The sequence below is a fragment of the Lygodium microphyllum genome, chromosome 1 (assembly GCF_053477565.2).
Source record: "Lygodium microphyllum isolate KBCC chromosome 1, Lygodium_microphyllum_v1.1.10, whole genome shotgun sequence".
NCBI lineage: Eukaryota > Viridiplantae > Streptophyta > Polypodiopsida > Schizaeales > Lygodiaceae > Lygodium > Lygodium microphyllum.
In genome coordinates, this window is record NC_141135.1 from 78233599 (window position 1) to 78305687 (window position 72089).

Consider the following 72089-nt stretch of genomic DNA (forward strand, 5'->3'; position numbering starts at 1 on the left):
CAGCTGACTAAGGCACTGGAGGATTTGTCTACAGAAAGGGCTACACTCGTGATATTAATACTCAAATGACAACTGCCACATCCTTAATGGATTCCTAAAAGGCAACTATCCACGAGTTAGAATCTAAGGTTGCTAAGTTGGAAGAGGAGAATGCCTCCTTGCAGCTTGAGAAAATTTCTACCCTTGACGAAATGGTCATTTTGGCTAGTAAACTTGGCACTAGTGAAGGTCAGTTGCAGTACTTTCAGGCAACTGTAGAGTCCCAACAGAAAGTTATTGAAGAACTTAACCAATAAGTGGCTGTTCTTTCTGTTCCTCCTCCAACTCCTATTGTCTCTTCAGTTATATCTTCCAAAGGAGAGCTTGATCAGTTGCACCATAAAGCTAAATTATGTGATGGGTTCTCCGCTAAAGTGGAACGCCTTCAGCAGAGGATGAACTGTGTGCAGGAAGATTTTACCCACTATACTGAATTGGTGTCACCTCCTCCATCCTTTTGGATCAAATATAATTAGCAGAGATTTGCCTTGTACATCTCCTTAAGCAATGTGGATTTGGAACCTCCAGAGGATGGGTGATCAAATCTTTGGTCTGCAAGTCTCTTGAGAGTAGTTTTTGATAGATTTGTGGATGAGTTGGTTTCCCATGAGGTTCAGTTATTATCTTTCATGTATCTTGTCGGACATCTGCAAATTCCTGATGAAGAGGACTTGAATGTTTATGTGGGGAATATGATCTTACAGGCAGTCATGTATGTGCACTCAGTTGAGCTTGTGTTAGCAGAAAGTTTGAAGTATTATCATGAGCAAACGTCTTGGTGTAAGGGACATGCTTGGCATCCACCTTTGGAGGCTGACGCTTTGGAACCTCGTCGTCTTTCAGAGTGTTTTCCATAAATCTGATATCCAGCCATTACAATCTCAGTTGTTGAGCTTTATTACCGATCATTCGTTATTTACTGATTCCTTTTTTCAGGACCTTAATTTCCATTGTTCTATCTATCCTTTGGATCCTAGTGAGCTCCTTTCTTATTCTCTTATGGCATATCGTTTCCCTTTTTATATTTCCCTTCTTTCCTCAAGTCCTGATACCATTCCGCTTTTATCTTTTACTCCTTTTAGATTTCCTCATATCCCTGTTTTTACTATATGTCCTTTTATTCCTGATCCTACATCATCACCTACCCCTTCTGACCCTCCACCTTCTGTTCCTCCTATTCCTTCTGTTTTCTCAGTGGATTCCCTTCGTACCTTTTTGTTGAATTATCCATCTTTTCCATCTTCCTTATCCCTTCATTTGCCTTCCTTTTATGATTTATCTTATCCTCCTTTACAATGTTCTCCTCTCATTCCATTGCCCCCTTCATCTGATTATATCAATCTTCCTCCCCAGTCAGTGATGGATACTCCAGGATATGACAGTGACATACTCCGTCGAAGACAATGGACGCTACATGATTGTGTGACATGACCGATATTTAACTGGCCTCTCATTCTAGGGTCTTGGGATACATCTGCAGCATGTTCGAACTCTTACCTTCATTTTGCCAAAGTGCATGCTACTTCTGAGGATACCACTGTTCGCCTTGCAGCTCATTTTTGTTGGTATCTTGCTTTCATGCATCAACAATCAAAGCTGAATACTCGAAAGAGTATCCCTCAGTTGCTCATCAATCCAAATGTAGATGTGACTGTTGCTCAGATGGATGTTCTGTACTACTTTGCACATGCCTTCCCTACCAGGTTCCTCATCTTATTGGAAAGGATGTGTTGCTTACAGTTCCTCCAGAATGTGTCCCCGCATTTTGTTGATGAGAGTAAAGCTTTGGAGCGTTTAAAGCTTAGTATGCAGTTTAAGAAGAAATAACTTCATCCTACTTAGCAATGGAGCTTTTTTCTCATTGTATCATTCCTCCTTTATTAATGGAAAATTTCTTTTTGCTCTCCAAATTTTGGGGATCCATGCCATTCAGACTATATCTGTATATGGGTATTTTTTTTGTATTGGGTGATGTTTTTTTTTCAACTGTGTGGAGCTGATGAAGATGAAGCTGTGAAGATTGATGCAGTTGGTTATCACATGGTTGCAATTGCAGATTTGGATGCATAACTCTTATATCCTTTAATAGTTTGAGTTATTTTGGTTTATAATATTGGAATGGTTTTTTTTTTTGTGTTATTGGTTTTCCTTTCATATGTGTTTCAGATCCAGGTTATGAAGCTGATATGTTGGGGTTATGATCAAAGTGAGTGATTTATGCTGAATTGAAGATTTTTTTTAGCAGATTGTAGAGCTTTTATTCTTCCATTTTCTTAGGTCGCGAGGATGCTTCCTTATTAAGTGTGGGGATATGTTGAGTGTGGAAATGATTGGTTTTTGGGCTGATTTTTTTGATGTTTTTGTTGCTGAATGGTTGTTTTTAGTGGTTGATTGTTTGAGTTTGAAGATGTTTTGAAGTTTTTGGAGTGGTTTGAGTATGTTTGAAAGGGTTTATGTTGGTTTTTGATGAAATATGTTGTTCTGAAGAGTTCTGTAATTCTCTCTGTTTGGTTCTGTAAGGCCTAATTTTGTTTTGATTTTGTTCTGTTTTGATTTTGTTTTGGTAGTTAAGATGGTTGAATGGATGTTTTGAGAGATGATTGAAAATGTGTGAAAAGGTTTATGAGAGATTGAATTGGTTTTGTTTTGGTTTTTATGGGTTTTGTTGATATTCTGTAAAGTTTTGTAGCTTCTGTGCTTCTGTAGCTCTGTAGTCTTGTTGCTTTGTTGTTCTGAGGTTCTGTTTTGTTTGTTTCTGTTGAGTGTTATGATGGATGTATGGATGTTTTGGGAAGTGTTCTTGTTTTAGGAAAAGGATAAGTGGAAGCTCTATTCAAGTTAAAAGAATGAAGAAGTAGCTGATGAAGATTTACAAAAGATTTACAGAAGGTTACAGAGGACAGTGACAGAAGACAGATCTCACAGGACACTGTAGTGGCTCTGGTGTCTTTTCATATCTGACATACCTCTTGGGAGGTGTATCCACAACCTAATGAGGATTATTGAGAGTGATTATTGAGTGATTTTAGTGAGGATATGATGTAGTATTGAGAGCATATTATTGTGAGAGAGATCATATGCAAGAGATAGTTGATTCTATGTGAAACATTGTATCTTTCTATGAGGGAGAAGACTATGAAGACAATGAAGATGAATACTATGTGATTTCTTTCCATCAAAAGTTGTGTTCTCTTCGTCTATTAATGAAGAATATGAAGAACATGATCAAGTTTGTTAAAGATAAAGCCGTGGGAGATATCTACTATGATGCTGCGTGAAGAATTGTTGTTTTCTTTATTTTGATGATCAAAAGAATGAAATAAAAGCTTGTTGATGTTACAAGATAGATTTTCTTGCAAGAGAATTCCCTTTTCCTTGGTGTTCCTCTTGGGGCTCCAGCAGCACATCTTGAATAGTGCCATTTCAAATGCCCCCCCCCCCCAAATCATGTTTTTCCCTTTTTTTTTAAAGGCCTAAGGCCCCCCCTAGAGGCCCTTCCCAAGTTTCCTAAAGTTCGGCCATTTTGGCCTTTGTCTTGTCCGACTTTGGAATCTCACCCGTCTGTCATCCAAATGGAGTTCTGAAAAATTTTACTTGATCAGCTCAAGGTTTCCCACTGCTGGTCACTTGCACTAGTCTGACCAGGTGCCTAGAAAAATTATGAAAAATCCGCAACTGCTCTTCAAAACCACTTTCAAATCCTATCTTCCGCGGCTTGTAAAAATTGCCAATTTCATCTCTGTTACTTTCAAGGAGGTTCAATTCCCACCATGGAGAAAAATATTTTGGCACAATTTTTTGTCACTTTTTGGGATCTATAATCCATCTCTTATATACCATGTGTCCTTTATGTGTTACGTAACATTATGATAACACTCTAACCTAGGGACTCTAATGTCTAGATATATCACCTATCATGGGCACTATGCTAGCATTTTAAGCTAGGGACCAAATGTGTAGCTATAGTATCCGTTTATACTTTATGGTACCATTATTACCTTATGGGTTCCAGTGTCTATCTATATCACCAAGTTTCTCACTCAAACACCATGCCATACTACAATTTCTCCTCTTTATATCATGTAACAATTCGTAAGACACCTAATTATATTTGACACAATGCACACAAGTTTGAACCTATTATGCCTTTGTTTTCCCATTGTCTTATATCTTAATCTTCTATTATGTCCTTACAATTGATAAAAATCACAAGGAACAAATTCTATGGATGGATGATAACAACATGCTCACAATTTTGGGTATTAGATCCCCTTAGGAAAAATCTCAAAGGGGGGTTGTTGATGCTATGAAAGAGGTTGCCACTTGCCATTCAAAGCTTCCAACATTGGTGGTCATGCTAGTGCCCCTGGTGGTGGTCACACTAGTGCCTTGAGTTGTGTAATCATTGCATAGCTACCTAGGGCTAGAGAAATGCTACCTCAAATAAGGCTAAATTTCCCACCCTAGCCGTTTGATAAATTTATTTTATGTGTTGCTTCGATTATTAATATGATATTGTTTGAGTAAGCTCACAGCTAATGAAGGGCTCATTACAATCCGCATGCAAGTATAGCTAGGATATAGCTAATCAATATTTAGCAATCAATCGTTGAAGATTGCCCCCTCATAATATAGTTATTCTCATAGCCCTATTGCAATCGCCCTATAGTCATTAATCTCACAGCAACCACCACCTGCACTAGTGTATGCATGGCTACATGAGTGCTCTAGAGCTTTTAACTCATAATTAGCATAGCGGTAGGAAGCTAGTGCTCGCGTAGATTCAATCTCAAATAATAACCATTCATGTTGGTATGGAATTAACTACACTGGATCAATTCTATTTGAATATTGAGGCTCAATTCAGCTATAGCTAGCATAGTTACTTAGAGAGTGCTGGCTCTTGTAGGGTATTAAGTGGTAATATACAATCCAAGGTCGTAGGATAGTGAAGCAACGAGTTCGTAGGATAACAAAGCAATGAGGTCACAAGCTATCATTTTGTACAAAGTAGCACAGTAGTCTGTGCACATGCAGATCACAAGGGAGTGCATAGTGGTGGCGTGCGTGATCTCAACGAAGTCATATCGTACATGATATGTACTTGTTCACTATGCAAGTGGTTGGTTAAGGAGCCATGTGCATTATTTGGGACTTTAGTGAAAACACGTGAAAAGGTGACAAGAAAATACACGAGTGAGCGAGCTAGAGAGAGAGAGAGAGAAAGAGAGAGAGAGAGAGAGGCTAGAAGTGAGTCATATTGCTTCAACACTTTTGTGGGCAACGCCCAGCTCTCAGTTTGTGCACACACGCACCTGCCTCCTTCTCATTCCTTGCCCCCTCATGCTCCGTATATTATGTTCTATTTTAAGACTTTAGTATAAACGCAGCATCAAGATTAATTTTTATGATACTAACCAATAATAATGGCTATGATCCTTGAACATCAAAGTAAAGCCAATAGCATCAATAATTTAATTATCCATACACACCAAAGTAACACAGTCAATAATGCACAATATTTAGTGTGGCCATGAAGCACCAGGGTTGTCCGTGTGCACATAGGTCATCACAGGGAAGCTCTCAATGGTGGTGTGCAATTTCTCCAAGCTAAGATCTTGACTACTACTGGTCTAGGGTTTTTCTCCACCTCACAGTCTCACGGACCCAAGCCTTCATACTCAAAGAAAAAGGGGGGGGGGGGGGGGCGATAGTCCCCCTATCATTCCTGTGCACAGTGGAGACTTCGTAGCTTCTAATGAACCCTAGTGTGTAGAAAAAAAGGGGGTGGAAGCCCCTCCATCATCTGAGCACTCAGATGATGTCCAAAAAAAGGGGGTGGAAGCCCCTCCATCATCTGAGCACTCAGATGATGTCCAAAAAAAGGGGGTGGAAGCCCCTCCATCATCTGAGCACTCAGATGATGGACATCATTTGAGTGCTCAGATGATGGAGGGGCTTCCACCCCCTTTTTTTCTACACACTAAGGTTCATTAGAAGCTATGAAAGCTCCACTGACACATTGGAGTAGGGGGAAAAGCCCCATCATACCAATTAAATTAGTCTTTCATGGCTCCACCACCCCAAATCATATGAATGATGCTCACAAACAACTCAAAGAGATGGAAGGAGAGAATTTTTTTCTAATGAAAGGTTCTCTTTTTGTGTTACTAGAGTATCATCTTATAGGGCCAAAGTAACACCTTGCATGATTACTCAAGATTTCTAGCTATTTCTATGATGTAATTTCTGGCCATCCCAAATAGATGGAGTAGAAAGGGTTTGTTTGGGATAAATGATAAAGTATGCGGTGTGTTTCATAAAATATAGTCTCCTAATCATCTCTTAGATAATGTGAGTAGAGTGTTGTTAGCTATATTAGTATACAACCATCACTACCAAGTATCCTTACTTTGGACACTATCTCCTTACTATCTATCTTGGCTCCAACATCACAATGTCCATCTGATCCTTTTCACATAGTCTTATATTATCACTTCACACTCCTCTCCTCTATATGTTTCCATGATTCCACATGAGAAACCAACCAAAGCTTCCAGCATCAAGTTCCACATTAATCTAAAACTAGTATAAAGCTAAATTCATGTTGTTAATAATAGCTAGGTACACTCATCTCCTAACACTACAAGATACATGCCTCATACCAACATTCAAAGCTACAAAAATGCTCATTAAAAAAATTACCCCCGTCGTCACTAAACACGTTGTTATTAGCAATGCCATAGAACCGTTGCTATTTGCATCACAAATGCGATGCAAATAGCAAGTTTGTGATGCTACTAGCACCGGTTAGAGAGAAATTTTTTTTTTGGTGGTAGGACATTAAGCTACCCTACCACATGTAGCATTATGTGCTATATTTGGGCTGTAAAAAAGAGTTACAGTAAGGTGTACACTGGTTGTCAAAATGAAGGCAAAGTGTACTTGAATCCACAACTAGACTGATAGATCCAAGGGCGAGCTATAGATCCTTGCCATCCAAAATCTTGTCCCGCCGCAAAGGAGCTTCGAATGGACTCTGCAAAAAAAGAAACAACTGCACACATTAGTCCACCATACAAGAATGCATTTTAATTAAAATTAGTAACTACAGACAAGAAAGATGAGTGATTTACTGGGCCGCCACGTCCATACAATCGGTTGATCAATGCAGTGAGACTGTGTCTCTCTGCATGTTGAGTCTCTAGGCCGATAGGGATCACAGTTTGTAATGGAGTGTTGCAAAGAAAACAAAATACAACAGTTGGAAACACGATTGTCAGTACAAGGGATATTGCAAAAAAAAAAAGCAAGCAGAACAAAAGAAAAACTTACAAAGTCCTCCAAATAATTATTGTGGTCGCTACTCCCAGGATGATGGACCAATCCTGCCTCTAGTCGTGCCCTTACCACCTCTTGCTGCTATCTCCAATGTCCTGGATAATCTGTAGCCTTCTCCTTGAGTTGACACTAGTCATATGGGTCTAGCCACTCAAGCTTTGAGGCCCCACTCTTAAGTGCCTTGCATGCATCCGATCGTCTGTGTGACATGTACGCACGCATGTACTCCATCATCTAGCTAGTGGAAAATATATCTGCTGCGGCGGATACCAGAAACTCTTCATGCAAGGATGCTACTATGTAGTCCTTGCTCCTCTCTGGTATGTTCTTCCAATGATCCAAGATGTTGTGACAAAAAACTTGTTGGCACAACTCCCTCATACATCATTCATGATGACGGCTCTTGTCCTATCATCTACAAGGTATCCATACCCCTCTAGGATATGCCTAAGATGTGTCCTCTCCCACCTGCAACCACGCTCTTGGGCATATCTAGGAGACCCCTGCACATCTGGTGTACCTACGGGGGTAGTATCTCTAGGAGTAGCACCCATAGGGGTGCCACCTGCAGATGACTGAGCAGAGTGACTGGAAAAGGCATCCCCATAGGTGTGACAAATCCCACAAGTGATGCAAATCCAACAAAACGACGAGGTGGAGACACTGCGTTGGTACCTCCACAACAACCACATGAGCCACCCTCTCTCGAACATGCACGAGAGTGAGGAGTAGCACATGTATCTCGAGCCAACTGTGGGCTCACCGCATCCACATCTTTGCAACATCCCCCAGAACCACTCCCTCTGTCTTGGCCCAAGTCTAGAGCGTTGACCTCATCTACTCAAAACTGATACATCAGAGCGTGCCAAAGTAGATCAAACAAAACGGCTTGATGGTGTCCAAGATAGCTCCTGTCTGCCATATCTTTGAATCAATCCATCTGATCTGGAGACATATGTGTGAAGATCTCTTGTAGCTCCTCATTGCTCATCCCTTGACTCATTGTGCTATCCAAATAACCACAAAGGTCACCTGCACAGACAAAAATTAATGTTAGCATAATCAATATAAAGATTCAAGCAAAGAAAGGCATATAGCTCTTAAAAAATTGATCTTATTTAAAATTCATATTCTAGAGTACCGTTATAAGCAATTCATCAACACATTGAGTAGGTGGATGCTCCAAGTATGACTAGCCTATGGTCCCATGTCAATCTCCTAACACAACTCCACATACACTGGAAGGTCGATAGAAAGGTCACCACAAATAGATGAGTCCACCTCATTCTCAAAGAATTCTTGGTCTCCTATCTTTCCATCATTATTACTCAACTGTGCTTCCTCTACATGCTCTAAGCTTTGGGTGGCCTCTACCCCTTGTAATATCGAGCCCTCTATCTACATACTGTCCTCATCTACTCTGGGAACATTGCTTTCATCATATACTCTCGCACTTCAAGAAGCTTAAGGTACAATATACCACCATCGAGGTTGTCAAAGGTTTGGATAGAAAATTACCTATTCAAAATCACATACAAGAGAGATTTAACATTTGTGACATATACCATGTCGTAATGTAACGTGTCCACCTGTTCACTTGCAGGACACATCTTAGTAGCCCATCAGGAAGAGAGTCTAGAAAGCACCGCTTGGCACTCCCACGGAATGTCACGGGGTTTACGATCTAGGTCCTCTCGAGTCTGCCACAAAGCGGAAGCATTCCGGCCGTTCCCACTTAGGACCGATCTGAATCAGGGTTTTCCTAGTGGTCAAATTCCTAGAACGGTAGCTAGCGTCGAACCCCAGGTGAACTGCTTTATGCAGAAATGTCAGGGTGGAAGCAGATTCATGCTGCACTTGGTTCAAGGAGAATGGGAAACGAGAGGGATGCAAAGCTCGACCTCTTTTCCCATAAGGCATAGTCCCATTCCGTTCCCCTAAAAGAGCATAAATCAGGACTTTAGTATCCTAGATTCTAAGTCATTGTTCCTTGCTGTCGATTTCGTTTGAGAAAAGTTCCTGGCCAACCGGGACCACCCATGTGTAGGACGGACCCATGGCCACATCCACCGCACTTTTCTCAGGGTTGCTTTAGTTGTCTAATTACCTACCACATTTAGTTTGATATGCAAAAACAGCTTCCTTAATTACCCAATTAGACCGGTTCCTTCACGTAATCTTAGCACTGGACATAGAAAAATAGTGTCAGACAAGTTTCTTTTAAACAATTGACCTTGTTTATCTTTGGAATACATCATATAATCCAGCCCAAAGGCTATCCATAATCTGCCCGAAGGCAATCCATAATCCGCCCGAAGGCAATCCAGCAATCCTCATGGATTACTAATCCAAGTTTCCGCCCGTAGACTAGTATGCGGGCCTTGAGATCCAATCCCGCCTCTTGTGCAGGACTCGGAAGGCAAGGGATTTACGGCCAGAGCCCCCCCTACTAGCACCCAAGCGTCCTCTTGCTCCAAGTAGTGCCCAACGGAGAGACCTCTCGCGGTGGGTTCGGTCCACGTTCCCGGCGCGGCTAACAACCCCCTTGGTTAGGGTCAGTCAGACAATCGAGGGTAACTGATGCTGCCTCTCCCTCCAGGCCTTCAACCTGAAGCATTAATTATTTTTCCATCTTTACTTCTTTGAGCAAAGCAATACAAACATTGCTCCTAAACTGTACAAACACAATCAATTCTAGTGGTCGTTTTCTTTGGCCAACTGGTAAGGAGTGAATCCTTCTCTTCGAATGCATCCAGCATTCGATCCAGGATTGATTGCGACTTGGCAAGATCCCCAGGTTTTGTTTGTTTACCCTTTTAGTCCTTGGGTTAGGGTTTATACCCTGTCGGAAGTTTAAGATAATAGACTTATCGATAATGGTATGCAATGTGCTTTGCCATGGGCCATGTACATTGGTGACTCTTTAAGATGGCTTAAAATTGGTCATGTCCTTCATAATGTCCAAGTAGGGGATCTAATTGTGATATGCATAATTCATTGTTTTTGTATTAACTTTATAGGCATTACAAATTAGAAATCATGCCAACTAGTCAACGGAAGGACTAAAAGAAAATGATACCGTAGCTAATGGTCATTACGGTACTTCATCAAAATGAACCCAAAAGTATTGTTATAGAAGAAGAATCCCTTAAATTGAGTATAGGATATTTTCTCTCAGGTCTTATGACTATGAGTAGAATTGATTGAAATAAATTTTATTACTATAGTTGATAAATTTCATAGATGGCATTAATTTTAATACGCGATCCTAGGACAAAAAAACCACATTTCTAAGATGCTTTTTGTTGAGACTGGTTTATTATTAGACTAAGAGATCCTCAATGATGCTCATAAATGGATTACTTATACTCAAAGCCCTCAAGTGCAGTTTTTTACAATAACGAATAATTATCTACCGGGACAAACAAATCCTTGAGCATGATAGAAGGCCGAGATATAACATCAAAAAATCTCTCAACTACTATGTACAATGCAAGATTTATGGTCAACTTGCAACTTGACGTACATCTCCATAAAGCTATCCATTTAAGCCTCGTTTGCTGTAATGTAGATAAGATGGAAAACGAAGAAGGTCTTATTGTTCAAGACCGCGAGATGTATCTTAATCAGTGTGTCCCATGTCCTTGCTCTCAATGCAAGTTGGCAATTAGACGAAAACGCCGATTGTCTATAGAACGCGTACGACGATTTGGCGAGTTTCAATCTGAGATCATTGATCAGGCGATTGCAGATTTTCAGTAAACGGTAATTTGAAGTTAATATTAATCGTGCATTGTACTCGCAAGCTAATTGAAAACCATACACAATAAGATTGGGTCTTGTTGGCAAATTTTCTATCCAGGGGGGTGATGTCTCGACCCAAGGGGGAGTGCACCCTTTGCGGCCAATTAGAAGAGTTTGTGGGCGTGCGATGGATGGATTGCAGGAGCCAATCCACCACTCATAAGGCCCATCTATACTCTCAATGCCAGAGGAGACAGACAACCTTCCCGACCTACCTACAATTTTGGAGCCTGAGATGGAGGCAATGATCGATGCATTGATTCCCATGGATGTTGAGACATCTGACCAGCTTAGAGAGGAAGCATCCATACCATTATATGATGGGTGCCGAGTATCTTGGTTGAAGACATTGCTTGCACTCTTAAGTGTGCAAGCAAAATACGGTTGGAGCGATATGAGTGTGACTGAGTTATTCAGGTACCTTGCACATAGGCTTCATTGATTATTTTTTTTCAGTATTATTGCAAACATTTGTGCTTTTTCAAGGTGTTTTATGATTTTTTTCAGGTTATTGAAATATCATATATTACCACCTGCAAATACCATGCCTGAGTCTCGTGATGATGCACGACATGTTTTACGGAAGCTTGGCATGGACTACAATAACATCCATGCATGTATCAATGACTGCATACTGTTTCGAGATGAATACGAGACTATGGAGACATGTCCAAAGTGTGGTGCTCACAGGTATCGACAGGACTTGCAAGGGCAAACCATCCCTCAAAAAGTTCTCAGACACTTTCCGCTCATCCCCCGCATAAACCACATGTTTCGCACGTCTGGCATGGCAAGCTTGACAACGTGGCATGTGCAGAATAGGTCCACGGATGGAGTTCAACGAATATCAGCGAATTCGTGCGCATGGAGCCACATTGACTCTACCTTCCCAGGCTTTGCGCGAGAGCCAAGGAATCTTCGGCTTGGTCTCGCCATGGATGGTGTGAACCCATTCGATCTGCGCTCGACTTCTTACAGTGTGTGGCCTATAGTGCTCGTCAACTACAACATCCCTCCATGGCTTTCTACGAAGAAAGGACATCTCATCCTTAGCTTGCTCGTCCCAGGCCGCTACAAAGTAAAAAATATGGACATGTATCTTCATTCATTAGTCGATGAGCTTAAGATTTTGTGGGAGGAGGGGGTCACTGTGCAAGATATGAGCAGGCGCGATGGTCGGCGGTCAGCCAACATTCGAGCCATTCTCATGTGGACGATGCATGACTTTCCAGGATTGGGAGAGTGCTCAGGTGAGCAGACCTCCGTTCTCGCTGGTAAAATCTATATTTTATTTCATTCAATCAAGTATTCACTAGGTCATGGCTCGCCTTACAGGTATGGTTACCTCAGGTTATCATGCATGTCCATTGTGTGGGCCACAGTTAGACTCCCGAAGGTCACGAACCATGAAGAAGATGGTATATCAAGGACATGCCGCTTTCTTGCCGGAGGATCATGAACTCAGGGAAGGTTTTCTTGGACGACCTCCAACACGTATGAACGCTACAAGCTGGTACGAGCTGAAAATGGTAAACCCGAAATCACATCCAAATGGAATGCGACAGTTCTCAGTTTTCTACGAGTTGCCATATTGGACCCACTTATAGGTCAAACCACTTGTTGGATCCCATGCATATTTTCAAGAATGTGGGCAGCTTGCTATGGGACCACATCACAGGAAAAAGAGACACTATAGGGTCACGAATGGATTTGAAGGAGGTAGGTAAGATGGAGGCGCTTTGGCCGCAGTCGAGTGCTAAAGGGGGAGTGCAGCTTCCTCGCGCTCCTTGGGTTTTGTCCACCAAAGAAGAGCGCATTGTGAAGCAAGTAATCAAGTCTATCCGCACTCCGACGGGTATGATCCGTTCTCTCAGGTCCGCATTTTCTAAAGATGACCAATTGTCGGGGCTAAAATCCCATGATTGGCATAAGATATGTCAGGTTTGTGAACAGAATGGATTGTAATTAGCGTGGGAATTTTGTAATTTGAAAAGTGGCCATTATTCATAATGCTTTCTCATTTGTGGCAGTTTGTCCTACCGATCGCGATTGCAGGATGCCTTACTCTAGAAATTCGCGGGGCCATTTACAAGTTGTCGACTTTGGTGCAATGGATCTCACAGAAAGAGATTAAGACGTCCTCTATTGAATCCGCAAGGCGGGGAGCAGTGGAGACGGTCTGTCTCTTTGAGAAATACCTGCCTACTAGCATGCTCACGATACAAGTTCACCTTCTTGTGCATCTTGTGGACGAAGTGGAGATTGTTGGACCTGTCCATACGCGATGGATGTTCTTCCTGGAGCGCTTCATGAAAACCCTGAAAGGCTTTGTGCGACAACGAGCTCGTCCAGAAGGTAGCATGGCGGAAGGTTGTTTGGTGTCAGAGGTGTTAGTGCATATCTCACAATGTCTACCGACGGTGGAACCAGACAATGAAATGCTATGGACGCTGAAGGACGATGATAGACTGACTAGAGATGTGGTGGTTGGAAATGGGGTAGAAAAAAGAATGGATGCCTCAATGGAAGAGAAGGTGAATCGCGTTTGTATGTTGCACCATGCCTCCATGGAGACGTGGCTCGCCAAGTACCAGATTGCAAGGCAAGATCGAGAGGAAGCGCGAGCTGAATTCTGACGCAGGACGCACCATCGACCGATTCGATATCTCGAAGGCATGGAGGAGATGCCGCGGTTTATGTCAACATGATGGTTGCATGGAGCCTTGACCGCAGCATCCAGCGAAGCGACAGAGGTCTCAATGGAGGAGTGGGAGTTCTCGAGGGGATGTAGTCCAAAGGTGATGAGGGGTTTAGAATGTGTCGTATCTAAATTTTGTATGCGACATCTAATTTGAGTGTTTCAATGTACAGTACAAAATATATAGTGCAGCGTGGTCGTGCGGACGGCATTTTCACGTGGAGCGTATTGACAAAATGCGCTCCACAATGGACTGTGGTGTCATGGCAAGGTTTGAGCAAGAGAGCCGGCGAGGAGCAATGGATCTGAATACGGTTGTGGATGAGATGGAGTATTTTGGGAACTTGCAAAGTATTATTACGGTGGATTACCGTAGCTTCTCCATGATACTATTCGATGTGCAGTGGTCCAAAGTCGTACTTGGAGGAGCTGGAGCAACAGTTCGACGAGGTCCATCTGGATTTCTCGAAATAGATTCCGAAAAAAAATGGACGGATTTGCGCAACACCTTTGTGTTGCCGGCCCATTGTGAAAAGGTGCATAGAGTCATTTGCTTGCTAATTGTAACACGACATGGTTTATGTCACAATGGTTTGAACTCGCTTTGTACGTGTTTGTGAACAGGTAATCTTCTATCCAAACCCCCGACAACCCCGATGGTGGTATGTTATACCTTCAACTCCTCGAAGTGCGAGAGTATATGATCAAAGCGATGTTCCGGGCATAGATGAAGAAAATATGCAAATAGAGGGGTCGATATTACAAGGGGTGGAGGCCACCGCAAGCTTGGAGTCTGCATCGGCTAACAATGATGGAAATACAGTAGTCCAAGAATTTTTTGAGAACGAGGCAGACTCGTTCTTTTGTGGTGACATGTCTATCGACCTTCCAGTGTATACAGAGTTGTGTCAGGAGAATAACATGGGACCATAGAATACTTCATTCTTGAAGAATTGTATTACTCAATTCGTTGTTTAGATCTTCCATAAAGGTACATAAGGTATGCATTTTAAGAGGGATTTTTCAAAAATGATTTATATTACTGTGCTTTGTATAGTTTAAATTGATTATTCTAACACCAATTTTTATCTGTGCAGGTGACATTCTCAGGATGAGTCGAGGGATGAGCGATGAGGAGTTTCAGGACATGATGGCACGCATGTCTCCAGACCAGCTCGGGAGATTCAGAGAGATGGCAGACCAGGAGCTGTCTCGTTCTTCGTCAGGGCGCTCTGCTAGATCTGCTTCAGCGCGATCAGATGCTTCAGCTTCGAGCAGACGATCTTGACGCTCACGACTTGGGCCAGAGGGAGGTCCTTTGCCATCAAATACCAATCAAAACCCTTAGCCATCTTCACAGCCAAATCCTAATATTCTTAGACTTCCTGCCATTGCAAAAAATGTATCTAAAGCCAAACCTATAGTGTGTTACAAATGCCATCAACCTAGACATCTAGCAGCCAATTGCCAATCGAAGAAGCCACCTGTCCATTTCAACTATCTTGGAGCAATGGAAGATGAAGAATATGAGGAAATGCCTGACTTTACGGAAGATGAGGACGACATTGCTACTCCTTCGGATACTTTACCAAGTATGCCAACTCCACATTCTTTGTTGACAATGAAATGTTTAGTGTATGGAAAAGAAAAGATTATTTTGCATGATGATAGCAGTACACATGATTTTATTTCTGCAAAGTTAGTGAAAGAATTGAAATTACAAACTGTTCCTACGCATTATCGCATTAAAGCAGCATTCTTAGGCACAAGGTATAATGGAAAACAAGAGGTGCATGATTTAGAAATTCAAATTGGTGAATACACTGAAAGAAGGAATTTTCTAGTTGTACCATTACAGTCCAGTGATATTATCCTAGGTATGCCTTGGTGTCATCAGCATAATCCTAACATAGATTATTCCACGCATTCAATTAAAATTCATTTTCAAGGAAAACACATTACATTGTATGGTATGCATGCATCCAATAATTTTCCACTGCTTACTCATACTCAAGCTAAACGTGCATTATGCAAAAGTAGTAAATCTTATCTAATTTGGGTGAATGAACTTCAAGCTAAAGAAAAACATATGCACCCTAGGCATAAAGAATTCATTGCACAATTTAAAGATTGTTTTGCTGAAGATTTACCACCTGGACTACCTCCTTCACGTCCTGAAGACCACAAAATAGATTTAATTCCTGGTACACAACCACCATGTAAAGCACCATATAGGCATAACCAGATTGAATAGAAAGAAATTCAAAATCAAGTTGAGGAATTATTAAACAGAGGATTAATTAGACCTAGTAGTTCTCCATTTGGCGCACCTGTTTTGTTGGTAAAGAAGAAGAATAATACCTATCGCATGTGCATTGATTATCATGCCCTAAATAAGATTACTGTAAAGAATAGATACCCAATTCCTAGGTTAGATGATCTTATGGATAAACTACAAGGTTCTGCCATATTTAGTAAAATAGATCTTAAATCTGGTTATCATCAAGTGAGATTAGATAAATCTGATATATTTAAAACTGCATTTAGAACACAATTTGGTCATTATGAATTTCTAGTGATGCCTTTTGGACTGACTAATGCACCTGCTACATTTAGTAAAATGATGAATCACATATTTTTGAAATATTAGCATTGTGTTATAGTATTCTTTGATGATATCTTGGTATTTAGTAAAAATGAGAAAGAACATTATGAACATCTATCTTTGGTTTTCAAGTTGTTGAAAGATAATTAATTGTATGCTAGTCCAGAAAAGAGTGAGTTCTTTCAAACAAAAATTGAATGTTTAGGTCATATTGTGTCATCAGAAGGTATTAAGGTTGACCCTAAGAAGATAAAAGCAATATTGAACTGGCCTATATCCAAAAATGTGCATGAGTTATGTTCTTTTCTAGGTCTTGCTAGTTTTTACAGGAAGTTTGTGCGAAATTTTTCATTACTTGCTTTGCCTTTGACTAAACTTTTAAAGAAAGGTATTGTTTATCATTGGTCTGATAATCAATAGAAATCTTTTGATTTATTAAAACATGCATTAACCCATGCTCCTGTATTACAACTACCTGATTTCAATAGAACATTCTTTTTAGTAGTTACTGATGCTAGCGGATCTGGAATAGGAGCCATACTTATGCAAGATAATCATCCCATAGCCTATTTTAGCTGTAAACTGAAACCATCCGAACTTAAATATTCCACTTATGATAAAGAATTATTAGCTGTAGTATAAGTTTTAAGACAATGGAAACATTACTTAATGGGTTCTGAGTTTATGATTAAGACTGACCAACAAAGTATTAGACATCTCCTTAGTCAACCCCAAATATCTGACCGACATATCAAATAGGCAGCTTTTATTCAGAGTTTTCATCCCCTTATTCAATATCAACCAGGAAAAGAAAATGTAGTAGCTGATGCTTTAAGTAGAAGACCGACCATTCATAATATCTCTGTCATATCATTTGATTCTCTAACTCCTATGAAAGATACTTATAATCAGGACATTACTTTTCAAGATGATTGGAATAAATTAGTTGGAAATAATTGGATTCATATTGATTCACTGTCTTACAATAATGGATTCATGTTTTATGAAAAGAAATTATGTGTTATAGTCCCATTTAGATCTTTTGTTTTGAATGAAATTCATTGTCCTCCATATCAAGGTCATAGAGGTATTATATCTACTTTGTGTACATTGACTGAAGATTTTTATTGGCCACATATGGACATTGATGTATCTAACTTTGTTTCTGAATGTTTGGTTTGTCAAAGAGTTAAGAGACATCATGGTAAACAGTATGGTTTACTAATGCCTTTATCTATTCCATCAAGACCATGGGAACAGATTTCTATGGATTTTATTACTGGTTTACCTAATACTAAAGCTAACCATGATATGATTTGGGCTGTTGTAGACAGGTTTAGTAAACAAGTATATTTCATTCCATGGAAGAAAACTTTAACAGCATCTCAGGCAGCACAATTGTTTTAAAAACCTGTTTTCACTAATCATGGATTACCAAAAGTTATTATTTCTGACCGTGATTCTAGATTTTGTAATAACTTTTGGATTACTTTGTTTGCTAACCTAGGAACAAAGATTGATTTCTCATCTGCATTTCATCCTGAAACTAATGGTCAAACAGAAGCTACTAACAGTACTATTTTAGATCTTTTATGTGCTTACACTATTTCAAAACCACATACATGGGATACACATCTACATTTACTTCAGTTTGCATATAACAATACACCACACACAGTTACAAAGAAAGCACCGTTTGAAGTGATTTATGGTTATAGATTGTCTACATCTGTTGCATCTTTATCAAATAGAATTCAGAGTGCTGATGATATTGCTAACATGCATGCTACTATTTTTGATGAGGTTAAAGACATGATTGCCAAAGCCCAGCAATCATATACAAAACAAGCCAATAAGAAAAGGCAGGCCATGAATTTCAAAGTTGATGACTATGTTTGGTTAAGAACAGAAAAACCTAGATTACAAAGTGTGGAAAAACACCCAGTTGTGAAATTAGCACCTAGATTCTATGAACCATTCAAGATCATTCACAAAATCAATGACAATGCATTTAAGTTAGAACTGCAACCACATTGGAAAATTCACAACACCTTTCACATTAGTTTATTACGATCCTTTAGAGGCCAATTACCTGTACACCCTGTTTATGAAAACCCACCTTTGCTAGATGAAGAGACTGAAATCCTTGAGCCTGAAGCTATCATAATTCCGTGCCACGGTGGATTCCGTGAGGTTTTACGGTGGATTCCGTAAACTTTGTTGATCAGAGCTCATACACAAAGTGGATTTTTTGTACGAGAAGTTGATGGGGATGCCTATCCTTTTCGGGCGTTTCATTAATTTAGTGTGTACATGGGTGATTCCATAGCGGGTGATTCCGCAAAATACATATTAAATTAATAAACGTTTATGAGTTTAGAGTGCGCACTCGTGATAAATTAAGGTTAGGATTGATTTCTAACCAGTTGATTTATTTATGTAGCTAAAGACTGCTAGGTATTCACTTTTTTTGGTTTAATTGTATTATTTTACTAATGATTGTGAATGCTTCAGTTGATGTGTAGAGATAGCAGCAGTGGCGGAGGAAAGCATTGGAGGATAGTGTGTATTCGAGTTATCACTTATATTTTGATGGGCGCATACCTTAGGCATGGCGCCTATATTTTGTCGCGCCTATTTATTAAGGCGTTGGATATTTATTTATTATTTTGTATGCGCATGGGCGCACGATTATGATATTTGTATTTGGACATTGTATTGGGTATGCCTGACTCTCTGGGCGCCCGCCCATTAGCTTTATTTCTATTTTGGCACTAAAGCAAACTCAAAAGCCAAAAGCATGCTATTTTGTAATTTGGGCTATTATTTGAGCTTGAAGATGATTAATACATAAAATACATGCTTTGTGGAGCACTCACACAAGGCATGGGGGGAGATTGCACCCAATTGGTCTCTTGTTCATGTCATGCATGCTTTCTACCTTGAGTTTTGTGCAAAAAGTAGAGTTCTTTTGTTCTTGGGGAGCTTCCGGCTCTCACTACGTGAGCTTATAGCATCCGATCTGTGCACTAGTTATTGGGTAACAATGACTGAATTTTGTATGCAAATTCCTCATATAACTCCCAATGAAGTACTTCTGTGTTCATAAGAATCCCATGATTTATATTATGAACAATAAACTCTTTGACAACGTAACCTTCTTTGAAAATTTAATATAAATTATATATATCCTTCTAAAACGATTAAATCTCTTTTTGAAAAGATATGAGCAAATTTTATGATAACATTCATAGAGATGACTAGAGAAAATCTTACGATACCACTAGAAGCCTATTACTCGAAGTTTGTAACACTTCTAAAGTATGCATAATCTATGGATATTGCGCAGTGAGTATCCAAGTTTTTCCACGGATTGGATGATTCCCTAAATACACTGCTTGAGGCAATGCGTCCTGACCTCTAAGACTCATTGATAAGAGCAAGACCAATTGTACAAGAACTCTAGTCCAAACCAAGAAAAAATAAGGTTTGGAATAATAAGTTCCAAAAAACAAATATAACTAGGGGCTATGCAAAAAGAGCCCAATGTCAATTCCAATCTACTAATAGTAAGAAGGCTAAGACATTGGTAGTGGATAACTTTACGGATAGTAAAGTTTAATATGGATACTTTTAGATGCTATTATTGTAATGAATCTGGCCACATCCAAAGGCGATGCCCAAAACTCGGACATAGAATGAATGCCAAAGCAAGTTCTGTAACAAGTAGAGCTAGACAACCATGGCTAGAGGAAGAGTTGCTAGCATAACCCTCAAGGAAGTAGAAGATGATGAAGATCCCACCTTGGAAACCGACATGGAGAGAGCAAGAATTCATGCCTCTCTCAACAAGAAGGGACTAAATCAACAGTTCTCAATGATTCAAACACCATCAACCTATAACTGTAAACCCTTTAAAATTTTGATTGATTGTGGAAGCACACATTTATTCATATCACCAAGTTGTGCTAGAAAACTAGGCATAGACACAATGGATGCACGTAGGGGTTGATAGTTGAGTTAGCTGATGGAAAAGAAGTTTCCTCAACACAATGGATAAGTAAGATGGAGTTTAATCTGGGTGGCAATCAGTCCAACATGCAATTTAGAGTGATGAACTTGGAAACCTATGAGTGCATGTTAATAGGAATGGACTTGTTAATTCCCAATTATGCTCATATTCATTGTGAAGGTGGCTCTTTAAGTCCCTGTCAAATACCAGGGCTTAACCCTGGATAGGCGGTGGAAACTATTGAGCTGGAGTACGGTAGGGGCAGAGGGAATTTCCAGTGGAGCGGTGAAGTGCGGTAGAGATTGGAAGGAACACCTTGAATTTGGAATTTACTAATTTTCAAGTCACATTCTTGAATCTTGTAGGACAACAAGTGACCACACACCGAGAAGCAGAAAAACCAAAGATTCAATTAGCGAAAGCTTCTCAAATCGCTAAAGGTTTAAGAAAAGGCTCACATGTATACCTAATCAAATTAAATAAAACTGAACATGATAAAGAAGCCAAAGATGAACCATCATGGCTTAGGGAATATGCTGACGTATTTTCTAAAGAATTAACTAAACTTCCACCACATAGAGAAGTCGACCACGAAATCAAGCTAGTACCTGGAGTTGCACCATCTGCAAAGGGACCATATCGAATGTCCATTCCAAAATCCATAGAACTAAAGGAACAACTCAAACAACTCTTAGATCAGGGATACATTAGACCCAATAACTCACCCTGGGGAGCTTCGGTGTTATTTCAAAAAAGGAAGGATAGGACTCTTTGTCTCTGCATTGATTATCGAGGGCTAAACTAGGTAACAATCAAGAATAAGTATCTGATTCCAAGGATCGAAAAACTACTTAATCGACTACAAGGAGCAAAGATTTTCTCCAAGATTGATCTCGGATTAGGGTATTACTAGATCAGAATCAAGTAAGAAGATATTCCAAAAATTGTTTTTAGCACAAGGTATGGTCATTATGAGTTTATTGTAATGTCATTTGTATTAACACATGCCCTCCTACCTTCAACAGATTTATGCAAGATATATTCAAACCTTATCTTGATGATTTTTTCATTGTATTCTTTGATGACATATTAACATATTCCAAGGATGAATGAAGTCACAAGTCACAACTGCGAACAGTTCTTGAGACAATGCAGACTCACAAGTTGTATGCTAAGAAGAAGAAGTGTGCGTTCTTCAAGAAGAAAATCGAGTATTTAGGGTTTATAGTATCAGTAGAGGGGATTTCAATAGATCCAAGGATATACAAGGCTAGCCGACCTTCAACCACTATAAGTGAAGTTTGTAGCTTTTTGGGTTTACCAAGATGGTATCGGGTCTTTATCAAGAATTATGCCTTGATTGCTGCATCCCTCACCGACCTTCTCAAGAAGCAGGTTGCCATTAAATGGGTCCAAGTTGAACATTATAGCTTAGACAGGCTCAAGCTAAGTTTAGTCACAGCCCCGATCCTCAAACTACCTGATCTTAGCAAAGAATTCGAAGTGGTGACTGATGCAAGCTCTCTTGCTTTGGGATACATACTCATGCACGAAGGACATCCAGTAGCATATTCCTCTAGAATACTGAAGACTCACAAGAGAAATTATGCTACTCATGAAATTGGAATTACTTGCAATTATCCACGATCTTAAGTTATGGAGACATTATCTACTCAGGAAGAAATTTTCAATTGTAACAAACCATAAAAGTCCTAAATGGATCTTTGCTCAACCAGATCTAAATATGAGGCAAGGTCAGTGGATCTAAAAGTCCTAAATGGATCTTTGCTTAACCAGATCTAAATATGAGGCAAGGTTGGTGGATCGAAGTCTTGCAAGAGTATGCTTTTGAGATTAAATATAGACCAAGCAAAGAGAATGTAATTGCAGATGCTTTAAGCTGTAAATCCTTTCTCAATGCATTTATCTCAGAAGAACCTCTAAGAGCTCAAACACTAGCTACAATGATATCAATGCCTAGCAATCCCATCATCGAGCTAGCCAAGGAGAAGGGGAAAAATGATTCCAAATATCAGCAAATGTTTAAGGAAATTCAGAATAAAGAGGAAAACCCCAAGCTTAAGACAAAGTATCTTAACTTCTCTGTTGACAAAGGGCTTGTCTATTTCAAGAGGACAAGATTATGTATTCCTTCAAGTCAAGAACTTAAGAAGAAGATACTATGGGAAGCTCATGATTCCCCATTTTCAAGACATCCTAGCTATGCCAAAACTCTCAATGCATTTAGGAAAAGCTATCATTGGGAAAAGCTCAAAGGTGACATACCTAAATATGTAATTGAATGCTTCAATTTCCAATGAATAAAAGCCAAATGAGTTAAGCTGCTAGGAAAGCTACAATCATTTGATATTCCTCATTTGAAATGGAAATTCATTACTATGGATTTTGTAGCTGGATTACCCTTAGTTCAAGGAGGATACAACTTGATTATGGTAATTGTAGAATGTTGACTAAGGTTACCCACCTTATTCCGATCAAAACCAGCTACAAAGCCTCATATATTGCCAGGTTATTTGTCAAAGAAATCTTTAGACTTCATGGACTGCCAAAGAGAATTATCAGTGATCGTGATTCTCTATTCACTTTGCATTTTTGGAAGGGATTATTTGAAGCTCTCGATACACAGCTTGTTTTAGTACAGCTTATCACCCTCAAACTGATGGGTAGATAGAGTGTGTAAATCAAATCATTGAAGATATACTTATGGCATATTTTTGCAAAGAACCTAGATGGTGGATAAAATATCTACCTTCGGTGGAATTTGCTTACAATGTGTCCTATCATTAGAGCATTCAGATGACCCCATTTCAAGCTCTATATGGGCAAGAATACCTAAACCAGCTAAACTTCTAAGAATATGCTTGAAGATATGGACGAACAAGTCAAAACCATCAAGGAAGATATACAAGATGCCAAGGATCACAAAAAGCCTATGCTGACTTAGGGAGAAAAGAGTGAATCTTCCAAGAAGGGGACAAGGTTTTTATCTATGTATGCCCAAAGAGGAGTTTTTTATCCTTGGAAATTTTCAAGAAGCTAAGCCCAAGCTATTATGGACCTTACAAAGTCATAAAGGCTCTTGGACCTAATGCTTATAAGCTGCAATTTCCTAAAACCCTAAAAGTTCATGATGTATTCCATGTTAGTCTCTTGAAGCCCTATGTACCTAATCTTGATCATATTCTTTGTGATCAACAAGTTGTAATGCTAAGCCAAGGTTTGCTTGGACTTCAACTTGATAGAATCTTGGATGTAAAAGAAAGAATCCTTAGGAATAGTACCCTTAGAGAATATCTCATCCATTAATGAAAGGATTATCCTCCTTAAGAGGATGCCACTTGGATTGATGAGGTAACCCTTATGAAAGAATACCCCCAATTTCTCTTAAGATGAGGATATCTCAATTTCTCTAAGAAGGGAAAAATGTATTGTCCCTATTACTTAGTTTATTTTAATGCATGTATACATTCCAAAGAAATGCGATTTATGTGCATATTTTTTTTAAAAAGCTCTAAATATGAAACAGACTCTCATTATGAAGATAATAATTATTATGAGGTATTATATTCCAGTTTATGGAAGCAAGACTTGGGAGATCCTCCCAAGACTAGCTTATTCAAACTATGTTTGTAGTATAGAACAACAAAATGAACTAGCCTAGTGGATAGTCCCTTGGTAGTTAAGTGCACTTGGGTGATGACACTGCTGAGATGGGTGACCTATCAGAAAGTTTTTCCTACAAGCTAGTGCGAGCTTCTCGTGCGCAGCCAACGATGCCAAGGAAGCCTTCGTAGCCCGTTGCCAAGTATGCCAAGGCCAAGATGCCAAGGTCTATGCCTTGGTGGCTGCCTTAGAAGAGTGATGGCTGCGACGACACGCTACACTGTTCTCGCTCATATATTCGTAAATTTTTATCTTCGCACTACAAAAGTGGAGCTCCCTCTCTAACATCATTAGTGATATCATCAAAAATGCTAAAAGAAAGTGTTCTCTCTTTGTCATCGATGATGTCATCCAAAAATACTAAAGAAGCAAGCATCCTCTCTTCTACCCCCTGCAAAACTATAAATTGAGGGCTTAGGGATGACTAGGAGGAGGGACAAGAGCAATCTTGATGAGGATGAGATGCTGATCAAGAAGAAGGAGACTCTATTCCGCGAGACGAAGAGACATCATTCCATTCAACCCAAGGAAGGGGGTATCTTGAAGATCTTTCATCCTCTTCTACTCTAATCCGAGAAGAAAAGACACTGAAGAACTTTATCCTATTCTATCAATCCTGTTAGAAGTCATACCTCTACTCTCATCCTTATTCCGTCCACTAGAAAGAGAGAAGTATTGCTCTCCACGAGGCAAGAAGAACCATCCGCGAGGCCTACATAATTGAATCCCACAATATCCATCATCATCATTGAGAATCTTACACCCTTGCCAATCGGTATTACTGTTGTGTTCTTCTTCTTCTACAAATCACATTTCCGTCATGGCCTCGAAGAAAAAGATTTCAAAAGTAAAAATCGCAAATGACCCTAATAACATGGAAGCAACAGTTGGAGTTGCGAGCACAGGAGTCACTAACGGAGTCACGGGCATGGATAATAATGGGACCTAAAATGGGCCGGCATTGGCTTTAGCACTAGCCCGACCTCATGCATACAATAGACACCTCCACCACCACTCGGCCTCGCGGGCCAGGAGCGTCTATAATAACTAAATGCACACTAGATACATCTAGTATTGCGTTTGTAGCTTAATAACAGTCCAATGGCACCTTCCCCAAAACCCCTCAAAGGGGTATCCCACACATATTGGCAATAAGTGCCATGTATCGCAAACATAGGAAGCACCCCATCGGCTGATTGCCATGGCCCCACTGCAGCTCTCCTACATCTTGGGGATTGGCCCCTCGATGCGCTGCTTTTTACATAAAAACACATTCGCACAAGACCCCCTCTTTTCAGCGAGATCCAGGAGATACCATGTTTCCACCAATAACTTCCCCCAAGAAACAAATGACTAACCTACGGCAAGGAAAATCTCACCTTCTCAAGCGTGGGTCAACTATAATTCAAACAATTGCTATGCATTTGTTTGAATTGATACCATATGTATGATCAATGCAATAGTGGATGTCTCATTGTGCACAAACAATTATATTTCGAAATCAGCCTATGTGCCGGTATGAAAACAGTCCTTTCATGAATTCCAACTAATACTTATATGCTTCGTTGCAAGAATCTAGCACCAAGGTGAACCTTGTGCTACTAGATCCCTAATTTACAAATAGGCCGTTTCCTAAATTCCATGCATAGAAAACAATCAAAATTTGTCTTATTTCAGCCCTCAAATTGTTGCACAAAATCCTCCTCTCCCTCACCGTTAAGTTTTGCTTTGTTGCATAGGTGTATAGAGGTTGTTTTGTCATGGTTTAATATATAAAAATTAATAAATCACACACTATGACAAAAAAAATAGGGCAAACTAAGGCAAAACCTCATGCTTTGCCGCTACCATATATCCACAACCCGCTTATTATATTTTTTTCGTATTTTTCTAAGTCATATTCCTATTTTTCCTCTTATTTTTCTCCATTTTTCTCTATTTTTTCAATAAAAATTTGATATATTTTCAGAACTGTGGCTCTTGATTTTATTAGTATTTTATTCCATGTGTATTGATTTATCCCACTCGAAAACGCCAAAACCCCTATTTTCCTCATAAAAACCGTATTTTACGGGTTTCTAAAAATTATTTCCAGCGTTTTGACTTTATTTTTTCTAATTTTTTTATCATGCAAGCATAGAACAAACAATAAACAACATGTCTACCAATTTTCACTCCATAAGAATAACATCGACTCAATCAAATTTAAAAAACAAGCAATTTTCCTTTGTAAAATAGAGTTACCGATTTTTTTTAAAAATCTAATCCGAGACTCCATATCAGCCCTCATTCAAGGCTCAGCCCACCTCCGAACAGCTAACTCTAGCCCTCCATCGATCCGAGAGTGATCTGATACCATGCCGGACAAGCAATCACCACCCGGTCTTCATTCTTCATCATGGGCATGAACTGCCTCTTAAGGGGAGAGAGAGAGGGAGGAGAGAGAAAGACTCGTTTTTTTAATCTCTCAACATAGTACATCATTTCTCAATCTAATTTTGGCAATGAAGAGCGAAGGTTGGATGTAGTGGAGGCCTAGGAGGATTTCTCTCTCTCTGTCATATCAGAAATTGCCAATCATTGGAGATTTTGGAGGCACCAAAAAACTGATTCCCCCCCCTCCCCCATGGTGTTTCATTTTTTGGTTATTAAGCTTTTTGTTAAGAGTTTTTAAGCTTTTAACCAAATTATATAGTTCATGGCTTCTTGATTTCACACTCCTCCAAGTGGTTTTTTCAGTTTTGAGGGGCCAAACGACGTCAGAATTGAGATCCATTCGGACAGATGGATTCGTGACGTCAAAATCTACAGATTTGGGCCCTGTCTTGGTCTTCTAGGCTTTTAGATCTAGTAGCTGCTTCACAATCCCAAACCTTGCAAGGATTAAATGAAGGGTCAAACAGGCTCGGATCGACGAGACTTGCATTGGATTCCTGGCATCGAAATGCATTTAGGAAAACTCCAGCTTGGCCATCCACCACCGTTGAATTTTTCATGAAAAATTGCTCTTTGGCGTCTCTCGAGCACTACCATTTGATGTCCGACGTTCGATTTGAGATTTGGAAATTTCTAACAGTCCATCTTCCCAGAGTCTCATCTGACATGTCGAGAAATTATGAACATTCCCCAACCGTCGCTCAATGGGTCTTTAAAGCACTTTTGGGCCTTGCCACTTAAAATCGTACTGATTGCAATTGTTGCCTTCGATGAAGTTTATTTTTTTCCTGAAATTTGGAATTTTTGGCTATTTTTAAGCACTTCTCGATGTGATGAAACCTAAAATAGGCTGGCACTGGCTATGGCACTAGCCGGACCTCATGCATATGACAGACAACCCCACCACACAGCCTCGCGGGCCAGGAGCGTCTAAAACTCACTTTGCACTAAATGCTTATGACGATTTTGCGTTTGTATCCAATATGTAGTTCAACGTTCACCTTCCCTTCTCCTCAGAGAGAGATCCCATAACATATAGGCATAATGCCTCGTAATATACACATAGGGAAGCACCTCTCGCCTGATTGCCACGGCTCCACTGCAACTCTCCTACACCTTGGGGATTAGCCCCAAGATGCGTCGCTAACACGTATAACATTCACACAAACTCCACTCTTTCATAATTCAGCATTCCAGGAGATTTTGATTTGCCTCATAAAACTTTCCCCAACGAAAGCGCCCGTCTAACCCTACAGCATAGGTTTCTTGTCCTCTCAACGTTGGTCAAAGTTTATTAATGAATTGCAATGCATTCCAAGAGATACCACGTGGCATGCTTGATGCAAGGTGTATGACGATTGTGCACAACCATTTTATGATTAAAAAACCAGCCATATGAGGTGCGAAAAACAGCCCTTTCATGAATTTTAACTAAGCATTACATGCTCTACTGCTTTAGAGACTAGCACTGGAACTTCCGTGCTACTAGTCGCCTATATTTACTTACGGAACGATCCCTAAATGCTATGCACAAAGAGGAAAATCAAAATTTGCATCCTTTCAACAATTAGATCGTTGCACAAACTTCATTTTCCCCTCACCGTTTAGGTGTTGCTGCATTGCATAGGTGTAAATGGTTGTTTTGTATCATTTTTGTATGTAAAAAATAATGAACATGTATTATAACACAAAGAACAAGGCCAAAATGAGGCTTAACCTCATGCTTTAACCTTGCCAAACATTCACACACATAAATCTTATTTTTTCATATTTTTTGCTATTTTTCCCTATTTATTATTCATGAAAAAATGTATTTTCTGATTTATTTGTGTTGGCTTATTATTTTTACTGAAACTTAAAATTTTCTTTGATTTTATTCCATTTCCACCCCTTTTTTCCAACTCAAAAACGGAAAAAACCACTAATTTCCATTAAAAATGATATTTTACGGGTTTTAAAGAATTAATAACGGCTCTAAATCATTACGGGTTCTGCATTTCTATAGTTACAACCCTCAAACATGATACAAACAAGGTTCAAACAAAAATTCATCGCATATGAATAACATTTGGACCATGAAACAAAAAAAACAAGCAAATTTCTTCATAAAATTGGAGCATACCGCATGTCTTGCGTTTTGCGGGTTTTTTAATAATTATTCTGGGTAGCCCACGGACCGATCAGCAACCATTCTTCAGTGTTGAACCTCTTTCCTTAGCCTCCTCTTCATCTTGAAGCAATCCGATCACAACCGGACAAGCATTCTTCAGCCCCTCTTCTTCTTGATTTCTTGCACATGAATTGCCTCTATGCAAGAGAGAGAGGGAGGAGAGAGAAAGAATGGTTTTTTATCTCCACAACTAGGCAGCAAATTGACGCGCGGTCTGGAGCGATGGAGAGCGAAGATCAAGGGTAGAACAGCCATGAGATCAGTTGGGGGGTTGCTTGTATGTGCCATAGCCCCCTCCTCCACAAATAGAATAATGGCGCCTTCTCTACACCAGGCGGTGAAAAAAACGCAACCCCCCCCCCCCCCCACATTTTTGATTTTGGGATCCCCAAAGGGAGCCCCAAAGGGTCACACCCTTTGGGCTCTCCTAAAGTCTATTCTCACACTTGCCATTTTGGCCTTTGGCCTTCCAAGCACTCCCTTTTCCACGTCCGGTGTCCGATTCTTGGTCTGAAAAATCCTGGGCATCCGTCTTGAAGTCTTTCACTGCCGAGGATCTCCCAAGGTCTTGTGTATCATGCCAAAAAATTATGAAATTTTTCCAACCACCGTCCAATGGCTCTTTTAAGTACTTTTCGGGCATTGCTACTTAAAATCGTATGGATTGCCACCGTTGCCTTCAGCGAAGTCTATTTTTTCCCTAATATTCGTATTTTTTGGCTATTTTTAAGCACTTCTTGGCATAAAAAATCATCTGTTATTGGCGACCACCACGGGATAGGGCGACTCAGCCCATCGAATCCCACAAAAAGAGCTGCACATAAACAACAAAAAGGAGCATCAAGCTGATACAAAAAATAGATAACACAACACATCAGCTCATACCCTACCCCCTATCAAAACCAAGGCATGAAATCCACGAGGAGTAGGCCCAGCATAATTTGATACAAGGCCCGAAGCTAGTCACCACTAACCAGCTGGCTACTGCAACATAGCCAAGCTAAAAAGAACTATTAGAGAGGTTGCCCTAAGTGGTGATCTGAAATACCTATCTAACTAAGGACAACTCAACTAGGTGCTCCTACTAGGCAAGGACTCCTATAGCCTGATCAAGAAATAGTTTCTTTTAGCACATTGCTCTTTTAACATCTTATTTTCCATACTTGGGTGGGTAAAAAGGAGGGAGCTAAGCGGAGTGACCCAAGGAGAACAGGGCATCGGCCTTAGATTCATGTATCGGTACCCAAAAACCTACCAAGCCCTCGCAAGGCGACACTTAATCCTTTTCTAATGCTCACTTTTATTTTCGCTCCAACATTCTTTTATTTCCTTTTTTTCTCTGCTAGATGCCACCCCAAGGAAGACAAGGCATTGGCCCCAGGTCTTACTCGTCCCCAAGAACCTACCAAGCCTTCACAAGGTGATAAACAACAGCTCAAGGATTTTTCTTTCTTTCCTTTTCTATTTTTATAGGGGTAAAACCCCTTTTTACACACCTCTGTATATTCATATATTGTCTTTCAGATCGTTAGGGCTTTGTCTCTTTCCATCATTATTTTAGTAGGCTTCTCTAATAGCCTCACAACTAGCAAGAACTCGTAGAATGGCCACCTAGCAGGTCAGTAGAACACGGTCACTAGAACTCCCATCTAAAACAGGTCTTTCAATGCGTGACAATGCCTTGCAGGAGGCAATGACTACTCAGACCTCCCCTAGACATACAGAACCTAAACTTGGGACTTCATGCCTTGATTGCTAGTCCCCAACAAGAAAGAAAACCCCCTCCCGTACATATACCATTAATTGCTTCAGGGAAAAGACTCGGAAAGGGAACAAAACCACCTGGAATGGCCACAAGAAGCTCCTTTGCAGCAAAGGCTTCCTCCAACGGCTTCGTCAACCTGTATGGTGCAATCACTAAAACAACAAAACATTAAACATACCTGCACCAAATAGAGATAGGGCCCTCTTGGCCTAAAAAAATAGCACATTTCATCGCAAACTAACTGGCCCTCTTGGCCTAAAGAGATAGATTATTAAAACCTGAAAACAACTAGCCCTTTTGGCCTAATGAGACAAACAAACCGGCTCATAGGGATCCCTCCTTGGAAGAAGGCAGATATACGCAAATACGCTCCATTATAGGGCTCTTAGCCCTAAACTAAATGCTTCAAATTATGGCCCATACCTCTTGCATATGTAGCAAGAGGCATACGCATAACATGTCTTCTGATCAACCTATGGGTCCAAGATAATAGTGGTAGATGGGTCTTGGCTACGCTTTGCATTACCCATATCAACCATCACCTGCCATATAACGCATGGTCGGATAACATTCCCCACAAGCGACTAGGTCCTGTCTCAGTATCAATAGCGACATCCGGACTAGGACCACAGTTGAAAAAGAGGTCCTCTTCATAAGCAAAATTAGCTAAGGAATCCATAAACTGATTTCAATAACATGGAATCAGCTGAAGAGATACGCTCTCAAATTCATCAAGTAGGGTTATAGCAGTTTAATGATACATATTCCGGACTGCATATGTCCCATTGAGTTGATTTAAGATCAGCTGGGAATCCCCTTTTATTAACAACTGCCTAATGCCACCTTTCTTAGCAATATTCAATCCCATAATCAAGGCCTTATACTCGGCCATGTTGTTAGTAAATCCTACCCCGAGATAAGCAGCTAATTTCATTGTAACCCTTCGTCGGGGATCTTGGATAACTACTCCAACACTTCGTTTTCTATTAGGGCCCTTGGGATGCTCCATCAAAGTATAATGTATACATCCATAATGGGTTTACACAGCCAGCCATCAAGAACTCCCCTATTCGTAATTATGATAGTCAAAGTTCAACATATTTAGAGGATGAACTGACAGCTCCATCACACCTTCTTTATTAAACTCAACACGGATGCTTGTCAAGATTTATAAACAGTGATGGCAGAAAACTTTAATTTCCCACACAAAGGTACCATCTTCTTGCTCAATCACTTTATATCCCTTGCTCCACCAGATAAGCCTCCCCTGATGATATCTTTGCTCGAGATATGGGTGCTCCAAATAAGGGATTAACCGCCCCATCAACCAATTTAAGCTCTCATGCAGGTCTCCAATCAACCCCAGCATAAACCTGCAATGCATTTAGCGCGTTAGCATATTTAGAAATAATAAGGTTTAATCTGATTAAGATTAACCTTATTCTTAAATTCCACCCCTTGTAGATTAGCTAATAGAACTGTGGACTTATTTTTACCTATTCGAACTATCTTGTAACGGCCATCCCATCGAGGTTCCAACTTTCCTGGAAATAGCTCCCTTCACGCATTGTAATATAGAACTAACTGCCCCTTTTTAAAAGTATATTTCTTCACTTTTAGATCATGCAACTGTTTCATCTGACGTTTAGCTACTTCCTAGTGCAACAAACTCTGCAATTTGAGCTCGTCCAAGTGGGCTATAGTCATAAACTGCTCAAATAGGGCATCTTCATCACCCAAAGAATGATTGATTGCGAATCTTATGGTCGACAACTCAATTTCTAAGGGCAAGACACACTCCTCCCCGTAAATTAATTTGAATGGGGTGTGGCCAGTGGCTCCTTTAAACGTCATATTATACACCCAAACCGCCACATATAATTTTGTATCCTAGTCCCGCTTCTTTTCGGAGACTATCTTGGATAGGATACCCACAAGCTGCTTATTGGTACTTTTGACTTATCCATTTGCTTGCAGATTATAGGGGGTCATCTTGTTATGCATAATTTTCCATGCTTCAATCACAATTTTAATCACTTTATTTAAAAAGTGAGTTTCACGGTCCAATACTATTTCCTTTGGAGGACCAAAACGGTAGATGATTTGCTCAAGTAGAAAATTGGCAGTCTCTTTTGCATTGTCCTGCCTCGTCGCCCGTGCTTCTAACCATTTTGTAAAGTAATCAGTTGCTACTATAATATATCTCTTCTGAGTAGTAGACGACGGGGTAATCGGTCCCACAAAATCGATGCCCCATTTCTCAAACGGAAGGGTAGCCATGATAGCCGTAAGTGGACGCTTCCTATTCTCTCGACTATCATGTCTTTGACATGTATCACATCTCTTGACATAGTCAAAGGAATCTTGAAAGATGGATGGCCACCAATATCCAGCTCTTAAAGCTTTCTCTGCCGTTAACCGCCCAGCAAAGTGCCCTCCACAAGCAGAGTCATGGCACTCTTCCAAAATAAAGGGAACCTCGTCAGGCATCACACATCAGTGATAGATATCATCAACACCCTGCCGATATAATGTGCCTACGATCAAGGAAAATTTCAATGCATGTTGTTTAATCTTGCTCTTTTCCAATTTCGATGAAGTAGCTCCAATCTCTCCCGTAGAAAGATAGGGTGTTATGGCAGCATACTAGGAGGGAATAGACGTTGTATCAATCTTGAACAAAGTTTCCATGTCACTTCATTCAACCATGACCTCTTTTGGCTCTCCGAAATCCACAAGACACTCTACAATGCCCTGAAGCTTCCGTGGCTTGCTCTTAATCTCATAATCAAATTCCTGCAAAGTGATTAACCACTTTGCTAAATGGTCAGGCGGTTGTAACTTATTCAACAACAATCTAAACTTTTTGGTCGCAAATACCATCGCAAGGCACAACTTCTCCATATAGGTGTAGCTAATTTTCGATATGCCCAACTTTCGACTGGCAAAAGCTATCGGATGATACCACTTTTCCTCCCGAATTTGAGCTTAACAGCTGTGCTGATACTATACATGGTTGCTGCTGAAAATATATAGAACATCTCGCCCCTTTTTGGTGCTTTTAAAATAGTTGCTTTGGCAAGCTCCTACTTCACATCATCAAAATACACTTTGCAAGCCTCACTCCATGAAAACTGACAATTAAAGGACAATAGGTTGGTCAGCGGCAACGTTTTTTTTGCCAAGGCATTGATAAACCTCCGATAATATCCTACTGATGATAGAAAGCTATGCACTTCCTTTGGAGTACGTGTGGCAAACTCATGGCGACAATGACCCTGATCTTTTCAGGATCAATCGCAATCCCCATGGAACTAAACACATGGCCTAACAAGAGCCCATAAGGGACTCCAAAGACGCACTTCCGTGGGTTAAGAGCTATGCAAAATTGTCTGCAATGCTCAAAACACTTGTGCAAAATGATCAACTATCTATCCCTTACGGTGGCTACCCCCAGATCGTCAATGAATACTTTCAACTCCTCTGGGAAGATGTCACCAAAGGTCTTGTCGGTTGTTCTTTGCCAAGAACCAGGTGCATTACAAAACCCAAATTCCATCACATGGTACGCAAATGTACTGAAGACTGTAATAAACGTTGTTTTTAGCTTGTCTTTCTCAGCGATCACCATTTGGTTATACCCTGCAAAGAGATCCATAAACAAATAGATTTCCTTACTTGCTAGTTGATCCAATTTGGTCAATAAACGGCAAAAGGTAGTAATCTTTAACTGTCTGCTTATTCAACTTTCTAAAATCTACACAAAGACAAATTTGATTATTCTTCTTATTTAACTTTCTAAAATCTTTAACACCATTCTGTATGCTGCAGGGAAGATCAAACCCGCTTTCTGAAACTTCTGTAGTTTCTCGTGTCAAGATTGTGGGAGAGAAGGAAGGAGTCTCACTTGTAGCTTTCTTGCTTGCACAATGGGGGAATACACACAAAGGTGGAGATTGAAAATAGTTTTCCTCTTCTTAATTGTGTAAGCCAAAAGAACTCAAGTACATAGAAATAGAAGAACCCTATATATGGGTCTCAAACCAAACTCAACTAACTAAGGTGGAATACTAACTGAGCCACGAACTAGAGTAGATAAGGATAGCTGTCATCTAGCTATTATTCATGGGCGGTGTACCAACCGCTTCTGCAACAAGAACGGTCACCCTGGCATATCACGAGTGGAGCTCGATATCTCAACACTCCCCCTCGAGCTCAATCCCAATTCCTGCACACCAAGCAGGTCTCTGAACTTGCGCAGCTTCTCTGCACCCAATGCCTTCGTGAATATGTGAGCAACCTGTTCCTCTATGCTGACATAAACTAGATCAATAAGACCTAGTAAAACCCTCTCCCGCACACCACAAATAGGCCTTATATCCACAACTAGCTAGTTGGCACTGAAAGAATGAGTGATTCATGGTAGTGATAATGCACCTCAATGTGCTTTTTTCTAGCATGATAGACTGGGTTATTTTCCAAGTGTATACTACTCATGTTGTCACAATAAATGACAACTGGCCCATCTGTAGGCTGATGCATATCATAAAGTAGCTTATGCAACCAAGCTACCTCACATGCAGCCATTGCTGCGCCCCTGTACTTAGCCTCTGTGCTCGACAAGGCAACTGTAGGCTGTTTCTTGCTGCTCCAAGTGACTGCAGCACTCCCAAAAGAGAACACATATCCACTGGTAGATCATCTATAAGAAATACTACTAGCCCAATCAGCATCAGTGTATCCATACAACTGTATCTGAACCCCAGTCTCATAAAGTAGTCCATACTGCATTGTGGACTTCACATACTTGAGTATGCGTCTAGCCGCATCCAAATACGGTTTCCTTGGAGCCTGCATAGACTGACTTACCAATCCAACATCATAGCTCAAATCTGGCCTGGTAATAGTCATATAAATCAAACTTCCTACTATGCGCCTGTACATAGTAGGGTCTTCCAGAAGCTCACCTGCATCTGCACTCAGCTTCACATTCTGCTCCAAAGGAACTGAAATAGGCTTACAGCCTGTCATCCCATATTTGGACAGCATGTCCAATCCATACTGCCTCTGCAAGAGCCGTATCTCACTTGGTGATCTAATCACCTCAATGCCCAAGAAATAACGTAGCTCTCCCAAATCCTTCATCTCAAACTTCTGTTCAATAGCATTTTCACATGAAGGATATATTCAGCACTGCCACCTGTCATAATCAAATCATCAACATAAATGACAAGTAGCATAATACCTTTCTCTGTTTTTCTCACATAAAGTGAAAAATCTGCCTTGGAAATCTGAAAGCCAATAGTGACAAGATACTGTCCTATCTTGTCAGACCATGCTCTAGGTGCTTACTTCAATCCATACAAGGCTTTCTTCAACCTACAAACAAACTCAGGATGAATGTCATGCACATAACCTGGTGGTTGCTCCATATATACCTCTTCTTGCAAATCACCATGCAAGAAGGCATTCTTTACATCCATCTGATGTAAAGACCATTCCTTTGATGCAGCCATAGCAATGACTGCTCTTATGGTTGCCATCTTTGCAACCGGACTGAATGTTTCTTCATAATCAATGCCATATGTTTGTGCATACCCCTTGACTACTAATCTTGCCTTGTATTTGTTCACAGAACCATCTGCATTGTGCTTCACCTTATAAACTGGAGCCCCGAGAGGAACACCAAGGAAAAGGGAATTCTCTTGCAAGAAAATCTATCTTGTAACATCAACAAGCTTGTTTATCATGTTTCATATTATCACAATGAAGAAAAGAACACCAGGCACAACAAATCTTCATGCAGCATCATGTAAATCTCCCACGGATTTTAATAGAATCAACCATATTCTTCAATATCCTCACAAAATCCATCAATGGAACAAAGAAATCAAAGGAATACACCATCTTTGAATGGAAATACATCACATAGTATTCAACTTCAATATCTTCATAGTCTTCTCTCTCAATCTCTCATATACAATCACTCTGTTTGAGTAGAATTGGCTATCTCTGACTCTCTCTCTCTCTCTCCATCAATAATACATCATATCCTCACTACAATCTCTCAAAAATCACTCTCAATAATCACTCTTAGGTCGTGGATACCCCTCCCAAGAGGTATGTCTGATATGAAGGGTCACCAGAGCCACTACAGTGTCTCTTCACGGCTCACTACTGTCACTTCACTCTAGTCTTCTCTTGAGTCTTCAGCAGCTACTTCTTCCACTTCTTTAAGCTCTTTTGTACTTGTATTCACCTCTTTCCAAGGCTAGAAAACTTTCCCAAAGTCACACATACATTCCACAGAACACTTACAGAAGCATACAGAACAGTCTACAGAACAGTACCAGAACAGCTACAGTACAGAACAGAACAGAAGCAGAACAGAAGCAGAAGCTCTACAGAAGACCTACAGAAGGTTACAGAAGGTCATCAAAACCTCATAACTCATTCTTAAATCATTCCAAACTCTCACAAACCATTTAATAAGCTTTCACAAGCTCTCAATCTTCATCAATCAATACTTCATCCCTCTTCACAGAAGACAATCAGAACAAAACAGACCAAAAAAGAACAAAATAGAAGGTCTACAGAACCAATCAGAACCTATCAGAACATCACAGAACCATCAACAAACATCACGAACTTCCAAAACACAATCATTATCATCTAAAACACTCTCAATCCACTTCCTAATAAACCAATCATCCCATAAAATCAACCATTCAGCTCTCAAAAACAACAAAAATCAGCCAAAAAACAAGTCATTTCAACACTCAACATATCCCCACACTTAATAAGGAAGCGTCCTCGCGACCCAGGAAAAAGGGAATACAAGTTCAGGGAAAAGCTCAACTTTGATCTTCAATATCTTTTCACAAAGAATCCATCCACCACGACCCCATCTTATAGCCTGTTTCTGATATAAAAATACAAAGAAAGGAAAACCCTTTTGAAATTAACACCTCTTATCAAACTAAAAATCATCACAAATTTGTAAAGGATATAAGAGTTTGCTTCTTCTTCATCAGCATCAGCTTCAACTCTCCAACCACGACCCCATCTCTACAAATCTCCAAAACATAGCTCGTACACAAAATCCAATAGGAAACCACCACGTTAGTTTGACATAAATGAACGCACAACACAAACACTAATACACAACACAACCATCTGAATGACTTCTTCAAAAAGAGAGGTGTTCATTAAAAGCTTCCACCATACATTGGAAAGGTATCAATGAAGATGATCCCTCTTAAAAGATTGATGTTGTCGGAATCGATCCATAGATAAGGATTCATCTACAAAGTTTTTAGGAGGATTTTGAAAAAATTGGAGACAGCACATCCTTTCCAATAGGACCAAGTATCTGCTAGGCAAACAGAGGGCATGAAAATACAGTATCTCCAACTATTGGGAATCAATGCTAACATTGACATTCATACACAACTTTGGAATAGGCTTTGAATCAGTATGAGAGTGCCTATGCATATACGCCAGATACCAAGCAAAGTGAGCAGTTAATCTCACTGAGGGATCTGCAGACTGGGAATATTGTTGGGAAAAATGAACATAGTTTTGATAAGCTTGACTGGAAGCTGTCCATTCCCCTGGAATTACTGGCCAATTAATCTGCGGTCCTGTAAGGCAATCATCCGAACTCCATCCCCTTCTTCTGGAAATCTGATTATCAAAACCGTCACAGTCACTAACCAACTGAGGTGGTTGAGATATGGAAGTGCTAGGAGAGGGTAATGGAATAAGGGAAAGTGGATGAAGGGAAGGATATGAAAAATCATAAAAGGAAGAAAAGGTTAAAGAAGGAGTGGCAGAAATTTGTAAGGAATCACTAAGGAATGGTGTTAACTGATAAATAGGAAATGTGGAGGGTACATTAATGAGGGGTGAAGGACAGGGTGGAGAAGGGGAAAATACCCTATCCTCAATAAAGGAACAGTAAGTGAAAATAGGAATTTGAGGGAAATTTGAAGGTTGGAAAAGAAGTGGTAAAATTACTGTGGAATTAGTTTGACAAAGGGAAAAATATATAGCATAGCGACGAGCCAATTGTTGGTAATAGAGGAGGGTAGGAACAAAAGGTCCTAAGAGAGATCGTCTATGATAGCATCAAAGAAGGTAGCATCAAATGGATTATGTTTGGAAAGATAGGTTAAGAGATCCATCCTCAGTTGGTTAGTACTCTGGGCAAAGGTAGGAGCTGTGTTTTGTCTTTGATTGAGGACCACCGAATCAATCATGGGATGCCACGAATTATCCTGACAATCAGCTACTTTGGAGGAATAACTTTGAAACATGTCAGCTATGCGCAACTCCAAATGATTGACATATAGAACAGCCTGTAAGACCACATCCCCCACATACTATGCCATATTTACCTCATCTGGGATTAACAAGTCTCCTCGGAGATACATGTATGACATCAACATGGTGTCTGGCATGACAGAATCTTCAAAGACCATTCTGACTACCTCTGTCAACAACTCAGCAGACCAAGCCCCACTCCAGCCATCCTCTGGAAAAGGTAAATCCATCGTGGAAAGCTTCATATAGAAGACCAACTTCTGTAAGTGGTAGTGGACAAAGAAAGAATGGTCTGGTAAGACAGATTCCTGAAACTGCTCAAAGGTAGACCATAACAAGTCCATTCTGGACTGCAATCTTTCCACTTTATCTTGGAATAGAGGGCACAAAGTAGCCTGTCTCTGTAGGGCAGCCAAGTCCTGCTGTGAAAGAGAAGGAATTAATGGAACAGGAGGGCTTGGAGGAACAGAGCGCGACTTTGCAAGCTGATCTTGCAACTGCTGGATTTGGGAGGCTTGGTTGGCCACTGTGTCATTAGCAGTCTGTAAAGCTAAAAGCTTGTCATCTAAGAGAACTTGGAATTCTTTCGCTTCGCTGGACATCCTCTCCTTCTCTGCTGAAAGGCTAGTAACCTGTGACTGAGCCTCGAATAACTGGGTCTTCAATGAAGAAATCTCATCGCTTTGAGTGGCAACCAGTTGGGTTTGCTGTTCCATTTGCTTAAATAGATCTGCTAGGGTATCCTTAGCAGAAGCAAACTCAGATGTTGCCTTATGCAACTGGTCCTTAGACTGCATGAGCTCCTCATAGAAAGATGCGTACAGCTGTTGAACACAGGCTGTCACTGACAACTCAATGGAACTTTGAATATCCTTGCAGAGGAAAGGAATGGCATCTCCTGAGACGAGACTGTTCAGGGAGGGAACTGAGATCTCCAAGGATCCTTCTCTATGTGCTCGGAACAGATTATTGCAAGTGAGATACCCAGGGAGTTCACTGCCAGAAGTAGCAGGGATAGGCACTGAGGGAAGTACAGCAGGGGCTTTATCCGCTACCCTCTTCAAGCGTTTACGTTGTATGACCAGGGGAGGCGGAGAATCATCATCCTCAATGTCAATAGGGGCTGACTCTTTTGAAGGTGGAGGAGGAGGTACTGGATCTGATGGAGGAGGTGGAGGCACAGTCTTTTGTAAACCTGAATATGTCAAGAAGGCAGACAAATAGGATCCATAGGTAACATTGGTAACATTACCCCTCGTGACTTTAACAAAATGCTGATCCATTTTAGTAAGGAGGTATGTGCTCCAATCAATAGCAACTCCTTTCAGCACCATCCTGGAAGCTGTGAAAAGCTCTTTGGACAAATAGTGGGATGGCGTTTTGGCAGGCATGAACCTGTCCTGAAGGAACTGACACATCGTCTTCCATACGGGATCAAGAATCATAGAAAACGAAACTCCTGAAGAGTTTATCACTTTCTTAACATCAAGGACTTCCCTTGTCTGCTTCTGCAACAGCTTCAGAATCTCTTCATTAGAGAAGAGCTGACGAGTGGTCACAAAAGGTTCTCCTTTGAAGGGTAAAGACAGAGCCTTCCCTAAGCCGCGAGATGTCAAAGTCATAGACATGCCTTGGACTACGCCTGTCTTCTTGCTGTAAGAGGCCAGGAACTCATCACATAAGGACGGATCCTCTGGAAGTAATGGAAAAGGAGTGGCCACAAAAGCAGCAAGTCCTGCTTTCGTGAGGGGCTCAAAAGTAAGTAGGGACGAGTAATCCCTACTAACTAGTGGGACGTACTAGATAGGGGGAGGAGCATGAGAAGGCGCCATTCAGATGGTTACACACACACCACAAACACAGACAATCAAGGAGAATGCCTGCAAAGCAACAGACAAAAACCAAGGATAAGAGAATTACCAATAAAACGTGACTCGACCTACTAACCCCAAGCAAACCACATTCTAGAAAAAATTTGACATGACCTTGAGACAAATGCGACCGAAAGCTTCACGCGATGCATCAGACAAACACCCTGAACCCCGTATCAGGCAATAAAAAAAAAACTGCATACCGTACCCGTAACCGTAACAAAGACAGGAAACCAAAACCATACCATATCCGACACATATCAATACGACATCTGTGATATAACCAAGACTGGACCATGGAAAATAACACTAATGACTGCGCATACCCATCCCACGAAACGCTTCATTAAAAAGGGGAATTAAGTGCAGTGAGGGGGGAATTAATTTAATGAAGGGTTGATTTTAATCATTTATTAAAAATGGGTGAATTTTTATTAGGTGCTAAACCTTAGCAAGAAAACGGCGGTTCCTTATTAGTTATTTAATTACCAATTATTAGGTTAAAACGGTGCAGTTATTCGATTCCCAAACTTCGATTCCCGACGGGGTCTCTAAATGCAATTCATTGATTAGAAATTAAGGTGATGTGGAGCGCTTTTTTGCCAGCGCGTGCTCATGTGACGGCTGGTTCTTTTTAATTAAAAATTAAAGTGCCTCTGTAGCGCACGTAGCGCGTGCTAAGTGAACGGCTGGTTTATTTTAATTTAAAAAGTATGTGTGTTTAGCGCGAATGCGCGTGGAAATTGTGGGTGAATTAAAGGGTTCATTTTAACAATTAATTTGTGATTAAGGGGAAAAATAAAAATAAATAAAGCACATAAAATAAATACCTGGAAGGGGTGTGTATGTAATGCAGGAATGCGCACGGAAGAGTTCCAGTAAAGGAAAAGTAAAGAGCACTGATGAAACAACAATGACAACACCTTACCAGATGTGTTGATTTGGTTTGTGTTGGTTTTTTATTTTTATTTATTTTTAGTTGTGATTATTTATGTTTGAATAAATGGAAAATGATGAAGGGAGGTGAGGGGAATTTTTTAGAATTTTTTTTAGAAATTTTTAGAATTTTTACAATTGTTTAAATGAATTTTCTACATTTATTGGCAATTTAGGGGTGAAATGAGGAAATATTTATTTTTTAGAAATTTTAGGATAGGCAATTTCTAGCAGAAAAATTCCCAAAAATTGATAAAAGGCAAAATGAATTTTTAATTTTTTTTTTGAAATTTTTTAATGGAAAATTAATGGAGTGATTAAGTAAGTCACCTAAATCACATTAATCAAATAAGTCAGTTAAGCATAAGTCAATTAAGTCTGGTTAGTGGGATAAGTCAGGTTAGTCTACCTAAGTCTAGTCAGGTAAGTCAGTCAGCTAGGTTAGTCAGGGTAGGTTAGTCAACCTAACTAAGGTTAGGTTAGGGTTAGTAGGTGGGATTAGGTTAGTTAACCAGGGTTAGTTCAACCTAGTTAGGTTAGTTAATTAACTAGGGTTAGTTTAACCTAGTTAGGTTAGTTAATTAACTAGGGTTAGTTTAACCTAGTTAGGTTAGTTAATTAACTAGGGAGGTTAGTTACTAGCCTGAGGGAGGAGGTGGAAGAGGAAGAGGAGGAGGAAGGGGAGGTGCGTCGGCGGCGGCGGCGGTGGCGGAGTCGGCGGCGGCAACAGCGGCGACGAGGCGGTCCTGTGGCGTTCGAACGGGCGGCGCGGCGCAGGCGGGCCAGGCAGCGACCTGCACGGGGGAAGAGGAAGGAGGGGAAGGAGAGGGGAGGAAGGAGAGGAGGGGAGGACGGCGAAGCGCGGGGGGGAGGAGGGCAAGCGCTGGCGGGGGGGGGCGAAGTCGCTGGCGGGGGAGGCAAAGGAGACGAAGGAGTGGGGGGAGGGAGGCGCTGGGGGAGGGAGCGCTGGGTGAGGGAGAAGGTGCTGGTGGGGGGGGGAAAGAAGGAAGTCGGGGGGGGGGGGGGGGGGGGGGGGCTGGGGGTAGGCAGAGATGGCGGGGGGAAGGGAGAACGCAGGAGGAGAGAGAGAAAGAAAGAAAGAAAGAGAGAGTCACGGGCGGTTGGGGGCAGGGGTAGTCAGTTAGGGGAAAGGGGTGGGGGGCCCATGGGGGGGCCATGGGGTGGGCAGGTGGGGGGAAGGGGTGGGGGGAAGGGGTGGGGGGAAAGGGTGGGGGCCCATGGGCGCGTACCCCCGTCCCGCGCGCGTGCGCGGGGCGGGGTAAAAAAATTTGCCGTGACGGGATTGAAATGGCGCGGGGAAGATGGTACGGGTTACGCGGACGCGACCGGGGCGCGTGGAGACTCGGAAAAGCGAAAAAGGGCGCATTCACGCGCAAAACGGGCGCGAGAAAAAACGTAAAAATAAAAAAAAATTAATAACTCCCAATCCGGACGTCAAAACGAAATAGCGTAAAAACAAAAAGTGGGCAGGACGACAGGGGGGAAACAAGGAAAATACGGGACGGGGGTTCCGGGAGGGGTGAAGGGCGGTCACGTGCAAAAAACACAAAAAACGAACCAAAAACGCAATTTAAAAATTAATATTGAAAGATCTGTGCATCGGAATGAAGTGCAAAAAAAAGGAAAACTGTGCAAAAAGATGTGCCCGACAATCCTATCACATCAAAACATAATTCCGACTGAGATAAGACGCGTTCACATGGGAAAAACCCAAAAAAAAAACCCAAAAATGGGATCGGAGATTAATATCGAACAAACCGTTCACCGGAAAGACATGCAGGAAGAAGGAAAAATGTCCACAGGAAGGGGTGGCATAGGGTTATCACGTTAAAACGCAGTTCCGGCGGAAATAGGAGGGGTTCACTTGTGAAAAACTCCAAAAATACTCCCGAAAACACATGTAAAAATTAATAATAAAAAATCCAGAAGTCAAAAGAGGGTGGAAGAAAAAGGAAAAAGGTAGGGGAAGGCACAGGGGACACGGTTGTCAAATCAAATTGGAATTCCGATGCAAATAGGGCAGGTTCACATGGAAAAATGTCAAAAATACACACGAAAAAGTCGTGAAAACCCGGAAAATTAATAACGAACAAACCATGTATCGAAATGATGCGGGATAAAAAGGAAAAATGTCAGGGGAACAGTGGTGGTCAGGGCTATGACGTCAGAGCATGGTTCCGAAGCAAGAAAAGTGCGTTCACATGGAAAACTGGCTAATTTGCGCAAAATGCTTCAAAAATTAATAACTCAAAAACCGTGCACCAGAACAGGGGTAGGTAAAAAGGAAAAATGGACCGTTCAATGGGAGGAACAGGGCTATAAGATTGGATTTGGATTTTGGTGAACGTAGGGTGCATTCACATGGAAAAACCTCAAAATCAGGGAATGAAGGAAAACTGCAAGGAAATAGCCCCAAGGATGGGTGGAACATAACCGGATGGGTGGAAAGGGATCCCATTAGGGTAAAAGCAAGTCATGGTATACATGCATGAGCAAGATAAGGCATATGTAGAAGGGTATGCAATGTAGACGCGCAGGGATGCGTCCCCACACTTAAGACCTTAACGGATAGGGTTAACCAAGCAACAGGGACCTAGGACCACGCCACAGACCATCCACTAACTTCCCCACACTTAAAACATGATCGGCACGAAGAAACCAAAGTGTAGGGTTAGAAAAACTTGGCCCGTTTCGTCAAGAATCAAGGTTGAGTATCGACGGCACGTCCAGTGTGGTTGTCGGCGCTGGAGGGACCAAGGCATCTTCTCGGAACACGTCCGTCATGGAAGGGACCACGCGGCAGCACCCATGGAGGTAGCTGATGGAAGGAAGCGCAGGAAATTTGTCGATGATGAGGGATATTGCACTCAACTCACAATCACTCAATTGGAATGAAAGAACAGTCACTCACCCCATGACTGATATCACTCGAAGCAGCATGATTAAAATCCATATCTCATACCCGGTTGACGAATCGACAAGGGGAAAATGGTGCGAAGGAGTATGCCAGGGTGCACATTTGATGGTGCATTAGTGCGTCCAACCCGTCTGGCATAAGTGCAAAGAGGAAGGCAAGGGAGCCTTACAGTGCAGTGCACAGAACAGGGTGATGTGTCTTGTGATGACGGTAAAGACCCATCCCATGGGTGCATAGGGAAACGGGAACATACCTGACTCCAAGTGTCGTAACGTCCCTCAGTCTCACCCCTCGGTAATTGATTGAAGAAACTCCAGTCACACTCAACCCACCCTCTGTCTCACTCTCTATTGATAGATACAAAGGGCAACCGTACTCACTTCCCCATCCAGTTAGGATGAAAGCTCACATCACTCAAGGGGTTGTCGATGAAGATCGCGTCATCAATTGTTGAAGAGGCGTACCCAGGGAGGTAGCCATCAAATCGAACATTGTGTTGGATAGGAACATGTCGTCTGCTAGAGGACAGTTAGTCACTTTGCAAAGAGACCCAGGACACAGCGTACCAAGGGAGGCAGCGTCGGAATTGGATCCTAGGGATATCAATTAATGAATCCACTTTCTGGACTGTTGGGTGTTACCACCTTTTCCACAACCAGCTTCTCGCCCAAGGGTGTTTATCACCTTTTCTTGGAACGAGGCCTGCTATGACAGGGAATTGCTTCCTTTTCTCTCATAACAGATTTGTTTTGTTTTTTTTCTTTTTCTTCTTTTTTTTTTCTTTTTCTTATTTTCCCCTATTCCCGAGGGTGTTTCCACCTTTTCTCAAAGAAGAGGTCGGCATGACAGGGACCTAGTCATTTTCTCCCATGACCGATATGTTTTTTTTTTTTCCTTTTCAATATTGAGCAAGGGAATGGTAGAGAGACCATTTGTCAGAACCCACCTCGCCATTGTCGCTGGTGGAAAATAGAGGATAAGAAATCAAGACTAGAAGGGGGTTTGGAGGGGACAGAGGGTTGCATCCACTTCAGCAGGAGTGATTGAAGAACGGCTATCAGAAGTAGCATCATAACAAGTACAGTGCCGCGCCAATGAGGGAAAGGATCAAGTGTCCGTAATTGTCAAGATCCCCAAGGAGGGAAGTACTTCTTCAAGCGATATCCATTAATCAGAAAGGGACCATCAGAGGCATCAACGGTCTGCACTTGAATAGAACCATTAGGGTTGACTGCAAGTACCTTATAGGGGCCCATCCACCGCTGCTGGAGCTTGCCAGGAAACTTGCCAAAGCGTGAATCATAGGCTAGGACCAAATCACCTTCTTTGAACTCCTTGTACTTGATGAAACTATCATGGTAAGCCTTGCGTCAAGCTTGCGTGGCTTCCATGCACTGTAGAGCCATCATGCGAATTTCGTCCAAACATTCCAAATGCAAGAGACGGCGTTGCAGTGAATCATCATCCCCCAAATGCTCTTTGATAGCCACTCTCAAAGAGGGTAGTTCCAATTCAACAGGAAAAAAAGCTTCTGTACCATACACCAGCTGGAAAGGTGTCTGTCCCGTTGCTGCTTTATGGGAGGTTCTGTACGCCCAGAGGGCCTCTGTAAGTCGATCGTCCCAATCACGACGATGTGCGGCAATTGTTCTTGTCAGAATCGAGCAGAGGATGTGATTGGTGACTTCGACTTGGCCGTTGGCTCTGGGGTAATAAGGAGTGGACTTGCGATGGCGGATCTTATACAACTCTGTCAACTCTTCCATGACTTTGTTAAGGAAATGAGTGCCTCTATCACTTACCAGCTCTAAGGGACTACCAAAACGGGTGATGATATTCTCGTACATGAACAGGGCCACGCTATTACCATCGTCCCGCTTTAGGGCTTTAGCTTCACACCACTTTGTGACATAATCTGTACATACGAGGATGTATCGGTTCTGTTTCCTTCTGGTGGGAGGGTCGATCGGACCTACGAAGTCAATGCCCCGCTTCTCAAACGGCTTCAAGGGAAGGATAGGTTGCAATGGCATGGCACTTGTCTTCGTGGGTTTCCCCATTCTTTGACAAGCATCACATCTTTTACCATAATCATAGGCATCTTTATGAATGGTAGGCCACCAATAACTTGCTAGCAGAGCCTTCCTAGCTGTAGCTTCTCCTGCAAAGTGACCTCCACATGGCTCGTCGTGGCAAGCCTTCAGAACAATCCCAATCTCATCCCCTACAACACATCTTCTGAGCACTTCATCTTTGCCTTTCTTGTACAGTGCACCGCCTAGCAGGGTGTATGGGGCTGATTCTAACATGAGCTTCTTCCTGTCCCGACTAGAAATACCAGGAGGGTACTGTTGGGTTGCCAGCAGATTGGCAATGTCTGCATACCAGGGAGTTACAGTCTCTACCAAGAATAGGGAAGCATCAGGGAGGTCTGGATCATCCTGCTCCTCATCTGCAGTTTGTGGGATATGCGACAGATGATCAGCCAGAACATGGGAACGACCAGGCTTAATAATCACCTCAAAGTCGAACTCCTGGAATAAAAGGAGCCATCTCATCAATCGTCCTTTCACATCTGCTTTGTTCATCAAGAAGGACAGGGCCTCATGATCCACATAAAATTTAAAGTGGGTAGATAGGAGGTAATGGCGAAACTTTTCCAAGGCAAACACCATTGCCAAGCACTCCAGCTCGGTCACTGTATAGTTCCGTTCCCTATCAGTGACTTTTCGGCTTGCATAATAGATTGGTTGATCCAACTTCGAGGAGCCCTTCTGGCAGAGGACAGCACCTAAGCCTTCAATTGATGCATCAGTGTGTACATGGAACTCTTTCGTCCAATCAGGAGGTTGCAGAATGGGTGCCTCTATCAGACACTGCTTCAGAGTGTGAAAGGCTTTGTCACATTCTTCCGTCCAAGTAAACTCTGCATCTTTCCTCAGAAACTTGTGCAAGGAAGTTGCCTTTGTTGCAAAATGGGCTATGAACCTTCTGTAGTAACCCACATGGCCTAAGAATCCCCTCAACTGTTTGAGGTTGGTGGGTGCTGTCAGAGCTGCGATCTGTTCAATCTTTGCAGGGTCTGTTGATATCCCTTGTGTAGAGACAATGTGGCCCAACAGAACTCCAAAAGAAACCCCAAAGATGCATTTGTCGGGGTTGAGGGAGATCCCATACTCCCGGCATCGGTCAAAGCATTGTTCCAGGTGTTCCCAATGTTCACTGATCAAACTATAGACACAGAAGTCATCCAAATATACCTCAATAAAGTCGTGTAGATGATTTTGAAATGCGGCCATCATGACTCGTTGGAAAGTAGCAGGGGCATTGCAGAGCCCAAATGGCATCACTCGGTAAGCGTAGGTCCCCCATTCTGTGGTGAAGGTTGTTTTGGATTGGTCTTCTTCTGCGATTTGGACTTGATTGTATCCACTGAATCCATCCAAAAGAGAATAAAGTTCATGTCCTGCCACTGTGTCCAACAGTTGGTCTGTGAAAGGGATAGGAAAATGATCCTTCTTCGTCTTGGAATTAAGCTTTCGAAAATCCACACATATTCGCAATTTGCCATTCTTCTTGGGTACAACCACGATGGGTGAAACCCATTCACTATTTGCCACTGGATAAATGAACTCGGATTCTAGAAGCTTCAGCAGCTCCGCTTTCACCAATGTGGAATAATTCGGGTTCATTCGCCTCCGTCGTTGTCGTACTGGCTTGGCATCAGGCTCCAAGTCAATATGATGTTGACATATTGTGGGATCAATCCCCTTTAGGTCTTTGTAAGACCATGCAAACACATCCAAAATTTCTTTCAACAAATTGTACAAGGTTGACAACTCCTCTTCTGGGAGACTGCTACCCACCTTCAAGTGGCGTTCAGTGCCTTCTGCATCCACAAAGGTTAACTGCCTTTCACCTTCTACTTCACAGATAAAGGTCCCGCGGACTGCTTCTGGGTAGAGATCCGACTCCTTCAAGGGAGTGATGTCCTCTTCTGATGTCCCACTAGAACCAACTTCTTCTTTTGGTGGAGACTTAGGTTGCTCCTTAAGACGTTGGAATGGAATGAGGGTTGTTTCGGGTTTGGTGTAAAAATTAATTACCTCTTGGCTTGAAGACTCATCTTCTGATGACGCATCTAGGAACGTCACATAACATGGACCCTCTGATTTCTGTTGGGTTTGTGGGACTGGTGCTTGTTGGCACGGTGCATCATCATCATCTTTCTTTGGCAAGGATGGGTTAGGACGGCAGGAGCCACACTTAAAAGACGGCTTGCTCTTCTTAATCCATTTCTTATAAAGGTTTTGCATATGAGAAGATCCATTTACCAGACCAAATGGTACCATTGCCATTCTGTCCCATAGCATGAGCTCATCGGCTTCTGATGCTTTTGGAACTTCTTCCTCAAATGTATCCTCTTCAGGTGGGATAGACTCTTTTGGCTCACTTTCATCACCTTCTTCGTCCATATCATATTCATCCTCTTTTGTCTCTGTCTCTGTCTCTACGTCTGCTTCTGCTTCTGCTTCTGCTTCTGTAGGAGCTCTGTAACAGAAGAACAGATTCTCTGTTTCCTCTTCTGCCTCTGTCTCTGGCTCTGCTATGGCCATATAACAGGGAGAGCAGTACATCCATGCTTCTATCTCACTGTCAGAAGTGATTTCAGAAGTCATTCCTGGTTCAGGCAGAAAGTATTCACCCATTGATAATGGCTTTGCCTCTTTTGGAAGTCGGCTTACAGTATCCACTGTTAAGGAATGTGCCACTGTTTTCTTGGGAAGGATTTGTTTGACAGCATCTTCGTCTGCTGATGTTCCATCTGTAGCCTCGTTAGGGGAATCAGAAGATAATTCCAAGGAGGTGGATCCATGTCCTTTTTGAGAACCATACAGTTTCAGCACCACTTTATTGGGTCCTCTACCCAAAGTCAAAGTTCCTTTGAACCAATCCGTCCTTGCTCGGGCTTCAAAAAGCCATGGTCTGCCCAGTAACAGGGGATAGGATGTACCATAAGAGTTTGGCTTCACCACCAAATAGGTCAGCCAATAATCTTTTCCAGCCACTGTAGTCTTCACATATGGAAGAATGCCCAAAGGCTTGATTCTACTCTGATCCGCTAGTCTGATGAGCCATTGGGTTGGTTGCACACCTTGTAAGCCTAGATCCTTCATTGTAACATCCGTCATAATGTTCACCGATGAACCACCATCAATCAGTGCATTTGCAATGAAGCAGCCTTCTATCCATACGCCAGTCTTTGGAGTACCCGGATCTAGGAAAGCATTAGCCACGTCCACTTCTTTTACAGGCTCTGGAGCCTTGTTGGACTTTGTCACTGTTGAGGGAACAATCCTTAAACCACGTCTTTTTGTCAGTATACTTTTGAATCTTTTTCGACAACTGGGAGACAACATCAATAATTGTCAGAATGTGAGGTTTGGTTTAAAGGTATCTAGATCTCTAACCAGATCGTATTCCTTAATAGGATCCACTGGCTTCTCTAACCGATTAGGGAATGGGGCAACACCCATTTTCATTTTCCCTCTTTCTTCCATCAGAGGAATTACAGGAACTTCTTCTGCCACTTGTGGCACTTCCTCCTCTTCTGTATCCTGGACCTCTGGTCCTGCCTCTGTAACTGTCTCTGTAACTCTCTGTGGCACTGTAGGGCTTTGTACGGCACTATTAGGCTCTGTTCTGTTCTGTTCTTCTGGTGGAAGATTGAACTTCACTGTTTTGGCAGGAGGGTTATTTTCTTTCTGGATAGGTGGTTCCTTCTGCTTTGCACGCGTGATGGCAGCAACTTCCAATTCTACCAAATTGGAGGTAGGCTCTTGGGCCTTGGACGGACTATCAGTAGCACTGTTTTTCACTGGGGCTGGGCTTGGACAGTCTTTTGCAGTGTGGCCTTCTCCTTTGCATCGACTGCATAAGGGCTTGTAATCCACTGACCTTCGAGGATTTGGACAATTTGGTGAGATGTGTCCATTTTCTCCGCATCTGTAACACTCCACTTCTGATCTCTGACCACCGCCAAACTGTCTTCCTCTGTAACTTTGAGAGGGAAATCTTCTGGGTCCGAAATTAGGACCAAACTCTCTAGGCTTGGGTCCAATATCCTGTGTTGTCATTTTGGATTCCAACAAGTTGAATCTTGCGTCTTCTTCCTTCCTTCTCCTATCATGCATCTCTTTCAGAGAGCAAATGTCCTCTGTATGATTCTTCCGCAAACAGTAGGAACAAAAGGCTCCAGGGATGGTTGGTTTTCGTGTACATTCAGTGGCTAAATGGCCTGCTTGATGACACTTACCACACCAAGTATTTGACCGCATCACATCTCTTCCTGCTCCTGCAATGTTGGATATGCTTGCTGTGTTCACTTTCAGCGTCTGTAGTTGTTCTGTAATCACATCCATCAACTCCTTTTTTATGTTTGCAACTGAGTTGGATAAATAATCCTTCAAGCTTTCTCCTCCGGACGTACTGGCAGGAGGGTTTTGAGGAGTCTCTGTAATTACTGCATAAACGGGTTGGGCTAGTACAGAGGGGTCTCTGTTCTGGTTCTGATTCAGAGCTCCTGTTTGAACTGTTGGCTGTTGGCTCCAGTTGGTAGGATTCCACTGTTGCTGCTGATTTGGCATTGAGGAAATTGGTTGGGACCATTGTTGTTGTGGTTGAGCCATCATTTGAGGCATGGATTGTGGCCACTGTGAATTTGGTGCACTGTACTGTGATACCGGGGGCATCTGTTGGTAGGGATAGGGAACAGTCCCTGGAACTGCATTTGGTGGGTACATCATTCCTGGCATCAAAGGAGGTAGGACTCCTCTTCCTGTATTCATCACCAATCGAGCTTCCACTTCATCGTACAGTCTTGCACCTTCTGTTGCAGCTTGCAGGGTGGCTGGTCTTTGTAGCTCCACAAACTTACGGACTTCTGGTTGTAATCCTCTGAGAAACACTCCCTTCTGAATGCCATCATCTAGATTATGGTTAGTCCATCTCTTCAGGATGGATTCCATTCGTGAGACATAGGCTTCTACTCTTTCTCCAGAGGACTGACTTAGGTTCATAAATTCCTCTCTCATCCGCTCTTCAAAACCTTCACGCCTGAATTTAGTGAGGAAGGCCAACTTCAGGTCGTCCCATGTGCCAAAAGTTCCCGCTGCTTGTCTCTCATACCACTGAAACGCCGTGCCCTTGAAAGTGGCGGGGAATATTGCCAACCAATGCTCAGGGGTTCTGGCATTGTTAGCCACACACGCTACCATAAACTCTGCTACATGAAGATCGGGGTCTTCATTGTACTCTCCCTTAAAAACTGGCAATGGGACTACATTCGCTGGCCTGTCATCAATATTTTCAGGACGGATCTGGCTTGGAAGTGGACCTCCAGCAGGAGGAGGAAGGGCTTGATGTGCCATTGGGACTTCTGTAAAGAGTTCCGCAAGGGCGTCAAAGGCGGCTTCTGCTGCGAGCTCTCTCTCGGCTCTGATTCTTGCTTTCTCTCTTCTCACGTACCTCTGGACTCGTTCTAACGCTTGCCTTTTTATTGCGTCATTCATCAGGGGTGTGGCTCCACTATGTTGTTAGTGCTCCACAGAGGGTTAACAGAAGGCTTCAGTCTCTAGAGGACTCTCTTGCCAACATTTCTTCTACTTCTTTCTTTTCAACGTCCCTGAATTCGGCTTTCATGCCACTGCACAGAGGAAGGTATTCGGTTCTGAAGGTGTCAAAATGCATACGTCTGAGCATTTGGTGGTGCCATCATCATAGTAATGCCAGCTTCTGATGGTTTCAACAGTGTATGTTGTGAAAAACACTCTGTCTACCAACTTCGAGTGGGTTGCTAATTGAACAAACAGAAGATTATCAGTACACCAAGCATCCCATGTATCTTGCTGTTGAGCATCCACGAACAAATTCCAACTCTTTTCCTTCTTGTCCCTGTGAACCTCTACAGACCAAGACTCCTGAAGCTTCTTCACAATCTCCCACTTGATGTTATCTGGAAACTTCTCAATGAATGCCAAATCTTCCATGGATGGTCATTCTCTCTATTTCTGCTCTTTAGTTTGTTCCCAAACAGTTTGCCACCAAGATGCAAGTTTCTGCTGCTTCAACAGGAAGAGGAAACTGTCCATCACATAAAGCATGCATCATGATGGTGATGTGTTTCCGCCATTGTGGGATGAACTTCTTGTGGAAAGTGGCTTTGATTATGAGAAATTCCAACTCTTCAGTGGAAGAAGGAACTTTACAAACATCCATTGAATTCTTCTCTTCTTGGCAATGCCAATTCCTTCATTTTCAGCCTCTTTTGGTGCTTGTTGATGGCAAGTTTCCCCGGTTGCGCACCAAAAACATGGAGCCCCGAGAGGAACACCAAGGAAAAGGGAATTCTCTTGCAAGAAAATCTATCTTGTAACATCAACAAGCTTGTTTATCATGTTTCATATTATCACAATGAAGAAAAGAACACCAGGCATAACAAATCTTCATGCAGCATCATGTAAATCTCCCACGGATTTTAATAGAATCAACCATATTCTTCAATATCCTCACAAAATTCATCAATGGAACAAAGAAATCAAAGGAATACACCATCTTTGAATGGAAATACATCACATAGTATTCAACTTCAATATCTTCATAGTCTTCTCTCTCAATCTCTCATATACAATCACTCTGTTTGAGTAGAATTGGCTATCTCTGACTCTCTCTCTCTCTCTCCATCAATAATACATCATATCCTCACTACAATCTCTCAAAAATCACTCTCAAAAATCACTCTTAGGTCATGGATACCCCTCCCAAGAGGTATGTCTGATATGAAGGGTCACCAGAGCCACTACAGTGTCTCTTCACGGCTCACTACTGTCACTTCACTCTAGTCTTCTCTTGAGTCTTCAGCAGCTACTTCTTCCACTTCTTTCAGCTCTTTTGCACTTGTATTCACCTCTTTCCAAGGCTAGAAAACTTTCCCAAAGTCACACATACATTCCACAGAACACTTACAGAAGCATACAGAACAGTCTACAGAACAGTACCAGAACAGCTACAGTACAGAACAGAACAGAAGCAGAAGCTCTACAGAAGACCTACAGAAGGTTACAGAAGGTCATCAAAACCTCATAACTTATTCTCAAATCATTCCAAACTCTCACAAACCATTTAATAAGCTTTCACAAGCTCTCAATCTTCATCAATCAATACTTCATCCCTCTTCACAGAAGACAATCAGAACAAAACAGACCAAAACAGAACAAAACAGAAGGTCTACAGAACCAATCAGAACCTATCAGAACATCACAGAACCATCAACAAACATCACGAACTTCCAAAACACAATCATTATCATCTAAAACACTCTCAATCCACTTCCTAATCAACCAATCATCCCATAAAATCAGCCATTCAGCTCTCAAAAACAACAAAAATCAGCCAAAAAACAAGTCATTTCAACACTCAACATAAACCCACTTACAATCAATTGCATTCTTATCTTTAGGCAAAGGTACCAATTCCCATGTAGCATTTGCTTCCAAGGCATCCATTTCTTCATCCATGGCTTTCTCCCATTTTTCTTTTCCCATGGATTGCTCAAAAGAAGTGGGTTCTGGTTCTTGTATCACTTTGACCATATAGGCATAGTGAATGGCTGTAAATCCATCATATTTCAGCCTATCCATAGGATACCTAGCTCTGGTAGACCTGCGCAAAGTAGGTTCACTCCTAGGTGCTCTCAAAACATCCCTGGTCTTCCTTACTTTAGGTGTAACAATAGAAGGAATATCCAAGTCATCATCAATGCTCTGTTCTGAGCCACTCGATTCACCATCCACATAAGAGTGACCTGCATTCACATCAAACATGGGCTGATCTACCTTCTCTTTTCCTTTTCGTGATACCTACATACCACTATCTACATTGCTTTGAGAAGATTCTCCTGATCTCAATCTGCCTGTCCATGGCGAAGAATGTGAACCACTGCTAGAGGACGCTCCAGCTCCACTAATATCTTGTGACTGCTGCTGTGAATTCTGTGCAGTATTACCATTTTGTGCATCTACATTATCAATCACATTTACTGGTTTATACCAGCTACTCATCTCATCAAAAACAGCATCTCTGCTCACTGTAAACTTACGAGTAGAAGGGTTATAGCATCTATACCCTTTTTGCTGCAGAGAGTAACCAATAAAGATGCACTTCTCAGCTTTTGGATCCAACTTGGATCTCAACTCATCTGGCACATGAACATAGGCAATGCAACAAAAAATTTTCAAATGAGAAATATCTGGTTTCCTACCAGTATACCTCTCCTCTGGAGTCATGCCATGTATTGCTGCAGTGGGAGTCGTGTTCATTATGTAGACTGCTGTAGCAACTGCCTCAGCCCAGTAAAAATTTGGCAAGTCTTTTTCATTGAGCATGGCACGAGATACCTCTCCAATATGTCTATTTTTCCTTTCTGCAATTCCATTTTGTTGTGGGGTATGACTACATGAATATTGCTGCTTTATGCCATGCTCCTGCAAGAACCTTGCAAACTCATTTGAGAGGTACTCTCCCCCTCCATCTGACCTTAGGCATTTTATTTGCAGGCCTGTTTCTTTTTCAACCATAGCTTTAAGAGTTTTGAAATGCCCAAAAACTTCACTTTTTTTTTTCATAAAATACACCCAAACTTTTCTGCTATAGTCATAAATAAAAGTGACAAAATAATGACAGCCTCCAAGAGATGCAGCTTTAGTAGTCCACACATCAGAGTGGATTAATTCCAATGGCTTCTTACTCTCTTGAACATGTCTAGGAAATGGTTTCCTTGCCTGTTTTCCAAATTGACAGGCTTCACATACCTTATGCATTTCTGCAACCTTGAATTTAGGCAATTCTGCAACAATATTTTGGGCTTGCATTGATTTAAGTCGCTATACATTAACATGACCAATGCGTTTATGCCAGATATCAATATTTGCAACTACACCGGTCCCATGTGCAAACATTGCTGCACTCAATTCAGGCATGTCTGCATCCAACGTAAACATTCTGCCCTTATTCTTTCCTTTTGCTATCAAGCGACCTTTATTTTTCATATCCTCAACAAAGCATCCATGAGAATTAAATCTGACCTGCAAGCCCTGCTCAACCATTTGACCAACAAAAACTAGGTTCTTGGTGATATTTGGGACATGAAATACATTCAACATGTATTTCTTTTTCCCATCCTACATAGACAAAGGAATTTTTCCAATCTGCACAATAGGATGTGCAGTATCATCACCAGTCTCCACAAATCCTGGTTTTTCCATTTTCCTTGCATCCTGCATCCATTCTGCATGACCTGTCATGTGGTTTGATGCACCTGAGTCAATATACCACACATCCTTGCTTTCTTCTGCACTTGTCACAGAATTGGTCATGTGCTGCACCATAAACAAATGCTCATTTCTATCATCACCCTGTCTACTAGAAGATGCATAATTTCCTTGTTGCAATTTTCCATTCATGATGTCATTCTGCTTTTTATAGCAGTCTTTAGCCATATGACCCATTTTACCACAGTAGTAGCATTCAATATTGCTGTTTGCATTTTGGCCTCTTTGCCATCCACCACGACCTCTTTGGCTCCCCCTGCCTCTAGAGTTACCACGTCCTCCTCCATAGGACTAGTTTTCTTGAGTTTGCTGCATATTCTGATTTCTACCACGGCCTCGGGATCGGCCTCCTCTACCTCTGCCTCTACCTCTTCCAGCATTTAAGTAGAAGACAGCTTCTTTTGAAGTTCCTCCTGAAGAAGATGCACCACCATTTCTCTGCTCTTCAGAAATTAGAAGAGCAATCAACTTCTCAAAATCAGGAAATCTTTCACGGACGGAAATGGATGTTCGGAACTGTGCATAATCCTTTCCTAGACCATTCAAGGTCACAGAAACTAAATCATCATCTTCTACTGGTGACCCAATGGAAGCAAGTGCATCTGCAATCTTCTTCACCTTCATGTGGTAGTCATTGATGCTCATACTTTCTCTTTGCACATTGTGCAACTCTTGCTAGAGCTGCATTTTCCTGGCTTGCGTATTTGTGCTATACATTTTTGACAAAGTATCCCATGCCTCCTTTGGCGTACTTGCATCTTGAATATGCACAATCATAAAGTCTGAAATGTTGATAGACAGCCAGTACATAACTTTCCTGGCTCTCTCATGCCATGCTTTAAATGCCTGCATTTGCTGTTGATTAGGAACATCAGGAAGAACTGGTTCTTCTTCATTTCCTGCAGTGAATTCCCAATATCCTTTTTCCATAAGGAAATTCGTCATTCTGAACTTCCATGCTTGGAAGTTGTTCTTGTCAAGCTTTTCAATGACAATCTGTGAAAGAGAATCAGACGCCATTATAGAACACTGCAAAAAATTCACTGCAAAGAACACAGCTTCAGCCTCACAAAGGCAAATCTGCAAAACTGACAAAAGTGGTATTTGACCACACAGTCACTTCCTAGTGACCATTTTGCATCAATAGGCAACAAGGATAATTCTGTAACTCCCAATGTCTCTACGCATAGGCATACGATGCAATTTCTACAGTAACTTTTCACCGACCTATAGAACAGTGGTTGCACATCATAAAACAGGGCCTTTTCCTGAGTGCATGCAGAAAACTTCCACCTCCAAAACAGGCCCGAAATGGTCTCAAATAAAAAAAAACAGAGCAACCGAGGGCTAAAGCCATGTCCCGCAGCATATACTGCCCTCTTGCTACACTGCGAAGGGCGTCTCAATCTGAGACAATGTACTCTTGCACTTTCCGGCTGTGCTACCTGCAGAGACTTGCTCCCAAAACAAAAAAATGAAAGCAACACTAGTCCTCTTACCAGAACACCGCGAACTTGGTTTGCTTTCTTGAGCTCCTTACCACGAACAAGGCTCTGATACCATGTCAAGATTGTGGGAGAGAAGGAAGGAGTCTAACTTGTAGCTTTCTTGCTTGCACAATGGGGGAATACACACAAAGGTGGAGGCTGAAAACAGTTTTCCTCTTCTTAGTTATATAAGCCAAAAGAACTCAAGTACATAGAAATAGAAGAACCCTATATATGGGTCTCAAACCAAACTCAACTAACTAAGGTGGCATACTAACTGAGCCACGAAAGCTGTCATCTAGCTATTATTCATGGGTGGTGTACCAACCGCATCTGCAACTGACAAGTCGGTGACATAAATGCACAACGGTCACCCTGGCATATCACGAGTGGAGCTCGATATCTCAACATCTCGTACAACCCATCCCTTAATTCAAAAGGCATACAACTTACTTTCTAACGTACAGGGTGGGTAGCTTTCTTTACAGGAATAGTATGCACAGCTAGACTGGGAGGAATACCTTGAAGTTCGTCATAGCTCCAAGCAAAGATATCGCGGAACTCTCGAATTAAGGACACATAATCCTCTCTTTCTTCCAAACTGAGCGCGGACTCTAATTTAATTGGCCGTGAATCATTTAGCGTACCAAGATCCAGCTCAATAACGTCTACATCTCTTATTCAATCATGAGGCTCTATCGAAAATTCAAGGTTATCTGATAAATATCCTTTGTAGTGAACCCTTCCTTAGATCCATCGCTCGATGACATCTCACTACCAGATGGATCATCTACTGTTTCTAGTTCAGTGGAGGATAGTGGAGCTCTCTCACTCTAAGGAGACTCAGGGTAAGCATCCACTATTACACAATGGGCACCTCAACCTAGAATCACTCGACCAGTGGGTATATCGTCTTGACAGTCTATCCGTAGAATCCATGGCCTGCCTAGCAAAACTCGATAGCTAGAATGTCCTGCAAACCTTATCACCCTAAAGTCTAGATAACATTCCACACTCGCAACTGTAATGTGGACCTTAGTAATGCAACCTTCTGGTTGTCTTAGATTATCATCAGCCATCCTAAGAAGTGTGGAGCCATCTTTTTGGATTTCTAGACCTAACCTCTCCATCAAGTCTGAACTTATGATATTGATGGAGGATCAACTGTCCACGATAGCATGCTCTACTAATATTCCATCCACATATGCTGGAACCCTAGGGCAATGCTTTTCAGCATGATTGAACCAATCTTCCCCCACTCTAGCTATGCCCAAAGTATACGCAGTATTTTCTTAAACTCCTTGCATACTCCTGGAGAAAGTTTAATCAATTGCAGGAGATTCACATCTGGTTTGACTTCACAAAGGGAACTTGCTAGATCAAAGTCGTGGTAATTAGCCAAAGTTCTCTTCTCGTGCCAAACCATCCTCTCCTTTGGTCTTTCCATTGGCTTTGGTGCCTCTTTTTCAGCCTTTACCTTCTTCCTTGGCAATACTTTATCCTCCTCGAGATCGAATTTACTACCAATAGGTCTTAATGGTCCACTTTCCTTGTCAGGATTCAGGACTCGCTTTTCCCTAGCATCTTGCTTAGGGCTTCCCTTGACAAGTTTTACAATTCCTTTGTCACCCTGTTTCATCTTTTGACCTCTTGTTACGGCTTGTAGATTAGAAGTTTCAGCATCATTGACACGTACAGCCTCAATGAGGCTGACTCCACTGCCATGAGGTAACTCCTCTACAAAAGCCTTTCCTCTTTGCAGTATTTGCCTTGGTCCATTGTCTTGCTAGAGATTATTCCCTTGTGTGTGATGGTTAACTAGACCTGGTTGTTTACTCCCTTGTTGGAGAGAACTGATCTTACTCCAACAGGTAGCAGGTAAGTGGCCAGACTTCCCACAAATATCACATTTGACATTCGGACAATTCAAATGACATTTTACGGGTTTTAAAGAATTAATAACAGCTCTAAATCATTACAGGTTCTGCATTTCTATAGTTACAGCCCTCAAACATGATGGAAACAAGGTTGAAATGAAAATTCATCGCATATGAACAACATGTGGACCATGAAACAAAAAAAACAAGCAAATTTCTTCATAAAATTGGAGCATACCGCGTGTCTTGAGTGTTGCGGATTTTTTAATAATTATTTTGGGCAGCCCACAAACCGACCAGCAACCATTCTTCAATGTTGAACCTCTTTCCTCAGCCTCCTTTTCATCTTGAAGCAATCCGATCACAGTCCAGGCAAGCATTCTTCAGCCCCTCTTCTTCTTGATTTCTTGCACATGAATTCCTCTATGCAGGAGAGAGAGGGAGGAGAGAGAAAGACTAGTTTTCTATCTCCACAACTAGGCAACCAATTGACACATGGTCTAGAGCGATGGAGAGTGAAGATTAAGGGTAGAACAACCATGAGATCAGTTGGAATAATGGCGCCTTCTCTGCACCAGGCAGCAAAAAAATGCAACCCCCCCCACGTTTTTTATTTTGGGCTCCCCAAAGGGAGCCCCAAAGGGAGCCCCAAAGGGTCACACCCTTTGGGCTCTCCTAAAGTCCATTCTCACACTTGCCATTTTGGCCTTTGGCCTTCTGGGCACTCCCTTTTCCACGTCCGGTGTCTGATTCTTGGTCTGAAAAATCTTGGGCGTCCGTCTTGAAGTCTTCCACTTCGGAGCATCTCCCAAGGTCTTGTCTGTCATACCCAAAAATTATGAAAATTCTCCGAACGCCGTCCAATGGCTCTTTTAAGTACTTTCTAGGCATTGACGCTTAAAATCATACTAATTACCACCGCCGCCTTCAAGAAGTCTATTTTTTCCCTGATATTCATAATTTTTGGCTGTTTTTAAGCACTTCTCGGCATAAAAAATCATCTGTCACGATGTCAAAAATCATCTATCATTGGCGACCACGAGATAGGGCGACTCAGCCCATCGAATCCCACGAACAAATTTGCACAAAAACAACCAAAGGAAGCTTCAACCTGATATAGAAAGATGCGCATCAAAACACATCACAACTCTCACCCTACCCCCTGAGAAAATAAAGGCATTAAATCCACGAGGAGTAGGCCTAGCAAAATCTAATAAAAAGCCAAAAGCTAGTCACTAACCAACTATTCCAACAGAGCCAAGAGAAAAAGAACAATCAAAAAGGCCATCCTAAGTGGTGGCCTGAACTACCTACCTGACTAAGGACAACTCAACTAGGAGCTCCTACTGAGTGAGGACTCCTATAGCCTGATCAAGAAAGATTATCTTTTAGCACATTGGTCCTTTAACCTCTTATTTTCCATACTTAGGTGTGTAAAAAGGAGGGAGATGAACGTAGTGACCTAAGGAGGACAAGGCATCGGCCTCGGGTCATGTCTCGGTACCCAAGAACCTACCAAACCCTTGCAAGGTGACATTTAATCCTTTTCTAACGCTCACTTTATTTTCACTCCAACCTTCTTTTATTTTTATTTTTTCAGCTAGATGCCAACCCTAGGAAGACAAGGCATCGGCACCGAGCTAGACTCGTCCCTAGGAACCTACCAAGCCTTCGCAAGGCGATAAACAATTGCTCAATGATTTTTCTTTCATTTCTATTTTATTGTTTTAGGGGTTGGAACCCCTTTTTGCACACCTCCGTATATTCATATATTTTCTTTCAGATATTTAGGGTTGTGCTTCTTTACATCATCATTTTAGTAGGCTTCTCTGACTACTTCACACTAATAGAACCTCCTAGAACAGCCGCCTAGCAGGTCGCAGAACAGGGTCACTAAAACTCCCATAAAAAATAGATCTTTAAATGCGTGACAATGCCTTTACAGGAGGAAATGACCACTCACACCTCCCACATATATACATAACCTAAACCTGGGAGTGCATGCCTTGATCGTCAGTCCCCAACAAACAAAAGAAAGTACCCCTTCACAGATACATATATCATTATTTGCGTAAGGGAAAAGACTCGGGAAGGGGATGAAACCACCTGTAATGGCCACAAAAAGCTCCTTCACAGCAAAGGCTCCCTCCAATGACTTGACAACCTGTATGGTGCAATCACTAAAACAATAAACCATTAAACGTACCTGCACCAAACAGACATAGGGCCCTCTTGGCCTAAAGAAATAACATATTTTACTACAAACTGACTGGCCCTCTTGGCCTAACATAGTCTGATTATAATATCCAAAGCAACTAGCCTTCCTAGCCTAAAATAGATAGGTCTTTCTAATTCATGCAATACATGAACTTCTTGGCATATACATCATATCCTATCAAACTAACCAGGATACCAAGGATAGCATACAATAGGACTGCTAGCCCCATGCTACTCATGCCACGCAGCTCAAGGCTTGATTTTGGGCTTTTTGTAAATCCACTAGCCCAAGCCTTTCTACTAATATCTCAGTAATAATGGCCATCTCTTCTTGGGTACTATGAGCTAAATAAATGACATCATTAGATTGATTAGACATCTACTCGAAAGCATGATTCATCACTAAATTGAAAAGGCTTCTCAAGAGCCTTACTAGCAGCATAACTAGAACCACTCATAGCACACTTATCCATACTCATAGGCCTAATGGTCCGATCAATGCCACCATCACAACTACCTCTCATGGGAGCATTGCAAGCCTTGATGGGACTTACTGGGCTTGGAGTCTTTTGATCCCCAGGGGGTATATTATCCCTACTATTGCCATTTTCTGCTTGGAGATTTTGGCTACCAAGGTTCCCCTCATAGGCTGTCTTGGTATCAACAAGTGAGCTGGCTCCTTGTAGAAATGGTTGGAAAGTAGGATGCACTTCTACTGAGTGGGGAAAACTCCAAAAGTTTTTCCAACATCTCTGAATATGTTCCTCATAATCAATGGCATGCATCTGTGCTTCCCTTAACTACTTAGGATTCCACATTCCCACTTGGATTTGCATGTTAATCTCTAAGCCACTCAAAAAGAGCTCACATAGCACAGCACTTGGTAATGTAGTAGCTCTTCTTGGCTAAAGCCTCAGAATATCATCAAAGGCTCTAGTGTATTCTCTAATAGAAGGATAAGACTCTTGCCTAATCCACATCAGCTGTCCTAAAACTTCGGTCATAGGCACCTTCTTCTCATATTCATCCAAAAATCGATCACTCAAATCCTCAAAGGATTTAATAGACCCCCTTGGGAGGCTCCAGTACCATTTTCTAGCCTCTCCCTTTAGGGTATTTGAGAATACGAGCATCCGATGAATATCATCATACCCACTTGCAAGGAAAGTTAGGCCATATTCTCGTAAATGCATCATTGGATCCTCATTAACCAACCCATGAAACACTGGGAGATCCCTATAAGGAGGAGGGCATTTAGTCCTTTCCTTCGGGATCATCATTGGGCCATTAAAATCCTTGTATTCCTCTTGACCTAGTACTAGCGTGTTAGGGTTTTTAATTTCTTCCACTTCCACCTTTACTGGTGTTGAAAAGTCATTGGCTCCATGAACTTCCCTTTCCACCAACTCATAAAGTGGTTTAGGAAGGCCATTACTATGCAATATGGAATTTATCCCATCATCTGCTCTAGTAGTGTTTTAATGAGCCTATTCTCATCTGCCCCCACTTTGCTCAAACTTAGGATAGATCCTAATAAAGTCTTACATGCTAACAATGGTGTTCCACACACATAGAAATTATCCAATGCTTTATGGATCTTAGCAATCACACTATGATACCCAACTACGTCAGGCACTAGCATCGGATGTTTCTTGCTATCATAGTCAGCCTGTCCTCCTATGTGCATATTAGCCATCATTGTCATAGTCTTTTCTTCTATAACATTATCATCATGAATTATCATAGATAATTGTGCCATCTTAGCATTACTTTTACTTTCTCTTCTCTCTAATCCCCACGAGATGTTAATCTTAGAGGTAGCTCCATGGATATTTTCCCACAGTGACAAACTCAAGCGTGGTGTCACTTTTGGGGCAAAGGCTAAAATATTCAATCACATGATGCGTCCAAGATCCCACTAGACCATTCAGGATAAACAAAGTATCTTTTGGGTTCTAGAGATTTCTTGGATTAACTGTAATGATGATGACCAAAGTTTTAACCAATGACAACCACCGCTTCAAGGCGGCTCTCAATTAAAGCATAAGGCTAAAAGGTCGCGTATATAAACTAAGATTGGGAAACCGCCACTTCTAGGTAGCTCCCAATACACACGCACTACTGATGGGACCTAAAATGGGATGGCCTTGGCTATGGCACTAGCCGGACCTCATGCACACAATAGACACCTCCACCACCACCCAGCCTCGCGAGCCAGGAGTGTCTGTAATAACTAAATGCACACTAGATACATCTAATATTGTGTTTGTAGCTGAATAACAGTCCAACGACACCTTCCCGAAAACCCCTCAAAGGGGTATCCCACACATATTGGCAATAAGTGCCACGTATCAAAGACATAGGAGGCACCCCATCAGCTGATTGCTGTGGCCCCACTGCAGCTCTCCTACATCTTGGGGATTGACCCCTCGATGCGCTGCTTTTACATATAAACACATTCACACAAGACTTCCCTCTTTTCAGTGAGATCCAGGAGATACCATGTTTCCTCACCAATAACTTCCCCCAAGAAATGAACTACTAACCTACGGCAAGGGAAATCTCACCCTCTCAAGCATGGGTCAACTATAATTCAAACAATTGCTATGCATTTCTAGGAATTGATACCATATGTATGATCAATGCATTAGTGGATGTCTCATTGTGCATAAACAGTTATGTTTCGAAATCAACCTATGTGCTGATATGAAAATAGTCTTTTCATGAATTCCAACTAATACTTATATGCTTCGTTGCAAGAATCTAGCACCAAGGTGAATCTTGTGCTACTAGATCCCTAATTTCCAAATAGGCCATTTCCTAAATGCTATGCACAGAAAACAATCAAAATTTGTATTATTTTAGCCCTCAAATTGTTGCACAAAATCCTCCTGCCCCTCACCGTTTAAGTTTTGCTTCGTTGCATAGGTGTATAGAGGTTGTTTTGTCATGGTTTAATATATAAAAAGAAATAAATCACACACTATGACAAAAAAATAGGGCAATCTGAGGCCAAATTTCATGCTTTGCCACTACCATATATCTACAACCGCTTATTATATTTTTTTGTATTTTTCTAAGTCATATTCATATTTTTTCTCTTATTTTTTTCTATTTTTTTCTATTTTCCTCTATTTTTCCAATAAAAACTTGATATATTTTCAATGATGTGGCTCTTGATTCTTAGAACAGCAGAAATGTAGATTTTATTAGCATTTTATCCCATTTGTATTGGTTTATCCCACCTGAAAACACCAAAAATCCCATTTTTCTCATTAAAACCGTAATTCACGGGTTTCTAAAAATTATTTCCAGCATTTTGACTTTATGTTTTCTGATTTTTTCATTATGACAGCATACAACAAACAGTAAACAACATGTCTACCAATTTTCACTCCATTAAAACAACATTGGCTCAATCAAATATAAAAAACAAGCAATTTTCTTTTGTAAAATAGAGTTGCCAGTTTTTTTCCTTTTTTTGGGTTTTAAAATCTGATGCGGGACTACATATCAGCCCTCATTCAAGGCTCTGCCCACCTCCAAACAGCCAACTCCAGCCCTCCATCGATCCGGGAGTGATCCAGTACCATGCCGGACAAGCGTTCACCACCTGGTCTTCATTCTTCATCATGGGCATGAACTGCCTCTTAAGGGGGAGAGAGAGGAAAGTGGGAACGGCCGGAATGCTTCCGCTTCATGGCAGACTCGGGAGGACCTAGATCGCAAACCCCGTGATATTCCGTGGAGTGCCATGCGGTGCTTTCTAGACTCTCTTCCTAATGGACTGCTAAGACGTGTTCTGCAAGCGAACAGGTGGACACGTTACAATTGGTATTAGAGCGAACCAACGAGGAACTAATCTACAAGAAAACTTAATGAGGTAAAGTAGAGAAAATGTTGCTGTTAAGTTCGTCTCCTTACTTACTTATCAATGCTGACTTGCAAAGTCATGAAGCATGGAACAGATTCTTGGTGTTCCAAGTTATGTTTATGATCGCGATGCATGCTTCAGATTATCGATGGAGGATCGATATGATGAATATCCTAGAACGCATCTACAATCCATCGCCCCTGTATGTGGAACAGAGATGGACGGGTGATTCAGGGATCTATTACATAGCTACTCACCGATTTGCGTACCTTCGAATCAACCTAAAGAGAATCAAGTGTTTGGAGGACCTAAAGATCATGAAGATGTTCATCTTTGTTGAGGCTCACGCAAACAAAACCCTTCATATCCGAGGTTGGAAGGTCAAACTGAACACGTATGTGTACGAGGAAGTGACCCGAATAATCCCTGCCGATAGAATCAAGGTGTTGGGATGTTACGAGAAGAACGGGTACCAAAGGAAAGGATACCCTAATCTTCCAATGACCTATCGATTCCTAAAAATCCATGACTCCAATCCATACTATTACTCAATTCCCGTAGCTGAATGTAACACAATCTTATTCTCCCCGAATTAATGTATCAGCTTGTTCCATCTTCCCAAGAATAATTGTACTCGAAAGGGCTATGCCCATATGAATGAAATAAGACTCTTTTTATCAATGATTGTCTTGACTGTGAGTATTGATAAAAAAAGGTTAAGTGATTAGGTCTCTTGGGGGCTGAAAGCTGAATCGGGCATGAAATGTAATGTGAGAAACGTTTAGCGAGTTGTTAATGTTAAGAATCTCAATGCCCAGGCACAACCTCAAGTGCAGATTCCTAGTCTGACCCCTACACCAAGTACGGTCATGATTCAGGAGAAGAAGTTTCTTCTCAAGCAGATCAAGCCACCAGAATTTGATGGAAAAGAAAGGATCGTCCAAACTGATGCCGAAATCCGGATCGAGTCCATGGAAGATTACTTTGAAGCGGCAGGTACTGCACCCGCCAACCAAGCAATGCTCGCCAAGCTGAAGCTTACCGGTGAAGCCAAACTTTGGTGGAAGAAATGGTGCAAAGATCAAGGGATCTCGGAAGGGTCCGTTACTTTAGGAGAAGCTGAAAAGAGCTGTGAAAGGAAGATACTTACCACCTGCATATCGCATGCAGAAGATGAACGAGTTCTATGAGCTGAAACAACTTGGTTTATCTCTTGATGCATATTACTCAAAGTTCATCTCTCTTTTGAAGTATGCGCCACAAATGGATATGACACAACAGGTGTCGAAGTTTTGTGCCAGATTAAACTCACATGTAAACACCTACCTCAAATTAATGCGCCCAACAGATCTTTAGGACGCACTCATTCGAGCTACACCCATAATTCACGAGGTGTAGACCAGGCCAAGAAATAATAAGACGGTCTTATAAGGATTAGAACAAAGGGGTGTATAGGTCCCAGGCTAAGAGATTTCAGGGTCAAAACCAGGGACAAAGGAAGAAAGCCAGGACCAACAATGTCAATAATTTTGTTTCTACCCAAGGTAATGGCCGTAACCTCCGTTGCTTCCATTGCAACAAGCCCGGTCATTTCAAAAAGCAATGTTCCAAGCTTGGCAGAGGACAAGGTCAAGGACCATTCCAAGGAACCACTCATGGCCAAGGAGCCGCCACCTGGGCCAGAGGAAGAACCGCGTGTGTTGCCAACAGGGAGATGTGCAATGAAGAAGACCCGACTATGGAAGCATACTTTGAGAGGGCAACAGTTCATGCCACCCTTCACAAGAAAGGCCTGAATTGCCAGTTTTTGGTGATTCAGACACCATCGGATTATCAAGGTAAAGGCTTCAAAACCTTGATTGATTGTGGAAATATGCATTCCTTTATTTCACCAGCTTGTGCAAGAAGATTAGGAATACCCACAATAGATGCACCTACCTTGCTTGTGGAATTAGCAAATGGTCGTGAGGTCACTTGTACCAGGCAAACTGCTAAGGTGGAATTCTCACTAGGAGGAAAGTTGACTTCGGTCAGATTCAGGGTTATGAACCTATGTATCCGTGAGTGTTTGCTCAGAATGGATTGGCTTAAACCTAATGATGCCCACATTCACTGTGGAAAGGGCCAAGCGTCCTTTCGAAACTTGGAAGGGGAATTGGTCACAACTCGAGTTTCCTTTCGAAACTCTGAAGGGGAATTGGCCAAGTTTCCTTTCGAAACTCTGAGGGGGAATTGGCCAAGTTTCCTTTCGAAACTCTGAAGGGGAATTGGTCACAACTCAAGGAGAGGCTGGAAATCTGAAAATTCAATTGGCCAAAGCATCTCGGATAATAAAGGGAGTCAGAAAGGGACTACCTGTCTATTTGATTAATCTTAATAAGCTAGATCAAAATCAGGAGCCTGGAAGAACCCTCATGGCTAAAGGAGTATGCAAACGTATTTCTTGAAGAGTTGATAGAACTTCCGCCTCAAAGGGAAGTTGATCATGAAATCAAGCTAGTGCCAGGAGTTGCGCTAATTGCAAAGAGGCCATATAGAATGTCCATCCTGGAAGCAATTGAGTTGAAGGAGCAACTCAAGCAACTGTTAGATCAGGGCTACATCCGTCCTAGAAGTTCACCATGGGGAGCTCCAGTACTGTTTCAGAAGAAGAAGGATGGAACGCTTTGGCTATGTATTGATTATAGAGGGTTGAATCAATCAACCAAGTGTCCTATTCCAAGAATAGATGAACTTCTTGACCGTCTTCAAGGTGTGAAGATCTTCTCCAAGATTGATCTCAGGTCTGGATACTATTCAATAAGGATCAAGGAAGAAGATATCCCAAAGACGGCATTCAGCACAAGATATGGGCACTTTGAGTTCTTGGTCATGTCATTCGGATTGACGAATGCACCTGATACCTTCAACAGGCTAATGCAGGATATCTTTAGGCCATATCTTGATGACTTTGTACTCGTCTTCTTTGACGATACCTTTGTCTACTTTAAACAGGAAGAAGATAATGAACCCCAGCTTCACATTGTCTTTGAGACAATGAGGGCACACAAGCTTTATGCCAAAAAGAAGAAGTGTGCGTTCTCCAAACGATAGATTGAATATCTGGGATTCATTGTATCAGCAGAAGGGATTTCAGTAGACCCAGCCAAGGTCAGAGATGTTCTAGAATGGCCAATACCAACAACTGTCCAAGAAATACGTAGTTTTCTTGGATTGACAGGATGGTACAGGCTCTTTATCAAATACTATGCTTTGATTGCAGCGCCACTGACCGATCTACTGAAGAAGAAAACATCAATTGTATGGTCACCTGCTGAACAATCTAGCTTTGATAAACTAAAGCAAAGTTTGGTTTCAGTACCTATCCTGAAACTTCCGGACCTTAGTAAGGAGTTCGAAGTAATAATTAATGCTAGCACACTTGCCTTAGGACGTGTGCTTATGCAAGAAGGTCATCATGTAGCATACTCTTCAAGGAAACTGAAGAGCCATGAAAAGAATTATGCTACCCATGATCTGGAGTTGTTAGCTGTCATCCATGCTCTCAAGCTTTGGAGACACTACCTGCTAGGTAACAAGTTTACCCTAGTGATAGATCATAAAATTCTTAAGTGGATATTTACCCAAAATGAGCTCAACATGAGGCAACGTCGATGGATTGAAGTGCTAAAGGAGTATGATTTTGAAATCAAATACTGGCCTGGAAAGGAGAACGTAGTTGCTGATGCACTCAGTCGCAAGGCATTTCTAAATTCTCTAATCTTGCAAGATCCATCAACGGCTAGATCTTTAGCCACAAAGGTATCCATGCCAAACAACCCAATACTTGAGCTAGCTAGAGAAGAGACATGACATGGTCAACCTATCAGAAGTTGCTAAGGGAGATCCCCGTCAAGGATCAAGACCCGAAGCTACATGCTAAGTATCTAGAATTCTCTATCAATGATGGACTTGTCTACTATAGAACGAGATTATTATACCAGCAAGCCAGTCACTCAAGCAGAAGATACTTTGGGAAGCTTATGACTCCCCTTTTTCAGGACATCCTGGCTATGCCAAGACCCTCAATGCAATCAGACAGAGCTATTATTGAGAGAGGCTTAAAGGTGATGTTCTCAAATATGTCACTGAATGTTTGTGTTGTCAATGCATTAAGGTTGAACATGTCAAAATGCTAGGAAAGTTGCAACCACTTAACATTCCCTAAATGAAATGGGAATTCATCAATATGGATTTTGTTGTTGGCCTACCCCAAGTTCGGGGAGGATACAACTCGATTATGGTTGTGGTTGATATGCTCACCAAGGTTGCGCATCTTATTCTTGTTAAGACAAACTATAAAGCCTCAGACATTGCTAGGTTATTCATCAAGGATATATTCAAACTACATGGGTTACCCAGAAGAATCATCAGTGATCGTGACTCTCTCTTCACATCACACTTCTGGAGGGCTATCTTCGAAGCCATTAGGACTCAAGTCTGTTTAGTACAGCTTACCATCCCCAAACTAATGGTCAAACGAAAGGAGTCAACCAAGTCATTGAGGATATGCTAAGGGCACACTACTGCCGTGAACCCAAGAAGTGGATTCAATATTTGCCACTGGTTGAGTTTGCCTACAATGCTTCTTATCAACAAAGCATTCAGATGACCCCTTTTCAAACATTATATGGGCATGACTATCGAAGTCCTTCAAACTTCTCGGATCCAACCTTGAGGGTTGAAGCTTCAAAGCAGATGCTGGAAGATATGGATGACCAAATAAAGTCAATAAGACAGGACATCCAAGCCGCGAAGGATAGACAAAAGGCTTACGTAGACTTGAGACATCAAGATAGGGCCTCCCTCTCTTTCTCTCCCTCTCTCTCCCTCTCCCTCTCTTTCTCTCTTTCTCTCTCATTTCCTCTCCTAAGAAAGCAAAAAAGAAAGTGATTCAAACATTAAACAAGCAAGAGGGAGAGTGAGAGAGAGAATGCACTCTCCCTCTCCCTCTCCCTCTCCCTCTCCCTCTCCCTCTCTTTCTCTTTCTCTCCCTCTCTCATTTCCTTCCCTTCCCTCTCCCTCTCCCTCTCTTTCTCTCTCTCTCTATCTCTCTTTCTCTCTCATTTCCTAAACAAGCAAAAAATAAAGTGATTTAAACATTAAACAAGCAAAAGGGAGAGGGAGAGAGACAATGCACTCTCCCTCTCTTTCTCTTTCTCTCCCTCTCCCTCTCTTTCTCTCTCATTTCCTCTCCTAAACAAGCAAAAAATAAAGTGATTTAAACATTAAACAAGCAAAAGGGAGAGGGAGAGAGAGAATGCACTCTCCCTCCCTCTCCCTCTTTTTCTCTTTCTCTCCCTCTCTCATTTCCTCCCCCTCCCTCTCCCTCTCCCTCTCTTTCTCTTTCTCTTTCTCTTTCTCTTTCTCTTTCTCTTTCTCTTTCTCTCCCTCTTTCTCCCTCTCCCTCTCCCTCTCCCTCTCCCTCTCCCTCTCCCTCTCCCTCACTTTCTCTCTTACTCTCTCATTTCCTTTCCTAAACAAGCAAAAAAGAAAGTGATTTAAACATTAAACAAGCAAAAGGGAGAGGGAGAGAGAGAATGCACTCTCCCTCTCCCTCCCTCTCCCTCTCTTTCTCTTTCTCTCCCTCTCCCTCTCCCTCTCTCTCATTTTCTCTCCTAAACAAGCAAAAGAAAGAGAGAGTGATTTAAACCTTAAACAAGCAAAAGAAAGAGAGAGGGAGACTCACCGATGAGATATGGCGAGCGTGGGGCGGCTCCTCTTTGCGATGAAGGCTCCTCCTCTCCTTCGCGAACAACGGCGGCGGCGGCGGCGGTGGCGGCGGCGGTGGCAGCAAGTCTTATTCCTCTCCTTCTCTCACGACGGTCGCTCTCTCCCTCGCTCTCGCTCTCAAAACTCACAATGGAGCAAACACGAAATGAAAACCGCGCTCGGTTTCGGCCGCTTTTTTTCCCTGCGGCGCATCACTATTTGCGTCGCTATTTGCGTCGCAAATAGCGACATCGCTATCCGCCGTCGCTAATCGGCGTCGCTACTAGCTCAAATCCTTGTAGTGTCACTCACCCTCCTCTCTACCTCCCTCTATCTCTCTATTTCTCTCTTCCCCTCCCTATTTGTTTTCCTTCTCCTCTTTCTCTCCCTCTTGCTCTCTTCCTCTCCCTCCCTTCTTCTCCCTCCCTTCTTCTCCCCTTCTTCTCTCTCCCTCCCTCCCTCCCTCCCTCCCTCTCTCCCTCTCTCTCAATGCATCTCTCCACAAAAAAAAATAAAGAAATAAAAGAAGAAAACACAAAAACAATGCTAGCCATAGCAATCAAACAAGACCACCAACAACAATAGTCACAGTAGTCTAACAATAATAGTTGCAGTTATCATAGCATACTACCAACCTACCCTGTTACAAATGCCTACCCCATTATTGATTCGAATGGAAGATCTAAGGTTCACCCTTTCCCTCATTCTCCAAATCATACTGATTCCTTGCCTTCACAATTGTATCATACTACTTTGCTCTATGTCCACTACCTTGACTATTTTAGCAATGCCACCTAGTCATTTCTCTATTCTCGAGGTGCTTGTAATGTCATCAGATCCTAGATACTGGTTTTGGAAATGGTGTTTCATGA